The sequence below is a fragment of the Ictidomys tridecemlineatus genome, chromosome 13 (genome assembly GCF_052094955.1).
Source record: "Ictidomys tridecemlineatus isolate mIctTri1 chromosome 13, mIctTri1.hap1, whole genome shotgun sequence".
Taxonomy (NCBI): domain Eukaryota; kingdom Metazoa; phylum Chordata; class Mammalia; order Rodentia; family Sciuridae; genus Ictidomys; species Ictidomys tridecemlineatus.
Window position 1 is genome coordinate 68,387,384 of NC_135489.1, and position 72,089 is coordinate 68,459,472.

The window sequence follows — 72,089 nt, forward strand, 5'->3', positions numbered from 1 at the left end:
TCTGAAAATATCAGTGAAGACAGGCTTGACCGTAGGTGGCCTGAGAGCTGCGTCCCATGGGAAGAGGCAACCGTGAAAGGACCTTAGTGCCAGGCCAACCCAGCAAGCCGAGGATGCTGCTGCCCTGAGACAGGGGACAAATGTCAGCCATCAGATGTCACAGCCATCCTTACTTAGCGCAAGCCACACTGGGAAATAGCAGATGCCAGGCAGATTGAGCCCCCAGGCAGCCTCTCTGAAGGACCACTTGATGGGCCATTTCCCTCCCGCCTGCCTGGTGGGACTTGTTTAAGGATTAAGGTGATTTGTGTCCCAAGGAGGAGAGATCCAGGTCATCCTGGGAACAATAAAGGGCAAATGCCCGTCCTGCCCTCACATCCCCTCTCCAGAGAGGGCCTTCCCGTAAGCCCAGGTTCTGTCCCTCCTGGGATAAGCAGCCAGGCTGGCTGTGACCTAGTTGTGGCACCCATCTCCCTGCATGGCATGAATACAGGAGGGGCTGAGTGCCCTCGGCCCAGGGAGTGGCACAGAGAGGTGCTCAGAGTGCCCCCCGAGGGCGGGCAGGATAAACACCACAATGGCCTTTCTCAGTCGGGGGGTTGGAGACCAAGAGAGTCCTCGCATTGCCTGTCTCCCCAACAGCCCTCAGAGCTGCTCCCCCTGCCTGGGGCAGGGATACAGTCTCCCAGTTCCCCCAGTGGCCTCCAAAGTGGCTGGGGCAGGGCAGGAGGCAGAGCCCAAGCCAAGCCCATGGCTCCATGCAGTATCTTGCTACAAGGGGCCCTGGGAGCCCCAGCTCCCAGTTTGCCCTGTGCATGGCCGAGGTTGAAGTGCTGCTGGACACGGTTCCTACCCGCTATCTTCTCCTCAGGCTGGGGGACAGGCATCCCAGCGCTCACTCCTTGGCTGGGACAACTCTGCTGTGTGTGCTTGATGTCCCATCCCCAGAGCTCCCCCAAGGCTCAAGCTGAGAAGTCTACTCTGCTAGCCACCTTAATGTTGTGCCTGCAACCGCTGGCCTATTGTCCCCTCATGCCCCTGAACCTCCCTGGTAAGCCGCACGCCCTCACGGGGTCTCTTCTGGGAGGAAGCCCAGCTGCCTTTTGTTCCTCATGGGTAGCCCCTCACAGAGGTGCCCAGAAGGCCACTGGCAGGAACACCTGTAAGTTGGTGCTGACAGGCTCCAGGGGCCTTGGCACTGTGCCTCCAGAGTTCCCAGGGCCCTGTCCTCCTCCTCCCATGCTCATCATGTCCTGCAATGCCTTGGATATTCAGAAAACACTAGTCTCCCACAGAGTTCTGGCTGTGGAGCCCCCAGAGTCTGGCTCGGGCCCCATAAATCAATGCCTTGTGACGCCGTGAAAGGAGCAGCTTGTGATCCGCTAAGTTCAAAGACCATTATTTCCTGTTGATCTGCCTTCATGCAGGAGTGATTCCCCCAAATAACACCCTGGAGTTTCGCACGGAGCTGCTGGGAATGGTCTCCTGTCTGCAGGTACAGATAAATACGGGTGACCTTCCTCCGTGATGGATTGACGCTGTTGGCATTCAGGTACATGGGGACATGGAAATGATGCCTGTTTGTGGGAGATGATTTCTCCTTCACACTAATTGTGTGTCCCTTAGCTTTACCTGTGCTGAAGGGTACACTGTCAGAATGAAAAGAAGAATCACAGGATTAACAACACACCAGTGTTTCCTGCACATTTATTACACTCTAAGCTCTGGGCAAGGCACTGTCTCACTTGATCCTCCCTCAGTCTCCAAGGCGGGCACTAGTGCGTCCACCCCCTCGTACAGACAGGGCAGCTGAGGCTTCCAGAGGTCCAGAAATTGGCCCGAGTTCTTGCCTTGCTTAGAAGCTGAGCAGAGTGGCCGACCCAGTGCTGGGCCCAGTGCAGAACAAAGACGTGGAGCCCCATGTGCCACAAACGTTAAAGGTTTCAAGATGGTGACAACAGGGCATCAGGAAAGCAGGGTCCTTCTGAGCATGAGGCTTTATGAAGCTGTGTAGCCATACCCCGTGCAGCCAGTCATGGGTCTGTGGGCTCAGGAGAGTGCTGTGGGCCATGACTAGGGCCTCGGGTCTATCCTATGTGCTTTGGAGATGGGAAGCAGCTGGCCTTGTACTGTGTGGATTTGGTGAGCCTGGTGATTGGGCAGAAGTGCTGGCCATTTTCTGTCAGGATATGAACCAGCTGATCCAGCAGAGCTGTATGATACCCTCCTCTACAAGCCAGGCCTGCAAAGAGCACGTGATGCCAGCCAGGGAGCTGAGAAGGACCCCAGTGGCCAAACAGGAACAGACGTGGTCAATTATACTCAGACCTGGAGCAGGCTCTGAGCAGGACAGCCTTGCACACGTGGCCAGAACTTCACCACAGAAGTTCAGATTGGCAGCTGCCTGTCAGCCAAATGAACACATCTACCCCATTCTCTCTCCCTCATCCTGCTCTTGGAGAGGCGATGGCCAGCGCCAACACAGAGCGTGGTTTAAAGAGCTCGTGCGTGCCCTGAGCCAGAGACATGGACACCGATTCCCTCTCCTCCATCAGCTGCCCAGTGTGGGCACGTTTCCAAACCTCTGTGAGGTTCAGTGTTCTTATCTGTAAGATGGATAGGGGTGTCCATCTCTCAGTAAAGCCTGGCTGGTGGGGGAAGTGGCACAGTGCATCAAAAGCCCCTGGCGGGGGCTGGGGATGTGGCTCAAGCGGTAGCACTCGCCTGGCATGTGTGCGACTCGGGTTCAATCCTCAGCACCACATACAAACAAACAAAGATGTTGTGTCCATCGAGAACTAAAAAATAAATATTAAAAAATTCTCTCTCTCTCTCTCTCTCTCTCTCTCTCTCTCCCACCCACTCTTTCTTTAAAAGAAAAAAAAGCCCCTGGCACCCAGCAAGGTTGAAATCCGTGCATCGACAGTCCCAGGGCCAATTTCATCATGAAGTGTGTGGGACAGGTGCAAGAGCATGTGACCAGAGAAGACCAGACAGAATATAGAGGTCCTCCCCCAGCTCCTACTTATGGTCTGGAGAAGTCTCTTGGCTCTCCACGTTCAGCATCCTTTCTGTAAACGTGTATGCTCAACACTCCCGACACACAGGATTCTAAAAGCCACAGATGAGCAGAGTGCTGTGGAACTGCGAGAGGCGGCCCTTCTGATGGCCTGCCACAGTTGGCATAGGTTGGTCTGGGCTGGGGAGGGGCAGGAAAGGGCCTGCTCCCGGCTCTCCCAGGTTTCCTCTGTGTCATGGAGTCCATGGCCGTCTCTCCTGAAGCTCTCCTACAGGGTGCAAAGTAATCCGAGTAGTTTTCCTCCAAAAGCTTTCTATAAAATTTCCACATTCATGACCTGAATGTGACCCACTCCATTCCGATGCTTCCTCTAGAGATAAACCCAGGGACCCTGAAGAGAGAAAACCAGGCCAAGCTATGCATCGTCAGCGGCAGCTACTTTACACAGAGGCCCAAGCCCGGCACGTGGCTTTATGGGATAATACCAGTCACAAATCAAAGCTCCTGCGTTTCCATGTTCCTGAAGATGTCTCTACCCCTAACGGATAGCTCTGTGCTTTAAGAAATCCAGTGTGCTTTAAAGATTCTATTTTTCTTCAAAAATATTACATGTGTATGAAACAATCTGATGCTCTTTCCTAAACCTTAAGAAGGACAGGGGGGTGGGGGGGGAGTTGGCTGTCATCTAATCACCTACGCAGAACGCACAAAGCCGTGCGTGCTCACAGCGCCCAGGATGTAGCCTCTGCCACTCTTGGTGAGAACACCTTTCCAGGACATGCACATTCCAGAGCCCCAGCTACAAGGCCCAGGGGACTGCAGACAGAAACCTGGAATCCTCCGGCTCCACTCCCACCCTGGCCTCTTTAATAGCTGTCCGCATTGCTTCTCCCAGCTTGTTCTGCACAGCAGCTTGTTAAGTAGATTTATGTAAACATCCAACCCAAATTCCAGGGGCTCTATCATTGAAGCCCTCTCTCTGTCAAGAGCAGCATGCAACCTGTCTGCCCTGACAGCATCTGATCTACCCTCCCCGCAGCTCTGCCTCTGGGGGGGCTGTTGTCCCTCCTCTGCTCTACACCCCCAAACACCCGCTGCACACAGAGCACAGTGGGAAGGGAGAGGGTATCTCCTGCCCTTGGGGGCTCTGATTAGGTGCCAGAGACCCAGCTCCCAGAAGCCCAAGGGAGGTTTCAGGCACCTTGCATACAATTATTCACCTGGCAGTCTGGGCAGGTTGCCATGGCAATGCTTCCTGAGCCTCCACATCTACATGTCACTGATACATCCCATCAGTTCAGCAGCGAGGGAAAAAACCGGCCAAGCAGTCCTTGGGCCCCCACTGCCCTGACTCTGTCACCTATGGTTTGGGCATAATCTTGGACCCAGAGACAGTGGTCCTTTTAATAAAAGTGCCTTTCACTCAAGTGTATCTTAAAGCTTAAAATCAAAATCCAGCCTAATAAGGATTTTCCTCCTTTGTCCTTCCTTCTTCTAGCACCGGACATGAAAGTGGCTTCTGCTGTTGGCCCTATGGTGCTTTAATTAGTATGTTCTGGGCCAGGAAAGGGAGCTCTAACTTCTAAAGCCTCCCCAGGAGGGTGGACCTTGGGACGCGATCGCAGGGAGCTTCCTGGTATCCGAGCGACTCAATAACACCAGGCACGCGCTTGCCTCTGGGCCTCTAACTGAGCAAAGCTTCCTCTGTGCATATCTCTAAGGAGAGAGAAAGGAGTCCTACCTGCTTCACCATATTGTTCTCATTAAAAGGTGACAATGAAAAGAAATAACAGTTCTCTAGGCCTCACCATATCACAGCGCTCAGCCCTACCCGCCCTGACACAGGTGGCCAGATATCACACGTGCTCAACACCAGCTGAGCATCAGAGACTTGGAGGTGGTCATCCCAGAGGACCCCTGAAGGGACAAGGGAAGACACTTTATAGCTCAGAGCCTCATCATTTTGGGCCACCTTCCACCCAGGGAAGTGCTGTGTCAATGCTGGTGCATGCCCCCGGGTTAGGACAGCAGGACAACAGTGTCTGGAGTCCCCGAATTCCACAGAGTGCCACTGTCCAAGCTACCATGCTGACACAAGGCAGCCCCACGTACCTGTGGGCGACCCCTCCATGACGTGGCTGATGTAGAGGCCTTCCCGGAAGGTTGGCCTGTTGTCATTCTGATTGATCACGATGATTTCCAGAGGCACGGGCCCTTCCAGGGTTTTGCCATTGACATCAGTCGTCTCCACTAATAGCTGTTGGGCAAGGAGAAAGGGGGAGAAATAAGGCCTTAACTCGTTATGAAGACTGAAATCTGGTTTCCCAGAGAAAGTAGGCTATGTCTGCAAGATTATGAGCCAGTGGCCATATTCAAACTTTGGTCTCAATGGACAGGCACTGGGAGTGGAATAGAAACCAAACATCTCAGCACAGAAGGCAGAGATCAGCTCATGTTAGAGTCCCCTGGGAAATTACAATTAATTCATCAAATATGCGAAGAGTGTTAAAAAAAAAACAACTCACAATCAGCCCTAGATGAGAAAATGTGCTTACATTGTTTTTGTTTTTCCAACATCATTCTTAAAAGGAATGTTATGCTAATAAAAGTATTTGACTAAGCATTTACGAACGGAGCACATTAAGGGATGAGCTTGAGTGTTTACACTGACGTTCAGGAGAATGTTCAGCACGCCAGGCAGTGTTTTAGAAGACATGGCTCATGCCAGAAAGCCAGGATCTGCAGGGCCCTGAGTGGGACCTCGAGATTCCTGCCCAGCGGGCTTTCACCAGGTCCTGGGATTCCCCAGGCCCATGAGGCACTTCCACAGAGAGCCGCCTTCAGATCCCCAGGAAGGCAGCACCCAGACCCAGCTGCACTGGGTTAGAAGCAAGGAATTACGCCATGGCACCCCCTGAGAACCACGGGGACTTCTTGTTTCCATCTTCTGTGCTCAGTTCTGCCTTTGCTGCTTTTGGCAAGAACAGCCACCCTTCTTGGATGAGTGCTGTTCCCGGCAAAGGTGTCAGGAAGCAGTGTTTCAGTGACAAAAAAAAGGCATTTGCAGTCAGAACTCTGGGGAAAGGGTCTGCATTTTGGATCCCAGCACAAGAGGGTGCCCTCTGTGACCTTGAGCAACACCCTCAGCTGTCAGTTTCCTCATCCATCAAATGGGCCAACAGAAACACCATTAGAGTCATAACAAGCAGCTGTGGGCAGGTGGCCCTAGTCACTCACTCAGTCCTCACAGCGATCCCACAGCCACTTTTGGGTAGGTTTCAGAAGCCAGCAAATGTTAATCCAGTTTGACCTTGCGAGACCACCTCCAGGTCCAGGGTCAACCACCATAACAATATGTCTAAGCACCTCATGTAAGGCCTGGGACAGAAGACTTCACAACTGCACTAGCTGGGGCTATAGTTGCCACTGCTATGATCAATGCTAAAGTCAAATTATCCCAAACTCAGAAATGAAAGAGAAGAACGGTGGAGACAAATCAGTGCAGCCATCCCCCACCTGGTGGTATCGTAGCCCTTCAGAAAGTAGCGCCACAAAATTCAACAAAACCACGGAGGCCTGGGGCACTTTGTTCCATGTTGCTATGACTCCTGGTCCTATCTGAGTGGTGCTGTTTGGAGGAAAATATTTGCTGCAGTGTTATTTCTAATAAAAGCCCACTGGCCACCAGGTAAATGTCCAATGGAAGGGGACAAGCTGAATTCAAGTCGGTGTGGCAACGTGATAGACTGTAGCCATCAGAAAAAAATAATTAAGCTGTGTTGATTCCTTAGAGCACTGAGTAATGCACAGAACGGTGCGTACCTGGCACAAACAGGGTGCACAAGGAGGACAGGTTTGGTGTGAGCAGGGAAATCAGGTGAGTGGGGAGGGAATTGTCTTCTTCGTTGTTTCTTTAGCATGATTTCATCTTTACTCTCATCAGCAAATTCACACACACTCACATACATGCACACCCGTGCACACACACCATCTTGATTTCTGGAGCAGATAAAATAATGTAAAGTTACCTTATTAAAAAAATAAATAAATGGGCAGAGCCTTCTAACATTTGAACCGAAAGAAGATCTTACAGAGAAGGAATTTTACATTTTTATGTTTTTTTGAGAGCTATTATGAGAATAATGAAAACAAAAAATCAATCACAACAAAGCTTTGGGGGTAATTTCATGCTATAACAAAGTTATAGCTTTTTGTTCTCTCAAAATAGCCAAGGATTCGACTTTAATTTGACCAAAAATCCTTTGTCTAAAGATAACAAATATCTTGTATCTGAGCCCTGAGCTTCCACATTCTTTAAGATTTGGCCAGTGTCATAAACCACAGGAGGGACTGAGAATCAGGATCACATTGCCAAATGAACGGCTATATTAAAACTGGGAGGGGCCGATCCCAGACCCTTGCCAACATAAGGGGAAGACAAATAGACAACAAGGAGATAGGGCTTAGTAGGAAGACCACAGAATGTCAGGCTGAGTTTCAGAAAACCCATTATGTAAGTAGACAACCTGCCAGTATTTTATGTCACAAAATGTGCCAGAGTTTGACTGTCACGGTCGGTTGTTTTTTTCCCTTTTTTTACAAAAATAAACAGAAGCCAAGAATTTGGGATCATCTCAAAAAAAATAAAAAAAAGCCAACTACTCCTAACTGGCATTTCCTCATTTAAAAAATTATATATAGAGATGTTGTAGTTGGACACAATATCTTTTTTTATTTATTTTTATGTGGTGCTGAGGATAGAACCTCACACCTTACATGTGCTAGGTGAGCGCTCGACTGCTGAGCCACAACCCCAGCCCCACAATTCCTCATTTCAAAAATAACAAGAAATCTTTGAGGACTTGCAGTGCTGTGCTGAGGCTGAAGTACGACGTTAATAAAAAAGGTTCCTGGTGTGGAGAGGTGGATGAGAAACAGACAGAACATGTGAGCAAGGTGATTTCATTAGCAACAAGGGTGATGAAGCAGGTCTGTCTCCTGTGGCTCCACCAGCCTCCCTATAACTACTTGCCACGTGTGGCTATTTAACTTAAACCAACATTTTTAAAAACTCAGTTCTCCAAAAGAGGCATGCTTCAAGGCCTCAACAGCTGCATGCAGCTAGTGGCTACAACAGGAGACAACCCCGAGGGAGCACATCTGTGTGCTTGAGCAACTGTGTGTAGGAGGATGTGAGAGTGATAAAACGGTTGAGAAAAGCTTATTGCAGAGGAACATTTCAGTTGAGACTCTAGCGTCAAGAAAACAGTGGAGCCATCCACACAAAAATGAATAGAAAGAGGCCCAGATGGCAGAAGTAGCAAGTGCAAAGGCCCTGGGGCAGAAACAGACTTGGTGTTCTGAGGACAGGGTGTGATATAAAATTAAGTTCAAAAAGGAGGGCTCCACTCAACTCTAAATGGGGTGAGTCGAGCCTCAGCCCCAGTCCGGATTCTTTGCATTGGAAGCTGCGAGCCCAGTGAGGAAGGCTAGCTTTCTTCCTGTGATCTGCCAAGGAAGGTCAAGGTGAGGGCAAAGTCCATCATGCTTGTTCCTAACAGAGGATTGTGTATGGGAGGAGGGAACCTCTAGCAGGAAGTGCTTTTGGCTTATTGAGAGCCCTTCTCCTTTTGCAAAGGCACATTAGTGACGCTGATGCCCTGGAGGATGCAGGAAGGTGCCTTGGTGAGCCCAGCCGGACACGCCATGCCCCTCCTGTGGGAGCTCTGGCTATGCCTGGGTTCTCCTGACTGTGCCCAGGTGAAGGCCACACCCTCCTTGGCCAAGGCCGCACTTTCTGCAGCGGGACTCCAAGTCCCAGAGGGCACTTCCAGTATCAGAAAATAAGTGTTGCTGACGCTCATTTCCTTTTCTCTTTCTAACTCACATACCCAAACTCACAAGTCCACAGTTTGAAACTTCTAGAACAGCATTTGTCTCCTGGGACTCCCAGGATGGGTTCTGGTGGCCACGTTTTAGGCTCAGAAACAAAGCAGGAAAAAAGGCTCTCAAAGCCAGAATGCAAAGTCGGCTTCCTGAGGCCACTTCTCGGAGTCTCCTGTGAGAGGAGCCCAGGAGACACGGAAACCAGCCCTCCACCTCTGGACCTGAGGCCTCCTGCTCTTCCTCTCAGTGGCTGCCCTGCCCTGGAGTGTGAGGTGTGACACAGAAAAACATCCCTATGGAGCCAGATGGGGGTCTTCAAGAAACCACAGCTGGGGACAACTGTCCACGTGGCCACGTCCAGCGCACAGGCCAGGTGGTGCGGCTGCCCCTGGTCTGCAAAGGATCCTGTTTTCCCCTCACAGACACACACAGAGACCTGCATGGAAACACACGCACGCAGATACAGACACACACGCCAGACACACACAGAGGTGGGCACACACACGTCAGGTTTCCCACCATGCAGTGTCCCCTCTGCATGATGAACACATAACACACGTTTGTTCCAAGAAGCTGCCGAGCAGAATGGTGAGCACCATGCTGCCGACCCAGGGCCAGATGGAGAGGCGCAAATGGGCAGCTCACGGGGATGGTGCCCAGGCCTGGGCCCCAGTGGCCTTAGCCTGGGTGGGACTTCTGTACCCAACTGCAGTGGCATTTTCTCCATGGGGACCCGAGGGTCGTGAGAGAGCTGGCTCCTCAGGATGTCTTCTGAATCAGCACTTGGTGGTCCTGTGACAGGCCTTTCCTGCTGCACTCTGGAAAAGGTGGTGCACATGGAAGGTGGCAGCACCTGGTCCTGGTGCCAAGGAATGCTGGCACATCCCATATCCTGAGCATGGAGCTCCAGGAGGCATGAGAGGCACGCTGGGCTGTGCTCAGGGGCCTGGTACCCCATCCTCCTGGTGTTGGGGATGGGCTTTGCAAGGCACAGTCTCCAGGAGCCCTCCTGTCAGTCATCCGTGCAGCCTTCCCAGGGCCTCAGGAGTCCAGTGCTATTCAGGGAATGAGCCAGGGAAGTGCCTGATGCAAGCCTGTGCTGGATTTCCAGCCAGCTCTTGCTCCCAGTGTTCAAGGCTTGAATTTTCTGGAACTAGTAGAACTCTTTTTCCTTGTTAAATAATTTAGTCAAAATATTCTTAAAAGCCACTATTGGTGGTGAGGCATTCTGAGAAACTAGAGAGCAAGACCCAGGCACTGTGCATTGACCATTTGGCTCTAAATGTAGCCCAGAGGGTGGCTTCTCCAGGGACCACAGTGGACATGCAGAACTCGTCCTGTCTTCAGCCCAGGCCTGCTCTCAACCTGGCCTCATCGTCAGCTGGCAGGCCCTTCCTGCCCTGGCCACCCAGAAGATGTGTTAGGACACCTGTGCTGCACCAGTCACCTCCCAAAGCACTCTGTTCCTTACAGGGCATACACGGTTGTTTTCTAAATTTGTATTTAGAAATGTGGTGCCAGGGGTGGTACCACATTGAAGGTGGCTTATTATCCCTCTTAGGATAAATAGCGAATGCCTTTCATTTGATAAATCCTTCTATAATCTGGTTCCAGCCATGTGCCCAAGCCATTCCATATCACAAGAGGCCCCTACCTTGCCTTACTGTTGGGCTACACTGGCCCCTGCAAATCCTCAGCTCACGACGTCCCCCCCCCCCAGCACAGCTACTGTCTCACACAGCCCTCCTGCTGCACATGGGCTTCCCACTGGAGCCCTGCTCGTCCTTCAGACCCAAAACGACAGAGATCGCCCTCCCCTGCAGCGGCTGGAGAGCCCCTGGTGTGTACTCCTGCAGCCCCAGAACCCTACAGCCCTTTCCATGAAAACATTTAAATTCAATTAATGTAAAATGCATGTAAATTTATTTCAATTCCTTCTCAGGAAAAAAATGTTATTTGTTGAAATTTACCACATTTGAAAATTAGATTTTAAGAATCTTATGCCGGGGGCTGGGGATGTGGCTCAAGCGGTAGCGCGCCATGCCTGGCATGCGTGTGGCCTGGGTTCGATCCTCAGCACCACATACCAACAAAGATGTTGTGTCCGCCGAGAACTAAAAAAATAAATATTAAAAATTCTCTCTCTCTCTCTCTCTCTCTCTCTCTCTCTCTCTCTCTCTCTCTCTCTCCCCTCTCTCACTCTCTCTTTTTTTAAAAAAAAAAAGAATCTTATGCCTTCAGACACATGAGCTGAAAATAAATTAGACTTGGATAAATTGTTTTTACTATTCTTTCTAAATGTTTTGCTTTCTTAAACAGTCTAATTTGTTTGACTTGAATTATACTATCTCAGATTATAAAAAGTTGAGGTGTCAAAAATAAAACACAAAAATAATAAAAATGACCTAGTTTCCAGATAGTTATGGACAGAAAAACAGAAATAATTGAGGAATACTTTGCACAGTTATGGTAACGAGTAGGAAAATACTGTCTCTTTTCAGAATTTCATTTGGAGGTTCTAGGTTGTAAAGTAATTGCTTCTCAAATATAAATCCACTGAGGATAGGTCAGTCAGGACTTGTGAATAAATAATAGTCTTCACACTGATAAAATCAGGTCTCCATTGAAAGGTGGAAACAGGAGAACCAAGGAAACTAATATTTTCATCCTGAATTTGACCAATAAATTCTCTAATTCACCTTATATCTATTTGATTGTTACTAAAATCACAGACTTAGAGTACAGGTAAAAATCTTTCTTTATGAATCAAACTGTGAAAGATGATGTATTAAGAACTGTGTAATGTTTTGAACGACCAACAATAAAAAAAATCTTTCTTTAATCTATGCTTCTTTACACAAATAAACACCTCAAAAAATTTATCTGAGATTAATTCAAGTGTACTCATGTTAAAACTGCAAGTTAAAATAGCTTTCCTATTGGAAAATTTATATTTTCATTCTAAAAGAAGTCTGTTAACCTTTATAACATAGAATTTCACACCAAGATATTACATACTAAAACAAATGAGTTATTTTGAAATATGCAGTTTGAATTCAGCAAATAGTAAAATAAAAAACTTTACCACATGTGTTTAATTTAGGATTCTGTAATAAATGCAAGCTTTAATTATGAAATGCTCTTGCCACAGGTTGCTGACTTCCTTATTAAGTACATGAAAGCAAATTACTCTCATATAAAAAAAAATTACTTCTCCTTTATACTTTTGTATTTGGATTCCTCCCATAATCACCAGAGATTAAAGCATTCTATGTGATATGTGACAATACCATTCAATAAAGCTTTCTTGTAATGTTAAAGTTAGTATTTGTAGGAGACTTGTTCAATCTTCTGTGAAACTCTTGGTTGATAATAAAATGCACATAATCAACAGTGACAGAGCTACACTTTCCTTACACAAGATCGTTCTCAGTGATGGCAGAATAAGTCTTATGTGCTGAGAAATTCTGTTATTGATGCTATCATGAATTCAATCTTCAAAAATATTTACATAACTTTATATAGGTTAGTATTTATTAATATTGCCACAAAATGTAATTTAAGTGCAGCTCCACATACATAACAATTATTAGTATGTGTGTATACTATTATTATAATTTTCTGTGTCAGAACTAATTAGTAAAGGCAATTTCCAAAGACTTCTAAAAACCATGCCTTTTAATTGAAGCACTCAGTGCAGGTTGATATCCTGTGTCACCTACTTAACAAAAAGTTTCTACAAATAGAGTGCCTGTTTGAATAGGTATAGCCAAATATCAAGCTAAACTTAAATTCACAAGGACTTTTTATGACATAGTTATAATGATTCAGAAGCTAGCTACAAAGACATAACCAATATTTTCAATTTCAATTGTAAAAAAAGTGTCTCTGAAGAGTAATACAGCCAACTGAAACTAGTAATCATTGTAAAAATAGAAACCAAAATTATTATACAATTATATTTTATGTTTATTATTGGAACAAGTAAGACAATTGATAAGTTAGTCTTATTTAAATGTGATTCTGAGGCTACAGTCATCTAATCATACTTTTCTAATGAAACAGGTTAGATACACATTGATTTAAGATAATCTTTGGGCTGGTAGGGTCTAGTCATTTAGCTCTCCCTATTTCCTAAAAGCTCAAGAATCTCTGACCAAACAATACTAACTCCACTGAGGGATGCAAACTGACGTTTAGACTCCTTGATAACCAAGTAAAGGTTTTTCTACTCTCTGTTTATTCCTCCTGATGAGATTCAAGGATCTGGCCAATTTCAATTTTTAAGTTTTCATCAACTATATAAATACAATCAGAGGATGATGTCCTAAAGTAGAAGGAGGTCTTCAAGACTCAAGCTTGAAGCATCTCTAATATTACTGACCAAGAAAGGAAGGATGTCATGCATTCTTATACAAATTAGTGTTGAAATTAATCATTTATTTGTCCCATCCACATCTAAGATTTAAGATTAAGAGAATCTTTGGTCTGGTAGAGTCCAATTAAAAGAACTAATACAAACACGAACTAGCTTAATTAATGTGCATGTAACTGATAATATGAGAAAGAAGGGATTAGGAGACCATGGATATTTTATATTGAAAGACATGTTGTTAGTCTCCTACTGATTGTTCTCATTCTCGTGTGGACTGAAGAATTGATTCTTAACTATATGCAAAATAGGAATGTATAAAATGTTATCAAGTGATTTTATATTTCTGAAATCTTTTGATGTTTATGTATTATTGATGACCTTTTTTATTTTTGTTGGTGCTTTATAATTATAGATAATAGTAAATTTAATTATTCCCTCTTCACACATGCATCTCTCATTCCCCCATATCTTCCCTTTTCTTCTCCTCTTCCATCACCAAGATATGCTTGTTTCTACTCTGTTGATCTCCCTTATAGCATTATTATCATTGTTATTATTATTTTTAAATTAGTGCCTTATAACTATATATTTAAGTGAGATTTATTGTGGTATATTCATAATTCATATAAGACAATTTGTTAAATTTAATTCCTCAGTACTTCCCTATACTTTCCCCTCCCCCCTTCCTCTCAATCTCCTTCCTCAACTTTTTGGTCTTTCTTCTAATTTCATGAGATCCCTCTGTTTTATTTCTTCTCTCTCTCTCTCTCTCTCTCTCTCTCTCTCTCTCTCTCTCTCTCTCTCTCAACAGTACACTAGGTTTTCCATTTTGTAGAGGGCAAGGGAATGACATATTGAGATGCTCAAGAGGTAAGTTTCAGTTAGAAGTAAAGAAAGCTTCAAAATAAAATGAGATATTAAAGAGCAGGGCTGGAAACAGAATCTAACTCCTTAACTCAATGTGTACTTAGAAGGGTAAATGAAACAATCAATCTAACTCAGTTTGGTTAAAGTAATGCTCCTTCTGAATCATGAATCATTTTATTTGAACAAATCATCAAAATTATTGTATAGGCATGTCTTAAAAATATATGAAATTAACAAGTGTCTACACGTTAAGTGGTTGGAATAATTAAGCATTGGAAGGGGTAGGTAAATTTTTCTTTTCATGTATTTTATTATTCTAGTTTTATTTCAACCCTGTGAAAGTGTTGCCTAATTAAAATTATGTAACAAGAAGGGATTCTTTGGTAAAATATGCTATTTGATACTAAAATAAATGTTGTAGATAACATTAAAAGAACTAATACATCAGTTACCCTTCCATTGATTGACATATTGCCTTTCTAGGGTAACTGATGTGAAACAGCAATCTGTTTACGGGGTAAAGTTGGGAGTTCATAACCCACTTGAATCAAACTGTGAAAGATGATGTATTAAGAACTGTGTAATGTTTTAAACGACCAACAATAAAATAAATAAATAAATAAATAAAATAAAAAGCTTTTAGAAACAAAAAATAAATAAATAAAAGAACTAATACAAATAGTGACAAATGCATAATACTGAGGTCCACCCCCAGTTTGAAGTATAGAAGCAATTCCTATTAGGGTGTCCCAGTTTATACAATAGGATTGTGTTGGGAATTTCTTTATTTCTTACTTTCTTTTTTTTTTTTTTTTTTTGCTAAGGGGAATTGAACCCAGGGGTGTTTCTCCACTGACCACACCCTAGCCCTTTTTGTTTTATTTTTCATTTTGAGACAAGGTTTCACTCAGTTGCTTAGAGCCTCTCTAATGTTCTGAGGCTGGCCTTGAATTTGTGATCCTCATATCTCAGCCTCCCTAGTGCCTGGGATTACAGGCACATGCCATGGTCCAGGGTTAGTGATGGGGAAATTAATAATACTAGTTCTAAAGAAAATCACAGAGCTTATTGGATTTTGTACGATTGTATGATCATTCTTTTTGAGAGTGCATATTGTGTTTCAACAAACGTAGATTTTGATGAAATTGGTAATGCTCAATTTCATTTGTATAGATATGATTTCAAAGCTCAATATTTTATGCAAATATTTTTGCACTTGAGCATTTAGAGTAAATGCACAAATAATTATTTCACATGGTTGTATTGATTAATACTGAAGTTAGAAAGAAGGCTTACTTTATTAATATCAACTAGATTTTGTTTTGCTTTTTATTCCTCAAAGAAAATAGGTACAGAGGAAAGAACTGAAACAGGCCTAATCATTATTCTTAGCCTCCACTGGATATTCTTTCAAGCTCATTTCAATAATCTTTATCAATATTTGTCAACATTCTGCAATTGTTTGAGGTACCGGCCACATTAAGATTTTTGATGAAAAGCATTTTCAAGTATTTTTAAAAAAAATTTCCAATAATAACACATCTTGGAAAGATTATGGATTATACATTATAGTAAACTGCTTAATATTTGACATGTTATGGATCTGCATCTGAAGTTCTATAATGCGTAGAAGAATTAGGGCTAGTTTATATAGGGTTATGTTCCTTGTCTGTAAAATAACATTACTTCAATAATTCAGAGAAAACAGGTAAACTAGGATCTTGTTTTATAGTATGATCTTCCTTGCTAATGAAAAGTGCTTTGCAGAATTGAACTCATATTTAATAATATTGAAGTCTTAATTTCCTGTCAATATGTGCTTTTCCTTCAGGAACATTCGTCATCCAGGTAACAGCAAGTGACGCTGATGATCCTACAAGTGGCAATAATGCAGGTCTCCTGTACAACTTATGACAAGGGCAAGCCTATTTTTCTGTTGAACCCACAACAGGTATTTCTGATTTTAAAAAAAAATGAATTTTGTTGATTTTGTTGGCTGGGGTTGTGGCTTAGGTGTAAAGTGCTTTTATTCACTTTTATTCACTTTTGCGGCTGTAGGTAGTAAACTTATGGAATCAGAGATATCAGAACATGGATGCTTTTGTGAGATTATTCTTCTGCATACCCCAAATAATAATTTAAATGACTATTTTTATTGTGCAATTTTGTTTCAAGAATAAGATACTTGCTTTGATCGCTCAAGTAATAAATGTAAGGTAGATTGTATGAAAATTCTTTTTTTAAGGAAATATCTTTTTGAGGAAACTCTGTTTTAGCTACACAAATACATTTACAAACATTTCCAGAAAGCATGAGCAACTCTCATAAGAAGAAATTATGATTAAACATAGAACAAAGAAGAAGCAAGTAAAATTGTGTATGTGTGTTTGTATCTATTCACACATATTCAACCAGAGCATGATGTCCTAATTATTGACTGTTGAAAAATGAAACAAAACTGTTGATTGCTTCATCTTCTTCTTCTCTCACTTTCTCTCTGACTTGCCCCATGCCCCAATGTCCAGTGAAATCATATTTATGTTGATGGCTCAACAGAAGTCACTTTCACTCATTTCCTTCCAGTAGAATAATCAGTAAACCACAGCAAGTTAGCAACATTTAAATCTATTTTTACATATCAGGTTTCCCAATCATTAGTTGTATATGGGAGAATGGTTTGTTAGTGTGCATGTACACACTAAATGCACAGGTCTAAATCATGTCGATGCTGCTCAACTTAGCAAATTCTTGTCCGGATTAGGGTTCTCAAATCTTCTGACTTGTCAAGCAAAACATTTATGTATCAAAAAATGTTTTGGTCAACAATGAAGAATGGCAGTGGTTCCATAATAGTATCATGGATCTGAAAAATTCCTTTTTGACACAATTTGAATGCTCATTGTAACATCCTCCATGCCTTTTCTTTTTATTTTTTATTGGTTAGGTTTTTGGTCTTTTCCCAGTCTTCAGACTTTCAGTCTCTACATAGTTTAAACTTTGATATATTTCCGGATCAAGTCATTGGACTTATTTTCCCAAAACCCTTAATCCTTGATGCTATTAACCCTGTGGCTTTAAAGACTGCTGCTGGGCCTGACAACATCCAAGTCTACATGTCCATTCTGAATTTTCTCTTGAACTCCACAGGTAGACATCAAGCTTCCTACTCAGCATCTTCATTTGTACATGTTATACACATTTAAAAGCTAACATTCTCTTTATTCAGCTTCTGATCTCATTTGCCTCCTATTCCTCTTATTCCTACAGATTTTCTTATCTCAATTATTAACAAATCCAGGCTCCATATTGCTCAAGCTTAAATCTCATTTATTCAGTTCAAACACCACTGGGTGTGAAGAATTAATGATCCAACTCAGATTGAACTGGGCCAAATCCAGTTCAATTTTAATTTCTACTCAGCTGAGTTGATGATCAGTTCTATACATTTGCTGATACCTTCTGATTTTTATTTTCTGTGAGCAAAGACACATACACACACACTCAACTTTTAAGAGGAGAAGATTCTGTTAAGGTTTAGAAGTCCTTTTCTCTTTCTCAAACCAAAAACTCAATCTTTTGCAGGTATTGTTCATTTCTCACTTTCAAAACAATCTGGATGCTTCTCACCTGCTCCTTCCAACCACATTGGATCATGCTGCTGTCTTAATCAGTCTCTGTTATTGCAATAAGCTCTCACCTAACCCTCGAGTTTCACCATCTTCCTCCTTCAGTTTATTTCAACACAGCTCTCATGATCTTGCATGTCATATCTTATCAGTTCTATGCCTTCCCATCTCACAGATGAAAAGTCAGCACCCTTAGTATCACCTAATGGGTCCTAGCATTCCTAAATGATCTGACACCATTCAATCCTGTTAAGGACCTCTGAGACCTCATCTATGTCACTCTATCCTTTGCTTTCTGGAAAACCAACTTCAGGCAATCAACATGGATTTTCATCTTCTCTGTCCTCATATATTTCTTCCCCTATTTAAATTCTTAACCAAGAGCCATATAAACAGTGAGTTCTTTCCACTTCATCAAAATTTAAAACTATCCACCACAACATAGCCGGAGTACTTGTTAGTATCCAGTTTATTGTATGCTTCATTCCTGCTAATATGAGCAGAGGGAAGCATCATTCTATATATTTTACCTTGTTGTATCCCAGTTACTAGAATATGGACTTGTTAAGAATTCATGCTGAAAAAAATATTTTTGAATGTGAAATAAACTGCAAAGACTGAGTACTGATGGTAGAAAATATTCTTTTGTTTTCTAATTTTAAAACCTGGTGGTTTAATATAAACTCAATAATATTTAATTCTGAAGCATCTGTTTTGAAGTGTATGTTAATGTCATTGTTTTCTCTTGATTAATTGTTGGGAACTTTAATTTGTACAATCAAATCAATTATTTTTAAAAATGTTTCCATAAGGAAAGAACTACAGTTAAATCATTACATTCACTCTAAAAAATAAAAGAACAAAGAAAACAAAAGTAAAGAGTAATATATTCACAACTTATAAGTAACTATTCTCCCACTTTAAATAAAAGTATAGTCTCAAAATGCAAGCTGTTAAGTAACTTGCTGTATACTTCTAAAGGAACCTAAAATTCCTTTAAATAATTCTATTATGTCTGCTTTATTTTAATATTTTATTTTCAAGAAGTCTCATTCATTGAAATATTAACACCTAGGATTATTTCTTACATTTCAGAATAAATCATATATAATAATTTAAGAATGGGCAGCTGGAGTTGTAGCTCAGTGATAAAGTGCTTACCTCACATTGCATTTAAATAAATGTAAGTCAGTCTAGAATGTCAGCTTTACATTAATAAGTCACTCAGTTAGTAGTTCTCTGATATTATTTAAGTCATCTCTTAATTACTTATAATACCTTATACAATGTAAATGTTACTTAAATAGTTGTTATCTGTGTTGTTTAGAAAATAATGAAAAACTTGTACATACTCAGTACAAATACACATTTTCCAAATGCATTTGATACATAGTTGGTTGACTACACTGACATGAACCCACATATGTGAAGGAATAACTGTCTCTCTATATATGTATATATAATATATATGATAATAAAGGTAGGTTTGTTTTTTACCACAGATATGCATACATATATTTGCTCTTGGATATTTACTCAGGGGGCTTAAAATAAAAGAATCACAAGAAGTAATGGAGACTGTTGCACCTACATCTTGCTTAAAATACTCTTCTTCAATCAAAAGAAATGAAACTGACTGGAGAACTGGTTGAATCCACAGTTATTACAGGGAGAACATTGTGGTTCTAAAAATGTAAGGAAGAAGCCATAAAAGAATGGAAGAATAGGAGTGTGTTGAAACGGCCAAGGAACCATGCTGTAATTAATACCTAATGTCCAAAACTGAGTATTTGAACAAAAAATGAATTAAAATATTTGGTTTGTATGATGAGTTTTGGTTTGAATCATTGGAAACAATTCTTATGAATAGATACTAATGAAGATAAATAAAGAAGCACATTTTTAATCACTTGTAAAATAATTTTAATTAATAAATGTATAATCAAAGAAATAGATATCAACATTAGCAAAATAAAGTGGTAATATTGTGGTCATTATTTGTACATGGATACTGAAATCAGTAGGTTAATATATAAAAAGAAGCCAAATGTTTTCAGAATATCTTCCTGAGATCTTTAATAATTACAAAAACATAGTAGTTTTACAGTGAAGAAACCTGGCAGATACTTTGATCAAGAGTCACAGCTAATATTACAATTACTAAGACAAGATTGATACCTCTGTAACTTTCAGGCTCATTTTATCTGATCATGAGAAAGCCTCAGACAGACACCGACATTTGAGAGGCACTGTATAAAATCACTAACTAATATTTTCCCATACACTAAAGGGCATACCAAACAAGGACATTGATACACCATGGAGGGGACTAAAGTGACATGGAAAAAAAATGCACTACATAATCCCAGACAGGACTATGAATAAGGGAAAAGAACATTAGTGGAGTGACTGGTGAAATCCAATACTACAGTTTGTATTTTATTTAATAAAAGTAGAGCATTTAATTTATCTTGAAATAATAATAACATTATGGTCATACACAACAATTTAGAAGCAGAATCTGGTTGAGAGGCATAAGGGAAAATTTGTACTTTTGAGAACAGTCCTATGAGACTTAAGTTATTTAAAAATATGCATTTAATTGAATTAGTGAGAACATTGCCAGTGTAACTGAGAGGAGGATAGTACAAACCAAAATAAAATAATTTATTATTGATTAGTTTTCTGATGTTTTCTCCTAATTTAAAAAATGTTGTAAAAGGAAAATGAATGCACATATAAAATTTGATTAGCTGCAATTTATCTCAAGGCCAAGGAGATTTCATCTGGTGAAGATGATGTGAGAAAGAAAAAAATCTATATAATCAGAATTGGTGGCTCTAGAAAAAAATAAGGAAAATAATTCATATTATATATTATTGCTTAAATCACATACTATTATCCAATCTTCCTAGGGGATCAAATATGATTTTATTCCATTTTAATTTGTCAATGGGATCTACATCTATTCATTATCTACTAATTTAAACGAATTTATAACTCCTTATCAAACTTTTAGTGGGTTTTAGTTGCAGTGGTGTTTCCAGAAACAAAATGGGATATTTAATTCAAAATGTCAACTGTTAAAATCCTCTTTAATTTTGCTGACAAATATATTCAGTGGGAAATATGATCACTTGTAGCTATTCAAATAAAATGCTTATGAATGTTTAAATATATTTAAAACTGAACTCCTCTATGTCTTCATTCTAATTTCTATTTTAATTCTTTCTTTAACACCATGATAAAAATTAGTATAATATTTTTAGAAATCTGTCAATTCAAGATTAAATTATTCTCATCTTTGCCACAATTTTGGCAAATCTCACTGAAGTCTCATGGAAATATTCAGGAATATATGCACAGTGAGAAGCCGTCATTGAAACCACATGGTATTTTACTTTACTTTTCATTATTCATCATTTGCAAGCTGATGAGACATGCCGAGAACTTCCAGGCTTCTTTAATTGTAGATTTGAGATAATTTTGCAGACTTTCGCATGACGTATTTTGCACCTTGACTTCCTTTCATGTGTGCTCAATTGTACATTAATCAATATGTGCATCCCCAAAGTAAAGGACAGTGGATCTAGGATATTTCTGGAACTTGAAATATTATATAATTCTGGAACAAAATGAAAGGTCAATCTGCTACTTAAAAGAAGTCATTTTTATCAAGTCCTATTGAATTTTTTTATTTAAATGGACAAAAGTAACTTTTGTATGATAGTAATTAAGTAATTATAATATCATACACAGATTCTCACACAGTAGATCTAGTGTAGGAAAGAAAGAAAAAAAGAAAAGGTTCACAGTCACTCATTTCTGCTACTTACTTTTACTTCTCTGTATCTCACAAATTTTTTTTGCAGGGGAGGGCAAGGTATTTCTTTTTAACCATGTCATTTACATATTAAAATCCTCTCTTGGGTTTGATAATGAGTTATGCTTGTTTAGATTTAGCATACACCAATTTAAATGTAAAGCTGTATTAGTTTCTTTTTCCTATGACTGTGGAGTTCACTAAATATGTGGATGTGCCATTTTTAAAATCGGCATCTCATAAGCTATGCAGAATATGCTTTTAATAATTTACCTGGTGGCATAAAACCATGTTATATATCAATGTGATACAGCAAATATGATGATACAAGGGGGGTCTTTTCTTTTGGTACAGATATTCTATTACTGGAAGTAAAGAGTTCACTATCAGTGACAATGGCACAATCATTGTCACTAGCACACTTGACCGGGAGATCAACGCATGGTACAACCTAAGTGTCACAGCCACAGAAAGATGTAAGTACTAATTTGGAAACCATATATTTCATCACGGTGGTCTTAATGACATTGCATTATCCCTACACCTGAGGACAGAGCTATTTTTAAATGTTGTTGAAATTTGTAGTTAAATGATATTTGATATGTAAGGTTACATACATATATATTATTTGATCATAAATTATTATGTATTCATTTCTATTAAAGCTTTCTTAAAATGTTATGACTAAGTATTTTCTAAACTGTTTTTACTTATTATATAACAATAAATAATGTTTAATGCAAAGATAATTTGGAGGAAAACACAACATATAAAACTTGAAATTTTATGCCCTGACAATCATATGCATTGAAATATTTTCATTTCAATAAATAAAAACTAAAAACATATTTCTACAAGTTTTTGAACATATATTCTGTGTGAGTTTATTTTTATATTATCATTTTAATTAAAAAAGGAAAATCTTATGTAATTTCTAAAAACATTCATCTGAAAAGACAGTTTCAGGTAGCAAACTCAATTCATGATATTGGTTCCCCAGATTGTCAATTTAGAGAAGTATGTAATTAGTTTTATATACTGCTTTATGAAAATAATAGTAAAACTATAAGATCTGAACTAAAGTTTTAGGTTTATAATGATTTATATTTGTTTAGTTCAAACATAACTAGCTTAGTCTATCAGTTCACAAGTAACTCTTCCAGAAAGCAAATAAGAAATGCCTCCATTTTTACCTGTGTTTAGGATAAAATGTAAGTGTTAATTCTTTTAGAATTTAGACATTTAACATAAATCATAGTTCAATATTATTATAGTACAGAATATGGAGGATACAAATCATATTCATCACCTGTCTGCATATCCCAAAAAGAGTGGTCCCTTTTTTAACTAAACTTACATTTGCAGTTGAACTGATGGTCAGATCTTACTAATCATTAATGACCAGTTGTCTGCTTGTTTGTTTCAGCGAAAAGCAGATGATTTCATTGTTAAGGTATAAAAGTGGGTAAAATAATACCAATTTACCATTTGAATAGTGTCCATAACATTATGAGTGAATCGGTTATTCAATCATCTGACATAAAGCATAAAGGAATAAATACAACACAATAGGAAAGACTGTCAAAATCATTGCCATTATTTGGTACATGAATTTAGTGTAATACTGTAGTACAGCACAGGAGTGAAGCTGTGAATTTGAGATGTTCTAGAAGGCATCCTCCTTTCTTATAATCGATTTTACATAGAATTTTAACAATCTTATTCCCTTTTTTTGTATTCCTTTGAGGCTTTAAACCTTAGTCTACCTTATTCCTCATGTTATTGAACAGCTGCAGGTGATATGGCAGAGTGGAAAGTGCTCTCACATGATTTTTTTTTTTTTTTGCAATATGTTGAATAACTCTGCAGAAATGTTGCAGCAGGACTTGGGTCAGGATTTGAATTTTCTGTCTAACTAAACAATAAAGGACGAGGAGCAAATGTTACAATGGAACAAATGCCTGCTGCTGCAGAAGAAATGCCAAGGCTTTTCCTGTCAGGAAGCACAAAGTTGTTTATTCCGAGAGCAAGAAGCTTTTATTCAATGCGTATTTATTTCTGAGAACAAATTATTCATAATGTCACTCTCTACAAAGCTATTGTAAAAAAAAAAAAAAAAGAATCCAAATCAGGTCGAAGGAAGACTAGATTCCTCAAAAAATATGTTTATCTATAAAATTGCTCTCAGCTATTAGATGATCAAAATTTATTGAATGTATAGAAATGTTTTGTATTCAAGCTTATTTTGTATGTTAATATAATGCTTATAAGAATATATAATTTCTTTTCTTAACTTAGATGTACCATAATGTGAATTACTAGAAGGTAAACTCTTTAAAATTTATAGTTTGTACTTTTAGATATAAAATGCTCTAATCTTGTATGAATAAAAAGAATCAAAAAATAAATGAATGCAACAAAAATTTCCAGATAATTTAATTATATACTATCAAATTAGCTATATAATTACTTTTTTATCAGACAAATGCCTTTCTATGATAGAAGATCCCTATTGGAAAATTATCTAAGCATTTTTTGGTTCAGCATTGTAAAACAAAACAAAAACAATAATACGTATCTTTGAGTTATAAGATACCTGCTATCCACAAAAGTCGTTACTTCAACACTTGTATGTTTACATATGTACTATGAATAAAGTGCATAATCTGATCAACACTATAATTATGTCATCATATATTCTCTTCAAGGATGATATTAAAATATTTAAAGACCAGCCCAGTACAATGCAGGTACTCAGACAAGACTTCAGCTCCTAAGCTTCATTGGTTCCACAACTGATCCACAGCCCCTACAGCATTAAGAAATAGCTCCATATGCTCTGCATAATTCACATGTTTACATATGTGTGTGGTAATGTACATTATTCAGTTAATAGAACATAAAATTTATAGTTTAAAAGATGGCATATTCCAATGGCTCACACTAGAAACTATAGATATTACAATGCTGTGTATGTTGAAGAAAATAACCAAACAGCAATGATAGCAGAAACTGGGAATCATTTGAGGCACATCAGGGAAAATGTCTTCATCTTGTCACTTCTGAATCACATTTTCACATATTAATTTATAAAAATTATAGTTTGTGGCTAAAAAGATTGAGTTCTGTGAAACTGCATATTATAAACATTTTATTAAGTATTTTACAGATTAACATCTCAGCGATTTGTTAAACTATTTTATGTAACATCATTTTAAAATTCACAGTAAAATTTGAGGTCAATATTATTTGAATTTCACACACACACACACAAACACACACACACACATACACACACACACAAAACTGCAGCCTCTGTAATTTGCTTTCCCACCCTCAGTGATAAATGGATAGAACAATCACAATTATATCAGATTCCAAAGCCTGTTGTCTTAATCCTATGCTACATTTTCCCATATTAATAGAGCAAATGAAAGAAAGTATGTGTTTCACTCAGTGTTTTTAAATTAACTATAAACACTATACTCCTCACCAGTCACATTTTTCCATTTTTAAACTTGCAAGACAATTATATTTAAATGCTTTTATTTGTATGAATGACTCAAATGTAGGGTCTCAATTAGCCCCCATTGTGTGGCTTCCTTAGAACCAAACTTGAACAATCTATGAGAACATTTAGCCAAATTCCTGTCACTACTCTCTGAGGTGTCTCATTTCTCTCCAATATGTTCTTTCTCCTATGTTCTCAAGTGAGTGAAACATGTATCTAGTAATACTAAAATGATTCAAGGGATTTAAAAAAAACAATTAAATACCAAATATGTTTTAAAGACTTTGGGCTTGTCTTTCCAAAATATGCTAGAAAATCTCTTACAAAACAATTGTCTTGGCTGGGGATGTGGCTCAGTGATTAAGCTCCCTTGGATTCAATCGTGATACCAGGAGGAAAAAAAGAAAAGAAAAAAAATTTTCTTGAAACAATAAAACCAAAATACATTTATTTTTCAGTTATACATATATATTTGAAAATAAGGAATATAAATGCAGATAACATAAGAACAAAGGAAAAGAATTGGAAATGTTTGAATTCTCCTGAGAAAAACAGTAAGGCTTCAAGTTGAATTTAAGGGAAAAAATTAAAACATGAGATTTAATAAAAGTAGACATATAATTTATATACAAAATCATCAATGTTGAAATTGATCATCTGAAATAAAGTATCAATATTTTTAAAATATTATATTTATTTTTAAAATAAAATATAATTTTAAAATTATTGTACATTGTGGAACATTCTATTTAAACAAAACAATTTTTGTTTTTAAAAGGTGCACCTAAATTTTAATGATTAAGAGAATTGATTGGTATATATTTTGGGGATTGAACCTAGAGGCGCTTAACCACTGAACTTCATCCCCAGCACTTTTTATATTTTATTTAGAGATAAGGTCTTGCTCAGTTGCTTAGAGCATCGATAAGTTGCTCAGGCTGGCTTTGAACTTGCAATCCTCCTGCCTCAGCCTCCCAGGATTACATCATACACTACTGTGCCCAGATTGCCTTGTATATTCTTATACAAATATTTCTACATTAACTGAAATCTCAGGCAATGCTAAATGGTAAATGGTTTCTCAATCTTCTTTCAGTGAAATCAGGGAAATTAACAATACCTACATTCATCAGAATTAGGTGTGTTTATATAAATACTAACAGCAATTACAGGAATGAAGCAAGCTGACCTTATACCTACTATTTTCCCACTATGACCAACATCCAGTGAAAGACACTTAGTAAATATTGCTTGAGGAGAAGGTGTGAAACAGAAATTTTCCTTAGCTATATTGTTGAAAAATACATGAATCATTTGCAGATCCTGTCCTCATACAGAGATCTGGCTCTTTGGTTTTTCAAGTGAAAAAAAAAAGAAATATACTGTGTAGTCTTGAAGGCAATTTTTCATGATTATAAGACATTATTATACTTATTTTTTCATTGTATATTATTCAACTCATAGACAATGTTCAACAGATTTCTTCAGTTCCTGTGTATGTACAAGTTCTAAATGTCAATGATCACGCTCCTGAGTTCTCTGAATACTATAAGACTTATGTGTGTGAAAATGCAGACTCTGGTCAGGTAAGAAAGCTTCCTAAATTACCGAAGTCTGAGTAACACATCACTGTTTTATATACTATACATGATGACTATATCACATATAATACTAATATTCATATGATATTATATATATATATATTATACTATAGTGATTCTATATTTCACATATTAGACATGATTAATATTTTATATGCTGTACATAGATTTTTTTATATACTTATCCCACTTTGAAATGCTCTCATAGACACTTTAATTATCTTAATTACATGTTTCTGTTTTGTGCTAAACATAATAGTATATGTTTCTTTTTATTTAAACAATTTCTAAAAACAAAGATTATTTTATTTTAAAAATTTCTAAAGACACTCTGTAGGGCACTCTGTATGATACATACCATAGCTTGTTTTTCAAATGGCCCCTAATTCCCCAAAATTTTATAGTCTTATTTTCAGAAATACAGAAATCAATATATTCTAAATGACATTAAATTTCTCAATGAAGGGAATTGGAGGCCCTTTGTATTTTACAAAAGCAGGAATTACATTTTTTACCAGTCAGGAGTAGTAACCAACCTTATGTTTTACTTTTAATTTTCTAATACAGTAGCAGATAGGAATATCTTAAGACATAGGTACATCATAATTGTTATTCATTTTTCAACCATAAGATACTGGAAATTGTCAATGATTTTTAAACTGTTAAGTGAACTATGTTCAATTATGTTTATGCTTGAACCATTTTATCCTGAAAATCTGAAATCTTGTAATTTTAAGCATATATTTTTTAAAAATACATGATTATAAATATGCAAATAACCTTTTAAATTTATTCATTTTTATGGGTTAAAAACCATAGTTTTTGAGAAAGTGTAAGATATAAAATTTCTGAATTTCTCCCTTGTGCTATACTGCCCAGAAATATAAAATTTAACAAATTTAGACATTAGGGACATATGTGTAGACTGGTAGAGATCATTAAAATAAAATAAGAAAAGAATGCAAATGTACTGGAACTCACAATTCCCAAGGAAACTAGGCTTACATAATTTTTAAAAAATTTATATTATAAGTGGATTATTTCACTTGTAATTTATATGCTGTACATAAATTTTGATGTTTTCAAACATTTTAAACACATCTGATTTCTTGAACAGAAAGACAAATATATTAATGAGCTTCGAAAAATCACTTTAACTAGTTTACATCTAATTAATGATTCTTTAAATATAGTAAGTCTGTTTCCTCAAAATTTAAATAATTTGAAAATAATCAACATATCTTGCAATTTTCTAATCAATACATATTAAATTTATGCACTGAACATAAATCATATTTTACAATGATTATAAGTATAATTAAATTTTAAAGTTACATATTTCAACTTTCTAATTACAAATTTTAATTGAAAAAAATTATTTTAATTGGTACCTAAAACATTAAAAATGTGCTTATTTTTTTATTATTCTCTAATATATTTTATTTATTTTTAATATGTGTTTTTAATATATTTTCCCAATAACATTAAGAATAAAAGAGTATCTATTAACTATTTTGAAATACTAGAGCATGTTTCAAAGGCAACTTTTTGTAGTTTACATGCTGGTAGTTTGGTGGTCTGTGTCTTTTATTATTATTATTATTAATTTATTTATTTATTTTAGTTAGGTATATATGACAGTAGAATGCATTTTGATTCATTGTACAAAAATGTGCTTATTAATTAATATCATATTATGCTTCAATTAGGTTAAACACATATGTCTTCAAACATTTATTATTTCTTCATGGTGAAAATGACAAGATTTTTTTCTAGTTTTTTGAAATATGCAGTATGTTAGGATTTTAAAATATATAACTTATATGGCAATAATTTCATAATAGCTGTGAATGTATTTAAATTGTCACCTTTATAAGAAAAACTCTAAAAATCTTAAAAAGTGGTTTAATATACTTCATTTTTCTATATAACTATGATGCCCCAGGTGGTAAGTCATTTACTAAGTAAGACTGCATTTTCAGTGCTTTCAGCTGAGCCAAGATCACTGAGCAGAAGACTTGGGAAGACAGCACAACTTACACATTGGAGGCTTGGGGTCTAGGCCAGAGTATTAGATTTGGCTGATAAATATTTGTTGTCTAAAGATAGGTGATTCTAAGGACCACACTGTATTTTTTATTATAACTCCTCTATTGTTGTTTACAATAAAATTATTAATAGCTATGTTAATAGTAACCCTTTTCTACTTTTGCACCATGTGTAAATGAGAAATATACATTTGATAGATTGGGTTTTCCTTTTTCATTGCATTGGAGTTCATGTGTAGCTCTACCACCTGAGTGGTTGACACATTCTTTTCCAAGATTCTGGTTCATAAGCTACAACTCAGAAGTCAGTGTATTTATATAAATAGAAGTAATCACATTTTTTGAGAATGAGGGTACCACTTAGTGACAGTGACACCATGCTCATCGGTGGCTTTGGGCCATAGACTGAAGTGAATATCCCACTTATGTTTAGCAAAACAGAATGGCTCAAAACAAGATATTTTGTAATGAAATCCTTCTTGTTTAAAGACTTATAGGATGATCACTAAATTGTATCTTATCCATATAATTATACTGTTTAACTCAGTATAATTATATGGATAAGATACAATTTTTAATTTGAGAAAAGTTAAATGGTATAACTTCACCTGAAGTCTCATAATCTGCATCTTTGCTTTCATGGTAAACTTTACCAGTATCCTGAGCCTACAGTGTTAGTTTCTACTTTGGTATTCATATTCTGATTGACTTAAACTTTGTGAAATATCTTCCCCTCTCAGTTTTCTTTTCCCTGTGCTTATGATAAAATAAAAAAAATCTGAAGTTTTAACTTCTTACAATGAAAAATCAAACTAAAATGATAGTGTGTCAGTCTTTTTTTAAATCTCTTTGAGAGTTAAATTAATACTAGGAGCAACACAATTAAAAGAAGAATATTATGGTGAAAATTTATTTAATTTTTACCATTCTGGTAGGCCTTTCATAGTACAAGTTTTGAAATGTTATAACTCTTTAGAAGCACATTTGAAAAAAATTATGAGCAATGATGAAATAATTGTTTTAATGATGAAATATCTTGACAAAGTTCAAAACATATATCACTGTTTCCATAGTGTCTTAACTTTTAAAAAATTTGCAATGTACCCATATAGTAATTGAAAAAAGAATTAACATTTTTTTAATTAAAATAAGTTAATTATTCTTTCTTTATTCATTGGAACACTTGTAAGAATGAAAACAAAGAAAAAGGAAAAAAAACTTAGAATATCAACCTCTACATCTTGGTAGAACTTTTCAAAAGAAAATTCAAATACTAATGTTTGGTACAACATACTATAAAGGTATAGCCAAGATTAAACACTACTAAGAAAGGAGGGTTTTGAATTTAAGGACATAAGAGTTCTCCTGTACTCTGATGAAAGTTTAAATGTAAAGTTACACAGGAATATCCATAAAAGAGCATGCTTTTTTCTAGTTTACAGATGATTATACCATGCCTCAAAAAGGTTTGACTTTCCAACTCCACATAATTTACAATGGATTAAGTCAAGCCTGTCCTATGTACTTGTCTCCAAGAGGGGATTTAATTGTAACTATTTTTGCCATAGTAATCTTAATAGCTATCCTTAAATTATTTTCATAGTGGAAAACAAACATGAAAATAAGGGTTTTCTCTATTGATTTGTAGAAAGAATTATATTCATGATGTTGAGGTCAAGAGTCAGTTTAATTCTCACCTCTTGTCTGGAATAATCATAATTCAAACTCAAAATGTCACGTGGATCAGCCTTATTTTACAATCAATTTACTTTAAGGAGGAAGGACAGACATCATCAAATAATCATGAGGGGGACTTTCAGATGTCACTCTCAAATTATCTCAGTTTTATAAGTATCTGAAAGAATGTTACTCCACTCAAAACCAAAGGGAAACCTAAATATGTCTCCCTCCCGCTGCACTACAGGTGATGGACTGAAATCCATGTGCAGGTGATTTAAGTGCTACCACTGTACATGACAACAAGGACTGTATTTCGTGTTCATTGAAAAGCCTTATTTTCATAATCTAGGCATTAGTGCTATGATGTCGACAAGATTGTCCTTGTTCCTTTCATGTGTTTCTTTAGAGGTTAATAGTAGATTCAGACTAACTTGAGTTCAGATTTTTGTTTTGAAATGTTCTGACTAGGTTTTCCGCAAGTAAAATCAAAACCAAACACTAAATAACAAAATAGCCTTTGAAAGAGCCACTAAAATCTTACAAACATGCTATTAATCTCTTTCTCCCTCCTACATTTAGATAGTAATATATGAACAATTTATTGTTCATGAAATGTATTGACAGAAATCAACATATTATTTACTTTTGTAAGGTCTAGAAATTATATTCTATTACACAGTGATGAACTATCTAACATTGTTTCAGTTAGAGTGGGACAACATAGGTGATGCTAGACCCATGGCACCTAGGTGTGTGGTCTGCTGTTCCACCTCGTAGGTATGAGAGTACTCCATCATAATGCCCCAGGGGTTAATGCCCTGACAACCCATTTCTCACAAGTCCCTGTTATTAAGAGTTATATGGCTGTATATCCTATTATATCAGAATTTTTATTGTTAATAGCATGGGGATTGAGTATTTTAATAAATTGATTTTGTATCCTGCTACCATCAAAATATATAAAACTTGTGTAAAATGTAATTTGTATAAAAAGTTGATCTTTCTTAATTTAGGAATATTATCCAAAGTAAGAAGTGTTTTTGAATGCCATTCACATAATAAAGCACCTTAAATCCAATAAAAAGTAGAATATATTTCAAATTGGCTTCTAAATAGAGCAACCAGATTAATGAGTCTTGAAGTAACACAATTTGAGGCAATTAGATTCTACAACAATCAATAAATCATCCTAGAAAATCAATTTTCCCTGATTACCTTAATGTTAATATCAAGATTATCAAATTTTTAAAACTTGTATTCACAAATAATTAAGGGAAAATTCTTTGGATAGTGAAACTTGTTCTTTCAAGATTGTGATGAGACTGTGTCTCCAAGTTCTTAGCAGGAAGCCTGTTCCCTTCTGTGAAGACCAGAATGTGCTGCCAGGTGCGCTGGCATTGCATAGAAGCAGCACTGACTGCGTGGACTGCAGAGGGCAGCAGACCCAGGTTCATGTCTTTAGCCAGATGTGTGAGGGTATCCGCTATTTACAATGCAAATGAAAAGTTGTGAGTTCCTCTGTAGCATCATTGAGATTGGCTTCCACTGTTTGAGTGGAAGGATGTAAGGTTAATTGTGTGCTGAGGTTATATCTGATGCCACCCTTTAGTAAGAGTTGCATGAAGTGTTTAAGAGAGCCTATGGATTATTTTTGCAATTTCCTATGAATCTATACCTATTTCAAAATACACAGTTCAGAGAATAATTAGATTGAAATGAAACAAAATAAAATATTCAAGTAATGCTGTAAAAAACCAAAGGAGAGTGAATTAAAGCAATGACCATTAAGATTATTAGAGCATGTGATATAAAATCCTAAGAGATATCTTAGTCAAGAGAATTGCAAACATGAATGTTCAAAATTATAAGTTACAAATATCATCATAGGATTTAAACTTTCCCAAAATAAAGAAAGGATCTCCAGCCTATTTTTTTAAATATATGTTTTTTAGTTGTAGTTGAACACAATACCTTTATTTTGTTATTTATTTTTATGTGGTGCTGAGTATCAAACCCAGTGCATCATACGTGCTAGGAGAGAACTCTACTGTTGAGCCACAACTCCAGCTCTCCAAACCATTTTAAGTAGCTTTACTTATGGAAAAAGAAAAAAAAATTAGACATTTGCACATATTAATTTCAACACAAATAGTATTACAAATATGGTTGTAACAATATGTAAATTATTATTAAGAACAAGGTCTGAAGAATTAAAAGGTAATGTCTAAAAACATAATGTTTTTAGAAGGGTAGCAAAACTTAATATTTTGAATCTATTAAAATTTTTCATTATGTAATTATATTATTAATTTCACTGATGATCATTTTATTAATTGCCTCAGTCCGGCCACAGCAAAATAGCGGGGGGGGTGATGAGCAACTTGTGTACATTGATACAGCAGGAGTAGGAGCCATTTATTGTAGGATAAAATCGGTATTTATACATGCAACACAGCTTATCTAATTAACATAAACTAGATACAGCAGTCAACCAATAAGGAATCTCCATACTTAATGGCTCGCTGGCGTTATTTCACAAACCACTCCCTCTGGCATTTTGCCAGGCGCCATCCAGACTTGTTTACAGACTCTAACAATTAATAACACAAAAAGTTGCATTCTAGAAAGCTCTTTGATAAAATTGAACCAAAGTTCTGCATTGCCATGAAATAAGTCAACTTTATTATTTGACTTGAAATAAGTCATATTTATTATTCACACATAATAAATATGAGAATGAACTGTTGTAACTAGTGCTAAAATCAATGATCAAAATCATATACTAAAAAACATTACTATGCTTATATTGTTTGCTTTCAACTTTTCTCAATACTCCTAGCAAAAATATTAACACTCATCAAGATGCACATGAAAGATATATGGACATCATCCTTACTTCCTCTTATGTTCATTCTCCAGATGCAGTAAATCACCAAGTTCCACTGATTCCATTTCCTCCCTGTTTTTCATATGTCAATTTCTATTTTCTTCTCACATATCCTACACTACCCAGGACCTAAGATCTCTTCTGAAGTGGATCCTTCTTAGATAGTTATGAAAAGTGATGCTTCTGTAATATCAAACTTTGCTTTTTTTATCTCACACCATGTACATGGCAATGCGTGCTAAATTTTTAATCAATTATATTTTAGTTATATTTTAATTATATATTTTTAATTATAGTTTTTTAATCAAGGCTGTACACATGAAGACAATTTCCTGGACAATCATATTTCAGTGGTTGGTCAATGGTCAAAATAATACATAGTCCCTTTGGAAATGGAGAAAAAATATTGTTTTGGTGACATCATGTGAAGCACAGCATACCCAAGGGGAAATTGTGGGATTCACAAGCTCTGTCTCCATCTGAAGTTATGTTGAGTATTCTCAATTCATGTAAACACTTCATTAATTTCTGTATGTTTCTTATTATAAATAATTCTTGTGATTTTGATTGTTAGCATCCTTTTGGATCTCTTATCAGGAAGTCTTCAATAACAATCAGTGGGTCCCTGGTATCATGACAACAGTTTTTTCATACCTGCTTTAAAAATGTGCTCAGAAAGAGTTTTTCAAAAACTAATTAATTTCCATGGGTCACAGGACCCCAAATAAAAATGAGTGATCATGATTTTCCCCAATTTAGAACTTGTGATTTTCAGTATTAAGTTTAAATTCTGTAATATGCCATCTTAGAACATTTCATGATGCACACAAGACTCACTCTGTAGCAGGTTTTCTAATTTCAGTCTATATCCCAGGTCCTCTGACCCTATTTATTCTGAGCATTATGGACTTTAGGTGTTTTATGTATTTCAAGTTCTTCCTCAACACTTTGCAGGTTTGTAGTTCTGTTTCTCTCTCTCCTCCACTAGAATGTGAACTATAGGGACAGACAGTGCGTGTCCAGGGTCTGGAAGCTCTTGGCATGTTCTTGCCAGTGGAATAGGCATCAAATGATTATATCAAGACATTAATCAGATACTTTTGTACTTTAGTAGTTTTCATTCATATGTTTATTTTGTACAAATTTATAAATTTTGAAATTATCCTAAAGGGAATTGAAATTATACATTGAGATAAAACTTTAAGAATATATAATATATAATTTTTAATGGAACATAGATTTATTTCTACAAGAAAATTGCCATTAAAAGTATGTAATCCAATTTTGTGAGATTCATTTTTGGAAATTGGGTATTTCTCTGTCTCTGTCTAGGACCAGAATGTAATACTACCATTAACTTCTCAAAAATGTTTTCCCAGTAAACTGCTGAATAGGCAAAACTAGAGCAAAAACACTACTGTCCATATTTTCTTGTTGGCTCAACTATTACTGTATTAATTTTTACTTTTAGTTTTTGAACAGATATTTTTAAATTCTTTTGAGTTCTATAGATTATTTTTGTCAGAGTGGGTCTATTTTATAATCATTTTCCCAATAAATTAGTACAGAAGGTGATGGTCTAATTCAAATTTATGAATAGTTTTTTTTTCTGACAATGGGAAAGAATTTGCATCTTTAGCCTACTGCAAGGTAAAAATCAATAGAATATATACATAATCAAAAAGGCAGATGAAATTAAAAAAAACTATGTCATTCATTTATTGCAATTCCTACTTTTTCTTTGACATCTTTGTACTGAGGAACATTGCTTACTAAGTACATTTTATAAAATTAATTTATGAAAATTATTGCTCATTTTCTGTGTATTTATTCAATTTATATTTTATAATCTTTAGCAATTTACTCCTAGACTTATTTTAGAAGTAGGTTTTATTGGTAGCTGATCTGCAAGAAAAGGAAACAGAGTCAAATATATTGTTGGAGACAATAGCAGCTTCTTAGTGTAGTTGTCAAAAAATGTGTGTTTTTTGAACGAGGATAATGAAGCTAGGAGTGACATTTTAGTAAGTGGTCCTACGTATGCCTCTTCTCTGGAAAAATACACAGTGCAGTGATTATCTTTCTTCCCATGATTATCTTCAGAGTCAAACACTATTTTTACTCCATCAAATAATTAAGCGGAAACTTATGAAACTGCCAATATTAGACCATCTTTGACCCACAAACGTTAATCTCATTTACTTCTACCTATTATATCTCTGCCCTCTTGGTTTTCACGGGCTAGCATTTGGTCTGGGTGAAACTTTCCCCAGTAATTCATGTTTTACTCAAGAATTAGTTCACTTGCTCTACTTCTGGCCTAAAAATACTTCCCTGTCTTTCACAGGAAACCTAAGATTATTTTCTTGCTTTTTAACCATTATTTTTGGTCTATATCTACTCTGTATATTATAAATGTTATATTATACATTTCTCTGTATGTCTCTGTCTTTTACATAAGAAATGTCCTGGTTGGCCTTCTCTGTTCCATTTCTTTTTTCAGTAACTTTATATCCTACCTGTAAGGACAGTAGCAAACCCAGGGAAAGAGCAATGTGCCTGATAATCCTCCTGTAAATCTATTATCTCAAAACATCTGAGAATGAGATTGCATTGTCATTCTGAGCCAGCCCTTTCCTTACATAAAACTCAAGTTTAAATGGGGTCAATAACAGGATTTATTCAAAAGGGTTATGGCAAGATTAGGTGAAATAATATATAGGATAACATTGAATCCATTGATGAATCCCTATTAAAAGACTCTCTAGGCTGGCACAATATATTTCCATCATAGAGTTCACAGTACTATAGATAGGAAATTGAATGTAGTATATGAGAAAGACATGGGGCAAAATTCTACCCAGAGAGAAAGGAGAAAATTAAAAGTATGAGCTCTTGACATTTGTTGTAATTTGGAATTATTCGATTGCCTCTATTTCTAGTATTTTTAATCTTGGTGACTTGTTGTATGTTCTTAACTTTTCAACTTGTCTTTGCTTCTCTCATAAATATAGAAGGGCAGAAATGAGTCCCAAGTTAGTCAACGTAAGTAAATCGTTTAGACCTCTGGGCAATGTAACAAACAGGATTTTCTTAGACTTTTATTGAAAAATTAACACAAAGTCCTTTTCAATGTTATTTTGAAAGGAAAAATGAATATTCTCAGTGAAGAAATTTTAGTGTTGTCCTTTGTTAGAGATTTTTTGTTTTCATGAAAAGTGTACATGTCATGTGTTCAAGGTTAATTCAATTGAATCAATGATTCCTCATATGGACTGATTGGATTCTTATGTTTTAAAGTACTGGAATCCAATAAAGCATATTTTATTTGAGGCTCAATTTATAAAGCAAATAGAAGTGTAATCATGTTTGTTGAAAGGAGACAGAGTTTTGAATCCTTGCCCTCTCGGTCTACTAATACTATAATTGGGATAGTATTTTAAATGTAATTCAAAATATATTCAAAGCCTCTGCAGTCTTCTTAAGCCTTTATATTCAAAGTGGAGATTTTCACCATATACTCAAAAGTTTGTGTTCAATATAGAGCATCAGGTGATAAGATAAAGTATCTGGTGTCTAAAAATCTAGAGTGTATGTGATATCAAATGATGTCATAAAAATCAATTTTAGAGTATGCCATCAATCTTACCTTGCTATTCATATAAGATTACTAATATCACTTAGGACACCACCCTGTACAAATATCAACAAGAGAATGTTTTCACAAAGAAAACTTAATAGTAATATGCCAATTGGGCAATAAATTATTTGATAAGTTAAAGCACAGGATCCTTAAGATGAATTTGAAAGTGTTCATGTATACAGTTTTTAAACTTAGAAAACTTGCAAGTAGTAAAGCTGAGATTCACAGTATGAGACTGTTAGGATTTGTCCTCTCCTTACACAAAAACCTACACAAAACAACTTATACAAAAGCATATGATATTTTGAAATTAAAGTACCATCCTGATTCAACATTTGCATTTATTACTTTAAACATGGATTGAATGAAAATGTTTTCTTTTATTGTATTACTTAGTTATCACAAATTTATTATTTACTTAGGGAGGTTATGAAAAAAATATAAATGAATGCAGAGAAATAGACAAATTGCATTAGCCTCACAATGTTCTTCATGCATGTAGAGAGAAATCTGTTATTTGAAATATAGCTTCATAAATTTGTATTTGCCATCATGCAACTGAGGATGGTTTTGTCTGACACATTGTTAAAAGCACTTTAATTATAGAAAATTTAAAACACTAGCTTCTATACTCAATTTACTTCAATTTTCAGAATTAATCACAATCTCACTATGCTATTTTGACAAGCATATCTTTTTTTGACAATAATGAACTACTTTACTGATACATTCATGTTTTGAAATAAAAGAATTAATTCAGAACTGATGTGTTCATATCTGCATTACTTCATCATTTTATTATCTGAGATAAATAGTGGAACATATTTTGATTGAAAATGCTTTTCTCTAATCTTTATGGGTCAAAGGAAATCATATACTTTCCCCCTAAGCTTTAAATGCCTTATTCCCTCAAATCAATTAAAAAACTCATTACTTAAGCAAATACTTTAGTAAGACAATAACTCTACCCGTTTTGAACTCAGTATAAAAAGGAAATGTATAAATTCAGCAAGTCATAATGACTAGATTTCAGAAGACGTAAGAATAAAGAAGGAAGTAAAGAAAGAAGGAAAGGGAACATGTAGGAAAGGAGGGTAAAAGATGATGTCAAAATATAGCAACAATGTTTGAAGAACTTCCAACAAATTTAGCTTCTGGAATCCACATGATGCATTTATGAGAATGTATTATATAAAGTCATAACCCTCTTTATAAATCACAACATACACATTATTGTTGCCTAAGAAAATTTTTAATCTTCTCCATTATTTGACAATTACCCATCTGTAGTGTCCCTAATTATTTGGCTAAACTACTTAATAAAAGCTGAAAATAATAATAGCAGTGATAATTGCCCTGAATCAATACAGCAATGATAAAAGTCTATCCCTGTCTTCTCGTAGGTGATTCAAACCATCAGCGCAGTAGACAGAGATGAATCTATAGAAGACCACCATTTTTATTTCACTCTCTCTGCAGAAGACACAAACAACTCAAGTTTCACAATCAGAGATAATCAAGGTAACACCATTCAGTCATAATGATTTTTTTACTCATTTTTCATAAATCACTTTTTTATTTTAATGGAACTTGAGGCATTGTTTTTCACACTGCTTTTAATATCATAATGTCAAGAAATAAAGCAAAAGAGTAATAATAAAAAAGTAAAAAAAAAAAAAAACCTCAGAGTCAAGTTCTGAAAATACTGGCTACACTTCCTTCTCACTGCATTTTTTCAAATTAGAGGTGGGTTTTAAAAGTCACAGTGGCTATAAGCTCTTTTCTGTCTGACCTGGAAAACTTCATTGCAGTCCTGGATTCTCGATTCCTTCGTTATCTTTTTCTTTTTACATTTATATTTTTAGTTGTAGTTGGACACAATACTTTTATTTCACTTATTTATTTTTAATGTGGTGCTGAGGATCAAAACCAGGGCCTCACATGTGCTAGGCAAGTGCTCTACCACTGAGCCACAACCCTAGCTGTTCATTCATATCTTAATCTTCAGTATTTGTCTGAAGAGAAAATACCCTTAGTGTACTGTGAGGTGAGCTGTTTTTGATTCACAAATGTTTAAAGTCATCAATAAGGAGTTACAAATATATGAAAGTCGTTTATTTTTTTTTCTTTTCCCTCTAAACAAAATTATTTTATAAATCAAAGGATAAAATATTCTGGAAGGATTTGGGGTAGAAAAAGAATTTCTCTTCCTTTTGTGTAGAAGTGGATTAATTATAGAAGGCCATTCTGCTCCTTTTAAATTTGCTTTAGGAAGAGATATTTGGCCATAATATAGATTTCTATTTAAACCTTTCTTTTTACCTCAAATATATAAGCCACACAATATCTATGACCAGATACCTGAGCCGTTCCTCCCCACCACTGGGTCTAGTCTCCAATTCAGAGATGCCTTTGGTGGGAGAGGGAACAGACACATGTCTCTATTTTATTTGTATCAAATTCTTAGTGAAAGTAGTTCAAATATATTTAGAAAAAAATCCCACAAATATCAAATATAATATGTCTTATACATCTTTATAATAATTCAAAATATATTACTGAGGCAAAATAAATATAGCAAAACCTAAAGAATACAAGTTTGGTTTAATGTTTGTAGTCCCAAGTAAGGTAATAAAACACATTGAATTGAAAAGATGATAACTGTTTCTCACCACTTAAATCTGCCTCATACATAAATTTCATGGGTTTTATGGACTTCAAGAGCATTATCTTTTTAGCATTGAAAAGATGATTTGGAAAAAGTTTTAACTACATATGCATTTCAAGAAGATTTCATTTATTTGCACTTTACTATCATCTTATAAAGTAGACTGATGGATTCAGAACATACTTAGGTATTGCAAAACTATTCTGAATAAAAAAATACAGAGGAAATATAGATCTAAGACCCAAAGAATCACATTGATGAACATCATTCAGAATATTTTGGGACTTGGGGGAAAAACAATTTTACATTTTGAGTATGTGTTGGCCATTTTCATTAATATTTTGAGTGGCTTCTCTAGATAAAAATTGTTTGAAGATTCTCTGAATTTTAAAAATAAAATGAGTGAAGTCAAAATCAGATATCCTACTATTATCTTTCCCTAAAAGTAAAATCAGTTCTTTTTTCTATTTAGAAAACCTACTATTTGAGATCACATGCTTTAATAGTTATATAATAGAAAATCTATGTATTTCTAAGATGTATGAAAATAATGGGCTCTAGATGTTAGAAAAAGCAGTGTTAGTGCAGTTGATCCAAATAAAACTGGTAGCATCTGCATAAAATTAATGCTAGTAACGCCCATAAATGCTCATATGTGGCTATAGAAATGTTTGCTCTGCTCTGCTTTTATTTTCTATATTTCTCAAAAACGTTTTGGAATTGATTTAAATAATTCATCTCATTTCACAATTAGGTAATGTCAAAGCATTAATTAATTTTCAGGGAACCTTCAAGTTGTCTTTTAATCAAAAATTTTCTCTTTTATTTGAACTTATTTAATCATATCTCTATAGTAGTGGCTCTAATACACAAGATGGATTGATTTATTTTATGTTGTTGATAAATTTTGGTATCTTGTTTTAGATAACACAGGTACAATTTTGACTAATAGAAGTGGGTTTAGCCTTCAAGAAGAGCCCAACTTCTTCATAACCATTTTAATTGCGGACAACAGGATCCCATCACTTACAAGTACAAACACACTTACCATACATGTCTGTGACTGTGATGACAGTGGGGATACACAGACCTGCAGTGATAAGAAACTCGTGCTTTTCTTGGGACTCAGGGTCGAAGTAATAATTGCTATTCTGATCTTCATTATGTTAATATGTGGTAAGTAGTGCTGAACTGAACATATCTCCACTTATTAAAGTAACATGATAAATATATAATTATGTTACAGCAGTATGGTTTAACTGCTATTCTAAATGTATTATAATTTTTAAACCAAATAGAATAAATGAAAAATAGAGTGGGCAAATCCACATTTCAAACCAAAGATCACTGACCCTTCAATTTTAAGAGTATGTGTATGTATGCCAGTTTATAAATGTTTTGACATATGCATTGCACAAATATAAGATATAAAAATACCTAAGAACAATTGGGCACTTCTGTTGTCCAGAAAATTGTCCTCATGCCCTGCATGTGTTACAAAATTTTATCTTCATAGAACCTTATGAAGTAACAGTGGTTATGGCCACCTTCCCTGTCCTACCTGCTTCCCCAACCCTTTTAGAGGATTTTTGCATCTATGTTCATCAGTGATGTTGGTCTGTAGTTTTCTTTTCTTGCAGTATATTTGTCTGGTTTCAGTATCAAAAAGTGTTATTAGCCTCATAAAATGAATCTGGTAGTATTCCCTCTCCTAATTTTTCAGAAGATTTTGAGATTTACTGGAATTACTTCTTCAGTTGTTCAGTAGAATTCAGCATTGAAACCATGAGGTCCTAGACTTTAATATGGATTTTGATTATTGATTCAATATGCTTACTACTTATTGTTCTGTCCTGATTTCCAGTTTCTCCTTGGCACAGTGTTGATAGCTATATATTTTTAGGAATTTATCTATTAATTCCAATTACTTGGTCTGTGATAGTTTACAGTATGTTTTATTATCCTTTATTTTCTGATATCAGTTATGATGCCTCATCTTTAATTTCTAATTTTACTAACCTGAGACTCCTCACTGTTTTCTTTTTGTATAAAATAGTACCAATATATTTATCTTTGTGAAAATTCTAACATCCCTTCATATGTGTTTCAAATCCTATCCCTGATGTGCTGAAAAGATATGTAAATCCAAGGATGTAGAAAGGTTAGTTAGTTAGATGTGCACACACACACACACACATACACACACACACACACTCACACACAAGCATGCACCTGCATATGCACACACAGTTTTTCTTCTAATTAAAGTGTTCTGAAATTCTTCTGTTTCTACATTTTGCTAAAACTATTTTGTGTAATAAATATTGATCTGCACAAACCAGTATTATGATTCAAATGCAAGATAGTTTGGAGTTTCTGAAATTAATGTGGTATCATGGGGCCCAGGCTCTGAAACAACTTTCTTAATTTGAAGATGACCTTTCTGTCTCCTAGCTGGGTCTTTCTGGGGATGTGATTTAAATGCTTTTAGGCTTTACTTTTCTCATCTTAAAGGAATATAACATATATGTGAATTTAATAAGAACTAAATCAATCAATAAATATAAATTTTTAGAAGAAACTGACATATATTTTGTGGTCAATAAATACCAACTTAGAAAATAATCATGTCACAGAATGTCCCCTTAATGTGGAATATCAAACTGTCCTGTTCTGAACTTACTTTAACCGGACTCATTGTCACTAAGTTTGCCAAGTGTATTCAGATTGGAAAAATGCTCTATTAATCTACTTGGTTCCATTTTAATATGTGAGAAAAGTAAAATTTGAATTCTAAATTGTTCACAGAAAACAGTTCAATGTATTTTCACAGTGTTTTCCCTCTAAGTCATCAGCAAGAATGTTTGTTATCTTCTTCCTTATGTCATTTTGCAAGTCCAGTTTTAAATTACTTTCCGTCACGTTATCTTCAAAATCAAGGTTGTGTCTGGAGCTTTTAACAAGCTCAGGATTGTGGAGTTCATTATGCTCTGTGTGTGTTCATTCATATTCTGATACATTTTCTTCATCAGGGTTTATATTTTTGATGTTGGCGCTTAGACAACAAAGAAAGCAGATCCTCTTTCTTGGAAGAGAATATCTTCTGCTACGATGATGAAGGAGGTGGAGAAGACACAGAGGCTTTCGACATTGCCGAGTCAGAAGCACCGCTGTGATGCGGGAACACAGGGCTCGGAAGACCACCTCGCAGAGATCCGGAGCCTCTACAGGCAGTCTCTGCAGGTGGGCCCCTACAGCGCCCTCTTCAGGAAATTCATCCTGGAGAAGCTGGACCAGGCGGACTTGGACCCCTGCGCCCCACCCTTTGACTCCCTTCAGACCTACACCTTCAAGGGCCTGGGGTCCTTGGCCAGCTCCCTGAGCTCCTTAGGGTCAACCGACACCTACCAGGATGAAAATTTTGATTACCTTAATGAGCTGGGACCTCGATTTATAAGATTAGCATGTATGTTTGGTTCTGCAGTGCACTCCAACAATTAGGACTTTTTACCATAAAAAAATCCCCAAAGTGCTAATGCCCATTTGAGCAAAATGCGTTGTGTGGTCTGGCTTTCCTGCAGCGTGGTGAGCGTGCGTTTGTAGTTTTCCGATGTCCTTGAGTACATTGTCCTTAAAGAAAAATGTTGGAAGAGATGCACATAAATAGACCTCAATTGCTAGTGCAAGCCAGTGCCACCTCATGACTGCAATGTTCCTCATAAGATCCATTATATCCAGGGCAAATTCTCAAAGTGTTTATTTGCCTAACCTGAGAAAGAGAATCAGGCCCTCCAATGTTGTTTCATTCGTTCAATTGTTTTATTCCCGCAAATTAAGAATAAAGCATTGATGAGTGAGGTTCCTGATGATATATATAGAGAAAATTTATCATCTGGAGAATCTGATGGTTACATAGACATGTAAAAACATTTATGTTACATTAATAAGCGGGACTGTGAAAGATTCTATGAATCATTTGGGTTTGATATTTTAAAATTCTTGCCAAGAAGGCTCTTTAAACCTCATTTAAAATTTGTACATATATTTGATATAAATGAATTACTCAGATTTATATAAGTTTGTGCTGTTTTCTATATTATAGTTTGACATTAAAGAGGTGCAGGAAAATATACTTTGGAATTTTTCATAGATTATTTTCATATTGCAACCGAATATATACTTTTATCATACCAAAATACAATGGTGAAAAGCATGTCAACATTTACTTATCAATAAATTTAAACTTTATAAAACTGGTATAAAATATGAAAAAATTTAAATAAATTTTTATTTCTACTAAAAATGAGAAATAAGTGAAAGGATTCATTTTGATGCAAATTTGAATTCTTTTTAAATATTATAATAAACCACACAGACTCATACCACTCATATTATAAAGTGTGATATGATTCTCAGCATTTCCTTTTCTATTAACAGCTTGCAATATAACTGATGTTCACTGCCATTTTTTAAAAATAGAAAATGAGGTGCAATAGTTACTTTTATTGTGATATTGTAAAGGAAATAAATTCTAAGCCATAATATTATACTATAAGACAACACAACACTTTAATTTCCATCAACTTGTAAATAATGGCCCTTATGATATCCAAATCAGGATGGACTTCCAAAATTATAGTTTGAAATTAAAGCACCGAATATGGTGCTCTTCAAAATGCTTCATATGAACTTTTTTTATTAATAGCATGTAAGACTGATCTGAACCAAATTGGCAATAGATTCTTAAATCAAAATCAAATATTTCAAGTCATTTTGAGTTTTGGTAGGGTAGTGGAATGTTTATGCATTTTCCCTCTAGATTTTGAAACTTGAACATCCATAGTTTATAATTAAAAATTTTATTTTTATCATAAGAATCTAGGAATCATTAAGTTGGTGACACAGATATCATTACTTTACAAAAAGATGAGAAAATCAGATAAGAAAAATAACAGTTTAAGAAGCTAGTATAATTGAATTTGAAGATATAAGATGCAGTAAATTCAAATGCATTAGCATCATTATGAACTAAGGAAAACATAAAAAACACTGAACACAAATATTTTTAAAAGCTAAAACTTGTAAGTAGAATAGCAATGTATCAATTGATAGAAAGCTTGTACTTCTATCATACTGACATAGAAATCAGAAGTGTACTTAGGGCAATGATGGTGATTGGCTCCAAGAGGGCTTGCTCATCATGTTCACAAAGCAGGGTGATGTCATCTTTGCTGCAGAACTGGAAAGTGTGATAAACAATGGATGAATCAACCCATGGAAAACAGGTTGGAAAGACAGAAATGGGGTCTGTGGGGATCACAGTTGGTTCTGCCCTGGATGAAAGGCTGGTGTGTTTGGAATAACAACTTATAAAAAGGATGCAATATCTACAATAATAGATATGATATTTGTGTTCAGTAACACTAAGCAGTTGTCTTAAAGCAGGTTCTGGATTAGTTGATTTTAGGATTGTCAACTACAGGATTCACTGAAAAGAGCATCCGCACCTGGTCCAAAATTGTCACTTTTAATCATATCGAATAAGGCTATCCAATTCTAGTATAGAAGTTACAAATTCCTAGAAATTATACTGATAGTATTTCAGTAACTTTTGTCTTTCATCTGGTCATTTGATATTGCACACATATAGCTGTTTCTTAAGCTTAAATCATGACCTATTTTTCGTAAATTTTAATAAAGTCTGAATTAATGTAGATGCGTGTAGATATTTTCCACAGTACTGAAATAGCCCCCAGGAGGAAATTGCAGTTTTATAGGTAAGCTTTAAAATATTGATAATTAAAATAAGAAAACACTTAAAGTTTATTGTAGGAATCAGAAAATATAGTTTATGCATTGCATGTACTTGAGCCTCCCAGAAGTAAGTTTGAATTTGGTCCCTTTTATTTCAATAATCATTTGAACTTTGTCAAACTGCCTGATCTTTCTGGACCTCAGTTTGCAAGCTAAAAAATAAAAAATAAAGTCTTGTCTGGCTATTTAACATGAGGGGGAATAAACAGAATAAACAATAACATATGTAAAACAAACTCCAAAATCTGTGCTTGACAAAACATGCACACTCCATAAATAATAGGGAGTCATTATCATGGCTGATATGCTCTGCTAGAATGGGAACCCCTTTATTTCCTCGTATGTGGTGATCTAGTATGTGCCTTCACTGCACACTCAAAATATAAATCAACTTTTGACCTGACCTATGTATCACATATTATCTTCTTTTATCTGCTTATGAGGTCTGTTCTCTTTCCTCTTCCCAACTCGTAATTTACTCTTTCAATCTCTTGTTCTGTGCTTGAAACAATCTTCTCCCAAACACTTGTATTTTTCATTCTCACACTATTCAGTGATCAGATGTGACTTCCTCAGAAAGATTTATTGAACACTGTTCAACCTTGTGACACCTGCTTTAGCTTTTTAAAAATCAAATCCCATATAATATAACATAGTATAGTAAAATAAGTATAATATGTGATTTATTATCTCTCTCCTTATTAAAAAGCAAACTGTATGTGGAAAGGAATCAGTCTTGTTCCTTTCTTTTGTCTAAAAAGGTCTCTGGCACATAGTAAATAAGCAATAAATATTTCTTGACTGAATATAATAATGAATCCCAATCTATTTTATTTAGTCATGTATAGAAATTCTATTGATTTTCACTGCATATTAATGTGGAATAGTGATATATAATTACTTAATACATGAGTATTTTTCAAGATAGTTATTCAGTACAGCAATTGTTTTTCAAAATCTGCCTAAGAATTTAGGAATTTGACATTTCAGCTCCTTTGAATTCATTAATAAAATACCTGGTGGGGGTAAAGTTGATGGAGTTTTCCTATTCTGTCAAAACAAGTTCTTTGTTAATCACTGTAGCAAGCTTCATGTGAATAAGTTTCAATGAAGTGTGAGTACCATGAAAAAGTGTGCCTCTGGTTAAAACTCTGTTTCATACTGTGGAGTACAGTTTGGTAATAAGTGCACGAGGCTAATGAAAACCCACAAAGTAGCTTCAGGTTCTCCTGTCTGCTGTGAAATGGTATTCGATATCAAAGAGTTGAAAGACAAGGACGCTAATGATATAAATGGAGAAAAGAACTCTGTGACCTTTTATATATTCAGATATGTCTGTATCTATCTTTCAATCCACCAATGAGAACTGTGATATTCTGGAAAAGGAGCTACTGACATCTCAATCACAAGGAAGTACTTTGAAACTTAGAATGTTTTGCTGCCTTTTGAACTCAGAGAGCTCTAAGGAAGGCTGACTGATTCTGAGTTGGCAGGGAAGGGGACAATGATATCTGGGGACAATGCAAGTCCCAGTCTTCAACCAGGCAAAGCTGCGTAAGTTTCCCGCAGATTAAATGATTGCTTCTGTAGAAAGGTTGCACAGATGGTAGATGCTTGGAGGAAGCTTAAACCAGTCATCCAAAGAACATGCCGCACAGCTGAAGGAACAACAGAAACCTCAAGTTTTTGAGATGTGTCTCTGACTACCCCATGCATGCATATACCCTAGGATAGAGGGTCAGGACCCGGCTGCCTGTCATCACGGAGGACACTGGCTGTGAAGTTATGATTGCTCCAGCATACTAATCATGCCCCTTATCTCTCTTTTCCCACCCCAATCCAGACCCAGAGAACCAGAAAGAGTAGAAAGACATATAACTCACCCTGGGTGTGAAGTTAAGGTCTTCTATTAAATGGAAAATAGATTGTTTATCTTAATATTTGAAAATTCCCAGAAGCTGTGGAAACTATCTGATATTTTGTCATGGTGGGCATAAAAAAGAAAGAAAGAAAGAAAGAAAGAAAGAAAGAAAGAAAGAAAGAAAGAAAGAAAGAAAGAAAGAAAGAAAGAAAATGTTTAAGCGTCTAAAATTGAATTAAAAAAACAAATATTTTCATGATTATAGGGAGGAAGAATTCAACACAACATTTTATCTACTAAATGAAATAGAATGATGTATATTACCATTTATAATTATATTAAAATTTAATGATCTTTTTAACATTTATTTGTAGCTGACACATTATAACAATACATAAAAGTAGAATGTGTTGTGATATATTCATGCCAGCCATAACACAGTTTGGTCAATTTAATTCCCCTATTCCTTTTCTTCCCCATGTATCTTCTCAATCCCTTCCTTATATTCCACTGTTATTCTTTCTATTTTCATGAGATTCCCCATTTCCTTACCCTTTTATCTGTTGATGGGCACCTCAAGTATTGATTGCACAGCTTGGCTATTGTAGAGTGTGCTGCTATCAACAGTCATATGCATGTATCACTATAGTATGCTGGTTTTAGTACTTTGGGATAAATATCAAGGAGTGGGATACTGTAATTACATTCCTAGTCTTTTGAGGAATCTTTACACTGCTTTCCAATGTGGTCGTATTAATTTGTAGTCCCATGAACCATGTATGAGTGTACCTCCTCCTTCATCCTTACCAGCAATTATTGTTATTTGTATTCTCAATGGACGTCATTCTAATTGGAATGTGATAAAATCTCACTGTAGTTTTGATTTTCATTTCCCTGATTGCTAAGGATGTTGAAAACTTTTTCAGATATTTGTTGATCAATAGCATTTCTCCTTTTGATAAATGTCTGTCTAATACTTTTGCCCATATACTGGTGGGGTATGTTATTTGGGTGTTATTTTTTTTTAGTTCTATATATATTCTGGATATTAATCTCCTGTCAAAAGAGTAGCTGGCAAAGACTTTCCCGCATTCTGTACACTCTGTTTTCCTTCTGCTTCTTAATTGTTTCCTTTGCTGTGCTGAAGAATTTAATTTGATGCCATCCCATTTATTGATTTTTTGCTTTATTTCTTGAGTTTTAGGAGTCTTATGAAGGAAGTTGGTGCCTGCACCAATATGTTGGAGGGTTTAACACTGTATTTTGTTCTAGAACTTGCAATGTTTTTGGTCTAATTCTAAAAGTCTAGTTTCACTTTTCTACATGTGGATGTCCAGTTTTCCAGCACCATTTGGTAAATCTGCTATCTCTTCTCCATATATACTTAATTTGAGATCAGATATTGTGATGTCAGCAGGATCACTCATGGTGATATAATTGTGATTCCCACCAAAATATCAATGACATTCTACATGGAATTAAAAAAATCCTAAAATTTATCACAGAAGAATAAAAAACAGGAAATATCAAAGCAATATGAGCATTTATTTCCATTATTGTACCTTGTTGTTTTTATGCTAGTAGAGTGAACAGTCTAGGAAATCTATTTTTAATTATTTTCTACTTGCTAACTTTTCTTTTCTATGTAAAGAAAATTATTTAAAACCTTTCTTTTTTAAATATGACTCCTGATTTTTTAATACCTTTATTTTATTTATTTATTTTATGTGATGCTGAAGATTGAACCCAGGGACTTGCATGTGCTAGGTGAGCACTCTACCGCTGAGTCACAACACCAGCCCCAAAATCTTTCTTCTTGATACCTTTATCTGTACAGTCTGGATATAAAGAGTACATGAGTCATAAGACTACTGAAATTCATTAAAATCATAATATGTGAGGAATATAGCACCATGTCAAATATATAACAAATAGTTGACAGTTCACCTGTTATTATTACTAAAACAATGATAATCATGACCTCCTTGACTTTGCCTTTATAAAGGCTTATAGACCTAACTCCTTATTCAAGTACTAGAAAAACAAAATGGATAAAAACAAAAAGGAAAATGAATTAATTTGGAACATTAATTAAGCTCACCATTCCTGCCTCTTCACCTTGACCTTCCTAGAGTAATTCTGTATCATTATCAAAGGAAGAAATTGATGGCTTAATTCAGACATTATATATGAAGTGTTCTCTTGGAAAAATTCTTCTTTATGGCATTTATTTGGGGAGGGGGAAAACTGTGAAGTTAACTGGCAATTGGCTTTTTGTGGTCACTTTTTCTAAGAATAGATATTCTAAATGAACAATCTGCCAAAGAATGGAGTTGGTCTTGCCCACTTGGCAACTAATAACTTCTACATGGAAGAAAAGGAAAAAAAAAAGAAACATATGAATGGATCCAACAGAAAGTATTGCAAACATATTAATATCTAACATGTGATCTTCATAATTCTAACTTTGTAATAAGAAATAAAAAAATAGATTATTAAGGAAAATTATCATCATCTTTAGCAGGATATAATTCAAAGTTAGAAACTGAACTTCCATTTACTTTCCTCGCTCTTAAAAAAAAAGAAAAAAAAAAACAACTTAAGGACACATTGCCATATGTTCTCTAACTAACATACCCTTATCACCTTTTCCTCTCAAATCTGAGTCAGTCTTGAGGCTTAAGCAAGTTCCAGGCAATTTTTCAGCTTGTAGGACTCCACAGTTTTCAAAACTCCATTCTCTTCCCAGATGACCCCTTAGTTATTCTGGAAGATTTCTCTGCAGAGCTAATTATCTATTTTTAACTCTCTTTAAAACCCATTTCTACCCTTGAAATACTCATATGATATGTAGAGCATTTCACCAAATTATTTGAATATGTTTAAGCTTTATTAATTATGGAATTAAAATTAGGGTTTGACACAAAATACAATATATCTATGCACAATAACTTACAGATATAACTTGCTGTTAAAATAATGTGTCCAAATAATTTTTTGTAATAGCAAAACTCTCTTCCTCTTTGTAATATAGAATGCACACAAATTTTACTTTATTGTTTTACATTCTGACCAGAAAAAAAATTGTATCAAGGGACATAGTAGGAAAATATATTCACTGTAAAAATTCTCAAAAATTCTCAAGCTTGTGTTCATTCATTGAACACTAAGTAAATAATCAACATCAAACACGTTATCCAGGTAGCATCTACTATACAAGTAGCTCCACCGTGCCTCTCCACGTTGACTGCTAGATGATAAATGCTCCAGAGAACCTTAACAAGATGGATAACCAGCATCCTAGCTGATAAATGATGAGGCACACTTGGAGGTGCAGGGAGAGGATGCAGCCAGGGTGAGATGTCATTGCAGACAGGCTTCCCTCCAGGCTTCACAAAGGTGTCTCTGATTCTTACTGGTCCTTACCGACTTATGCTACTGCATCAAAAGGGAAATTATGTAAAAATAAAATCATTTGTATTCTCCACCGTCCCCGCCCCGCTCCTTTTATTCCCCGCTGAATACATCAGGCAAAACTGGCCTATTGATCTGTCACTCTTTTTAAGCAGTTACAATTCTGAGTTCTATTCTAAGTGTTTTAATATGTCATCTCATATAACAAGGAAAATATGGTTATTACCCACAGGGTACTAACAAGGAAACTTGTATGCAAACAGACAGATGAGGCGGTCAGGTCAGGTTACACACCTAACAGGTGGCACAATTGAAATGCAAACTCAGACAAGTAAGATCTGACTCCAGGCCTTTAGCCATCCCAATGCACTGGCTCTCCATTTCATATGAGCTCCCCAGGAACTAAGGGACTTTATACTTGGTGGCCAATGATGTTTTCTTTATTACTTTATATGTTATCACTGCTTAGATATCATATATACACAGCAATGAGTCCAGTAGCTTTTTCAAATCACATCTTCTAATTTTTACATTATCTCTGCAGTAGTTCAATTTCTATCACTAATATTGAGTGCCAAACATTTTCTTTTTCATTAGTATTATGTATCATTCATATTGCTGCTAATTACCCACAAATATGACATACTCAGAACCTCTGTAGGTACAGAAAAAAAAATTCTCATTACTCAATGATATTTTTTGTTAGATAACCTATATAGAATGCATTAGCATACATGCCCAATATATTAATTCACTGAAAATGTCTTTCTCTTTTCTATGATAATTATCTCTCCACAAAGCATACAAGGAAATATTTTCATCTAATTTTTGTGTTTTCTTGAGCCACAAACTATTAGATAAGAACGAGTAGAGAAAAGCTCCATTAAATTTATGTTGGAGAATTCAAACAAAATGGCACCCCTTTGTGCTCCTTCACCATGGACTCCTGCTTCTTCTGTTACCTTAGTCCTGTTTGGGCTTCTGTTGCATTATTTGCACTTACACTAGCTGTGTTTAATTGTTTTCTTTTTTTCCACAATTTAAACCTCAACTAGGAACAAGCATTAGCATTGACCTTTGAGATTCGGACAATCAGAACCGACCACAGAGACTCAGAATTTGCAAATTCTTTTATTGTTGTTAAATAACAAAAGTAAGATTCCACAAACAGAACTCGTTCCCTGAGTTACTTCTGAACAGCAATCTCTTTCCAAACAATTAAAGCAAAATAAGAAGTTCAACATGTTTCTTTCATTTCCCTCTTCTGATATCAAGACTACATGATCTCTACCACAGGAAGTAAAGCCATTCTTGAGTGAAAGACAGAGTAGCTCACAACATAGATGACTCCAGACCTCCAGACAGGTCTGTTGATTCCTCTAGCACAATACCACTCAGGATAAAAGTAAATCAAAAAATGGAGAACATTCCACACTGTATGAAAATGGATAACAGTGTGTTAGGAAAATGGATAGTGGTAATATGAAATTAATATTCTGAGAAACTTAACCATCTCCCAAATTAGAGGGGGTGGGTAGAATTATAACCTATTGGACTTAAACTGTTGATTTCTTTTGAATTAATAATTATGTGTAATTTTGATTAAAAATGTGCAAAAGGCAAATAAGAAATTTTACTGGTTTGCAAAATCAATCAAAGAAAGTAATTTCTCAGTATGTCTTGCTAATAAAGCATCCTATGTGAAGTCTAAAGTAACCAGAGTCCTCACAGGATTAAGCTGGTTTTCTACTCTTGAAACTTTATACACCATGCATGAGATTATGTAAAGAATGTTTGTGTTCATATACACACGCATGTACATTTCCTTTTCATACTTATGAGAACCATGTTTTTTTCTGTTATTAACTTTTAAATATTTACTTTTCAGTTTTATGTGACACACAATATCTTTATTTTTAATTTTAATTTGTTATATATATAAACAGAATGCATTACAATTCATAGTACACATACAGAGCACATTTTTTCATTTCTGGTTGTACACAAAGTAGAGTCACATCCTTCGTGTCTTCATACATGTCTCCATACATGTCTTCATTCATAAGGTAATGATGACCATCACTTTCCACTGTCTTTTCTACGCCTATGCTCCCTCCTTTCCCCCCCCTCCCCTTTTCCCCTTTGCCCAATCTAGAGTTCATTTAATCCTCCCATTCCCCCACCCCCACAGCATATTATGAATAAGCATCCTTAAATCAGAGAAAGCATTTGACATTTGTTTGGGGGGATTGGCTTACTTCACTTATCATTATCTTCTCCAATTTCATTCATCACCTGCAAATGCCATGATTTTGTTCTCTTTTAATACTGAGTAATATTTCATTGTGTTTATATACAACATTTGCTTTATCTATTCATCTACTGAAGGGCATCTAGGTTGGTTGCATAGTTTAGCTATTGTGAATTATGCTGCTATAAACATTGAAGTGGCTGTGTCCCTTGTAGTATGCTGTTTTTAAGTCCTTTGGGTATAGACCAAGGAGTGGGATAGCTGGATCAAATTGTGGTTCTATTCCCAGTTTTCCAAGGATTTTCCATATAGCTTTCCATATTTGCAGTCCCACCAGCAATGTATGAGTGTGCCTTTTTCCCCACATCCTCACCAACACTTACTGTTGTTTGCATTCATAATAGCTGCCATTCTGACTGGAGTCAGATAAAATTTTAGAGTAGTTTGATTTCAATCCCTATCTCTCATCATGCACAAAACTCAACTCAAAGTGGATCAAGGACCTAGGAATTAAACCAGATACCAAGTTTATTAGAAGAAAATGTAGGCCTAAATCTCCATCATGTCAGATTAGGCCCCAACTTCCTTAACAAGATTCCTATAGAATAAGATTTAATATCCAGAATCAATAAATGGGATGGATTCAAACTAAAAAGCTTCTTCTCAGAAAAAGAAACAATCAATGAGGTGAATAGAGAGTTTACTAATTGTAAACAAATACTTATTACACACACGCCAGATATAGCACTAATCGATAGAATATATAAAGAACTCAAAAATCTTACCACCACTTAAAACAAATAACCCAATCATTAAATGGGCCAAGAAAGTGAATAGAAACTTCTCAGAAGAAGATATACAATCAATCAACAAATGTATGAAAAAATGTTCAACATCTCCAGCAATTAGAGAACCATGTTTTTCTAAATTGGGTAGGAGAATGTATTAGTTCAAACTTCGTAACAAAAACAAACAAACAAACAAAAACATAAATCAGGTAGCTTTTCAACAGAATTTTATTTCTCATATTTTAGGGGCCAGGAACTCCAACATCAGGCACTGGTGATTCCTGTCTGGTGAAGATCTGAATGCATCTGGCTCACATGAGGCAACTACTGGCTGAGCTCTCACTTGATGTAAAAGGCAAATCAGTTTTTTAGGTTTTCTTATATAAGGAGACTACTTGCATGCATAAGGGTTCCAACCTCTTAACCTAATAACCTCCATGACCCTATCTAAGCATGCTAATATATTAGTGAGGTGCACACAGGCCATACCTAGCAGGTTATATATGATGTATCTTAGTGTGTGTGTGTGTATCTCAGTAGTGAGAAGGCAGATCCATTTCCTAGAATTCCCCTAATGTGGTTCAGTTTTGCAAACTATGCTCCCAATATAAGGGCATATTAAACAATGTTCTCATCCTAATAGTACCTTGTTGGAATCCTGAGAGCCCTATCAACATGGTTCTCATTTTAAGTAATTGGGACCTGTATGCAATCCTACAAGAAGTTTTCTAGTGTAGCTTAAAATTCAATTAAATTTTATTTCTAATGAATTGTGCATTTCAATTTATGTTTTTTTGAAAAAACTCGCTGGAAGACCTATATAGGGCTGGTTTTCTTAAAGGTTTGATAGATGAGTATATGATTATCATTATATTATTATGAGTAATATGATATTTTCTATTTTACCAATGCATAAATTTTTAATAGAGTTTCAACATTTACACATTACAACAAATTAACTTAAGTCTGATTTATTTTCTAAGAGAAATAAAAAATTCATGAGATCCTTTTGGGGAGATGGAGCAAATTTGTTTCTGGTTGTTTCCCTTTACTTTGCAATGTTAAAAGTTCTATTTGTTTTATAACTCACCTTTATTCTTTTATATAGCAAGTATTTTTTATTTACATTACTCTGCTGATAAAGACTGAATATTATAAGAAAATTTCTATTTTTTTTACTTCTATTATAAATGTGTGACTTATATGTATACACGTTTATATGAATGTGTGCGTGTGTGTGTTTGTATGCCTTTGAAATATAAAGATGTGTTTTTCCTTTGGTATTTGTATATATGAAACCATCATCTTTATTAACTAGAGATAGTAAATGACCTAAAGGAGCTATGGCTGTAAAGGACCAGGTACAAATAAAGAATTGACCTGCCAATATAGAATTCCTCAGTCTTTTGGAAGATAGACAAGGAATTTAAACTTTATACCTAAAAGTGGAACACCATTTTAAATATCTTTATATCATAGTTAGAAAATACTCTCAGAAGCTAATAGTTTAAAGAATTTTCAATCAAGAGACTGTGGCATCCACTTGTAATCTCAGTGACTCAGGAGGCTGAGGCAGGAGGAAAACAAGTTCAAAGTCAGCCTCAGTAACTTAGGAAAGACCCTGTCTCACAATAATAAGAAATAAATTTTAAAAAAGGGTCAGGGATGTATCTTAGTGGTAGAGCACTGTATTCATTCCCCTCTGTCTCCTCCTGCACCACCCCCCCAAAAAAAATTCAGACACACAGATTAAAAGCTTGGCATGTTACAAAGTAAGGCAGGCAAAAAACGACATCAGAGTAAATTTTCCTTACTCCCACTGAGATAAAATTCAGTGAAGCCAGTATAAAATACTTCCACCAAACACTGGGAAGAGAATTAGCCTTGTCCTGTTTTCCACTTGAAATTTTATAGGAGTCTGCCACCCAAGGGCCAAGACTTAAATAGGCTTCCATAGTCAGGAAAGAGAATGTGGCACGCATGCCTTACTCCTCCCTTGGCTTTGAAATGCTTTGGGAGTGTCCTTGAACTCTCCTATGTTTCACAGAGGGTCCAGAATCAGCTGTGGTGCCCGATGGCTGGAAAGTTTGTTGGTTAATTTTCTGTTTCAACTTGACTGAGCTAAGGGATTCCCAGAGAGCTAGTAAAATTATTTGTTTTGTAGCGGGGAGCAGTGGGAGAGGGGTGATGCTTCTGGAAGAGAATGACACTTTAATGAGTAGAATGTGTACAGACCATCCATCCTCATCAATCCAGTACACTGAGGGCGAAGTGGGTGAAGAGCAAATCCCCCTTGCTCGCTTTCTCTCTCTCTCTCTCTCTCTCTCTCTCTCTCTCTCTCTCTCTCTCTCCCCCCCCACCTCCCTTTCTCTTTCTCTCCTTCACCTCACATATCACTGCTGCTCCTACCCTCCAGTATCTGGAGCCTGACATTCAGGACTTCAGATTCCAGGACTTAACTCCTGTGGACGCTGAGGGGGCTGGGGACCCAGATGAAACAAAAAGTGGAAGAAGGAAGAAGCCACAGCAGAAGCTTCATTTTTCTTGAGTGTGTCTATCTGTTGCTGCTACTGTTGCCCATGGACATCACACTAGCTTCTTCAGTCTTCCAACATGAACTCTCACCAGAGATCCTCCAGGGAGTTTCCAAGTCTTCAGTGTTGAACTGGGGATGTATCATTATCACTCTTGTTCTGAGGTTTCCAGCTTCTTGCACTGAATATGTACTGGTTCCTCTGCCTTGTTACCATTCAGACAGCCATTGTGGGACCATCTGACTGTGTAAGCCAATCTAATAAATTCCCCATTATGATTATATGTATATACATATCCCATTGGTTCTATTCCTCTATATAATCGTGACTAACATAAAACCCACTAGAAAAAATACCAGATTTCTCAGCAGAAACTCTAAAGGCCAGGTTATGTATTTTTAGCATTGAAAAAACAAAAGTTGCTAATGTAGATTACTATATCCAGCAGAGCTACCCTTCAGAATTGATGAAAAAGATTAAAGACTTTCCAAGATAAACAAAAGCTAAAGGAATCCATGACCCCTAAGCCAGCATTGTGTAAGATACTTAAAGGAATTCTACATATAGTAGAGGAGGATAAACAGAACCAAGAACTCAGAAAATAACAAAACTCATTCGTAGAGTAGATAAGCTAATAAAAAAATAGGAATGAATTAAATGTTAGAAAAACAACTAACTGACAGGAATTAGCGCATATCTTTCTATAATAACCACAAATTTAAATGGTCTTAATTCTTCAGTTAAAAGGCTGGTGGGTGGATTAAATAAAACAAGACCTAACTATATGCTGTCTGCAAAAAACACTCCTCACCAGCAAAGATATACACAGACTGAAAATGAAAGAATGGAAAATGACATTTCATGCAAATGAAATCAGAAAGCCAGCAGGTGTGGCTGAATTGATATATGAAAAAGCAGATGTCAATACGAAACTAGTTAAAAGAGATAAAGGTCATTACGTATTGGTAACAGAAAAAATCTACCCAGAAGATATAATGATTGTAAATTTATTTTCACCAAATATCAATGCACCCAATTTCATAAAACAAACACTGTTCAACATAAAGAGACAGTCAGGCCCTGATAAAATAATGGGAGACTACAATAACCCACTGACACTGTTAGATCACCCAGACAAAAATCAGTAAAGAAACATCAGAGTTAAACTACACTATAGATCAAATGGGCTTAATGGATATCTACAAAATATTTCATCCAACAAGAGTATGATATACATTCTTCCAGTGGCTCATGGAATTTTCTCTAAAATAGATCATATTTTAGGCCTGAAAGCAAGTCTTAACAAATAGAAAAAGTATTCAAAGACTTTCTTGTACCTTCCAGATCACAATGGAATGAAATCAGAAATTGAGAGAAAAACTTCCCAAACACACAGAGATTAAACATTACACATTTTTAAAAAATTCATTAGATATTTATGGACATTTATTTATATGTGGTGCTAAGAATCGAACCCTGTGCCTCACACATGCTAGGCAAGCACTTTACCACTGAGCCACAGAGCCCCTGACCAATAGACATTTGAATGATCAGTGGGCCACTGACAGAATCTCTGGGGAAATTAAAAACTTCTTAGAATTAAATGAAAATTGAAGCACAACAAACCAGAAACTATGGGATATAACAAAGACAACTCTAAAATGGAAGTTTATAGCTATGAGTGCCTACAGAAAAAAATTATCAGAGATCACAAATAAATTACTTGATGCAATCACAGGTCTTAGAAAAACAAGGATAAATCAAGCCTCAAACCAGGAGAAAGAAATAAACAATAAAGATTAGAGCTGAAATTAATGAAATAGAGACTAAAAGAATAATACAAAGAATCAATGAAACAGAGTTCTTTGGAAAGATAAAAATATCAATAAACTCTTAACCAAACTAATCAAAATAAAAAGAAGACCCAAATCAATTGAATTAGAGATGAAAAAGGGCTATTACAACAGATACATCTGAAATTTAGAAGATTATTAGGAGTTATTTTTAAAACTTATATTCTAATAAATTGAAAAATTTAGAAGAAATGGATAAATTTCTAATAAATATAATTATTGAAATTGCACCAAGAGGATTAAATGATTTATAGACCAAAATAAACAGTGATATTTAAGCAGCATTATACCCATTTATATGATATATCAAAGTTCATAAATGCATTCTACTATCATATATAATTAATTAGAACAAATAAAAGTAAACTGGCAAACCTAAAAAACGGTCTCCCTTTATCAGACTTTTAAAAAAACTAATGTGAAAGTTGTTGAGAGCCACAGCCAAAGGGGCCCCAGCAAACTTCCAGCTGCCGGCTGATGATCCAGCTGCCAGCAAACTTCCAGCTGCCGGCTGATGATTGGCTCACAGTGGCCCCAGCAACATCTAGCTGATTGGCTCCTCTGCGGTGATGTTCATTGGGCTGTTTCCCTGCCCTTCAGACTGCCAGCTGATGATTGGCTCACAGCGGCCCCAGTAACATCTAGCTGATTGGCTCCTCCACGGAGCTGCTCATTGGGTGACTTCTTTGGCTCTGCCCACGCAACCCAGCCAATTGGCCTCAAGAGCAGGAGGATTGTGGGAGGTTGGGAGGCTGGTGTGGGGGTGAGAGGCTTGTGGAAGCCGGTGGTGGCAGTTGGGCTCTGAGGGTTTTTCCCTGAGGAGCTGTTTTGTTTGGCGTTTGTAGTTCTAAAAATAAAGTTAGTTTCTTTTGACAAGTGGCTACTGAATTGTGCCACTTGTCAAAAAACGGTCTCCCTTTATCAGACTTTTAAAAAAACTAATGTGAAAGTTATTCAAACTATTCCATAAAATAGAAAGGGAAGGAATGCTTTCAAACTCATTCTGTGAAACAAGTCTAATACTACTACCCAAACTAGATAAGGACATAAAAAGAAAAAGAAAACTAAATACCAATAACCCTGATGAACATAGGTGTAAAAATCCTCATTGAAATATTTTTAAACTGAATTCAACAACACATTAAAAAGATCACACTTAATGATCAGGTTGGTTTCTTCATTCCAGGAATGCAAGGATGGTTCAATATATCCATATCAATAAAATTAATGAGAAATAGATCAAGGATAAATCACATGATCATCCCTACAGATACAAAAGAAGTCTGCATCTTCAAAATTCAATATCCCTTCATGATAAAGCCTTCAAAGAAACTAGATGTAAAAGGATCTTATCTCAACATAATGAAGGATATCAATATAAAACTGAATGAAGAAAAGCTGAAATCATTTCCTCTATATACAGGAACAAAACAAGGATGTCTACTCTCACCTTGCCTATTAAAAATGGTACTAGAAATTTTTGTTAGCACAATTAGGCAAGAGAAGGAAATATAAAGGACACAAATAAGAACAGAGGAACTTGAATCATCCTACTTACAGGTGATATAATTCTGTACCTAGAAAATTCTGTGCCAAGGCCAATGTCTCGGCTTGGCACCAGAATCACGAGCCACCACACACCTTCGTAGGTTCAAACAGCAATTCTTTATTCCAGCTCTCACACCGCCTCCACACATGTCCAGGGACAATCCCGTTCTGCCGTCTCCCGCACAATTCACCTACTCCACGAGGCTATCTCCAAATCCCATTTTAATCTCACGAGAACTCAATGGGAACAAGCAGCAGGAACACCCTAATCCCAGCAATAATCTTCAATCTCTAACTTCCCTAAAACCCATTATCTTAAACTAGCAACGCCTTAAACTCAAGGAGCCAGTTACTTCCTCAAACCTGATCAGCTCTAAACCCGGATCCGCCTTGGTCCTTGAGCAAGGTCACCTTATTAAAGCATGCATGCAATGTCCCATCGAATGTCCTCTAAGCAGCATGGGGTACGCTTGGCAAGGAAATTTCGATGCGTCATTCCTACTTGGTAATGGCCCTCAGCAATTCTGAAGACTCCACAAGAACATTTTTAGATCTGAGAAATGTATTTAGCAAAGTAGCATGATACAAAATCAGCAAACAAAAATCAATGTAATGAATCCACTGAAAAATAAATTAGGAAATACTCCATTCACCATAGCTAAAACAACAACAAAACCAACCAACCAAACAAACAAAAAACTAAGAATAAACCTAACCACGGGAGTCAAATAAGTCTATAATAAAAATTAAATTATAGGGCTGGGGTTGTGGCTCAGTGGTAGAGCACTTGTCTAGCATGTGTAAGGCACTGGGTTTGATTCTCAGCACAGCATATAAATAAATAAGTCCATTAATAACTAAAAATGTTAAATAACACTGAAAAAATAAATTGAATTAAGCAACTTAGTAAGATCCTCTCTCTCTCTCTCTCTCTCTCTCTCTCTCTCTATATATATATATATATATATATATATATATATATATATATATATAATGGGCTGGGGATGTGTCTCAGTGTTTACATGCCTCTGGGTTCAATCCCTTGTACCAAAAAACATTAAAGTAAACACACTAAGATGGAAATATCTCTCATGTTCATGGATTAATAGAATTAATATTGTTAAAACAGCCTAAAGCTGAAAATGATCTACAGATTTAATGTAATCTCCATCAATATACTGATGCCATTCTTCAGAGTTCTAGAAAAATAAATTTTTAAATTGGTATGAAAGCAAAAACGATCCTGAATAGCCAAAACAATCTTAAGCAATAAGAGCAAAGCTGAAGGCATCCCAATGCTTGATTTCAAAATGTACTACAGAGCCTTGGTAACAAGAAACAGCATGGTAGTGGCATAAAAATGGAATAGAAAATATAATAGAGAAATAAACGCACATAACTATGGCCATTTGACAAAGGAGCTGAAAACATTCATGGGTAAACATGCACTTTAAGAAATGATGCTGGGAAAACTGAACCCCTCTCATAGAAGACAGAAACTAGATCCCTCTCACTCTACAAAAAATCAATTCAAACTGGACCATACACCTAAGTAGAACTGAAATTTTGAAACTTCTGGAAGAAAACATAAAGGAAACACTTCAAGGTATAGGAAGAGGCAAGGGTTTCTGAATAGGACTTCTGTAGCTTAGGAAATAATAAAGAATAGACAAATGGGCTTGCATTCAGTTAAAATCTTCTGCATAGCAAAGGAAACCCTTAACACAGTGAAGAGACAACCTACAGAATGGGAAGGAATCTTGGCCAGTTACTCTTCTGAGTGAGAATTAATATCCAGAATATATAGCAAATTGGAAAAAAAACTCCACCAAATCCCAAAGAACCCAATCAATAAAAAGGCAAATGAACTGAAAAGACACTTCTCAAAGAAGTAAAAATAGCCAATAATTATATGAAAAAATGTTCAACATCTTTAGCCATTAGAAAAAAAGCAAATCAAAACTATATTGAGATTCCATCTCACTCCAGTCAGGATGGCAATCATCAAGAATACAAATAGCAGACCAAAAAAAAAAAAAAAGAATATAAATAGCAATAAATTTTGACAAGGATGAGGCAGAGCAGGAAGGGGTGGGGGAAAAGATACCCTTATCCACTATTGGTGGGAATGTAAATTAGTACAGCTATTATGCAAACCCATATGGAGTTTCCTCACAAAACTAAAACCTGAACTATCTCAGAGTCTAGCCAAACAACTCCTCTGTATATTTCCATAGGAATTAAAGCTAGCATACTATAGAATTCCCTGCATACCCATGTTTATTGCAGCACAATTCACAATAGCCAAGGTGGTGTTTGTCAATAATGAATACATAAACAAAATGTGCTATATGTATACACTGGAGTTTGATTCAGCCATAAAGGAGAACAAAATCATGTCATTTCCAAAAAAAAGTAGATGGAACTGGAGATCAACACATTATGTGAATTAAGGTAGACTCAGGTATCACATGTTGTTTTTTTTTCACATGTGGAATATAGAAAAGAAAAAGATAATGTGAAAATGAAAGGGAGACTATTAGAGAAGAAGAAGGATAAGAGAGGATAACTGGGGTGAAAATAATCCAAATATGTTATAAGCATGTACAAATATACCACTATATAATTCATTATTCTGTATAATTAATATGTGCTACCAATTTAAAAAGAAGCCCAGGATAGAATAGTGATTACTAGAGCCGAGGAAGAATGTGGGAACAGAGACGGGGAGAATATGATCATTGGTTATAAGGGTACAGGAGAATAAGAAGAATAACTTATGATGTTTAATAGCACTCTACAGTAACTATTGTTGAAAACAATTAATTGAACATTTCAAAATTGCTTATAGAGAGGATTCTGAATGTTCCCTGCACAAAAAAATTGATATGCATCTGAAGGGATAGAGGTGCCAAATATCCTGAGTTAATCTGATCATTGCAAATTGTATACACATATAGAAATGTCACAGCTAACCCCATAAATATGTATAATTTCTATGGGTCAAAAAATGTACTTTAAAAAGAAATTAGAGACTTAAAAATATAATAATAAAAATGAAGAACTTAACAGATGGGCTTCATACTGAAAAAAAAATTAATAGATTAGAATAAAGAGCAGAAAGAAACAATCTGAAATGAATCACAGAGCAACAAAAATATGGGACATGCATAGGAGAGAATAAGAGGCATTAAGAGAGACAGTCTAACATATATCAAGTGTGAGTTCCAGAATGAGGGCCAACACAAAACAATGCCTGAAAAAACCCCACTGATACTTCAATTCATATTACTGAAAGAAAAGACTTCCTATTCAATATGTCTTAAAAAGCACATATAGGATAAATCAAAACAAATCCACATCTAGACACATCATAACAAAGCTGCAAGAAAGAAAAAAAAACTTAAATGCAGCAGGGAAAGAGATTAAATCCATCAGAGCAGCACAGACAACTGGCTTCTCAGAGGCAATATTGGAAGCCAAAAACAAATATAAAAATTTCTTCAAGAGACTATAATGAGAAATTGAAGGGAGACACAGAAGAGTTCCTATAGACCAGTATTCTATAGAGTTTTACTATCAATGCCTTGGGAAAAAAAGTTGACCATGCTCAAATAATTGCATGAAACATGAAGGCCTAGGAGAAGGCTATACGAATTGCTTCTTCTCCCACTGGTCAATGTAAGTATGACTTTGTGTGAAGGACATTTGGCAAATATTGCAATCATTTATTTGTTCATCTCAAAAATAGTAAGTCTTGAGTATTTTCCATGTCTTGGGCACTAATAGAATCAGGGATAAAGCATCAAAAGACAGACTGTTACAGAGCTTACCTCCTAATGGTAGAAATCCAATAAAAATAAATGAATTGTTATATAATCTGATATCAAGCAAGTCTTAGTTGTTAGGAAGTCAATTAAAACCTGAGTAAAAGGAAAAAGAAGCCATGGATGAAGTGGTGTTGTAGGTAAGTTGATGCAAAAAACCACTGCTGAGACAGAGGGCAAATGTAACTTCCCCAAGTTCACCCAGCAGGGAAGTAGCAAGAAAGGCCTTAGAATGAAAGCAGATGGAACCAGAGCCCAAGCTTCTAGCCACTATGCTATATGGACTGTAAAATAAGACTTATCTTATAAATCAAGTACACACTACAAAAAAATTATTCTGTAAGAATGCAGGAGTAAAAAGAAAGATCATGTTGATATGAAAAGAAGAAAGCTTAAATGGACACAGCAGACGATTGATGTTGGAAATTCCTCTATCATGATGGAGATTAAACCACTCTCTGGAGAGAAATCATTCCATTATCTAAATACCCTGGGGACAGGACTGCTTGTGCCTTTGTTTTCTGCTTTGCATTTTTCTGTTTCCAATTTTTAACAGTCTGTGAAATTTATTTAATAGCGAAACTATTACAAAGTGTTCTTGTGACTGATTTATCAGGTTCAGAAAAGATTAATTAACCAACTTTCAAATACTGATAGTGAAATATGATATACCATACGAGATAATTTTTGATAAGTTAATCCCTAATAATTCCCATAGTTCTTCAGCTTCATATGTATCAGCTTTGTTGTATTAATAGATTAAAAAATGTTAATTGGTAGAGAGAATGCTGATGATATGTGAAATAAATCAGAACTTACAGTATGTTTGCACATTCATGTCCTGAATGCTGAAATTTGATGTAAATGTCAAGGTTCTTATCCCTGTTTTCAACATCTTATATAGCTGAAGCAAACTGTTCTGTACCAGCTGACTTACTTGAAGTTATTAGTGAAAGCATTTTGTAATTTGAGAGTTCTTATGATTACTTATTATGACCTTTACATAACTGGTAATTACTATAATATTCTTTTGTCTCAATAGAAATAAAATGTTGTTTGCAGAACCAAACTTTCTAGATCACATGCTTTTCAAAACAGCAGGAACTTTCCAAATATTAGGAAAATATTAGCTAATTGCTAGTAACTAGCATATTCTTCAGCTTCCTGGTAGCTAGCTACATGAGGGAAAAGCTAGCTACAAGTAACCTGAGAAATAACTTTTGTATATGCCAGTCTGGTGATCCTCAATTTTATTCTTTTTCTTTCTACCATCAAATGTGGACATTCCTCTGAATCTTGAATCTAAACTGATAGAATATTAAGCACTATTACTTTCACTGTTACTACAGTGAGACCGGAAAAAAATAAAAACTGTTTTTCCATCATGAACTTTTTTTATTTCTCTTTTTAGCATCTGATGGGCAGATTTTCATTATGGTTGGCAGGGAGATTTCAAGTCACCCAGATTCTAGCTATGGGCTGTTGGGGTGGATCTGGAGTTTACTGAAAGACATACCATGGGGATCTGGAATAATCTGCAACTAGTCAGACTATTTGCAAGCCAGATTATCTGAAGAGAGTTTATAACTATTTATCAGGTCTAGAGAGGTCTCTGATCCTTGGATCCCCAAAAGAGTTAAGAACTACTCAGAGAAACTCTGTGACTTTATGAATTAGCCAGGAAGTGAAGTCTGAGCAGAGAAGTTTAAATAAATCTTTCTACCTGTGCTCACACCCCATGTGGTTTGCATAAACCTTTGTTTTAGGTGAAATAGTAAAGCAATTCAAAGTAACTTGAGTACATGAGAAGGAAACTGATCATGAGACCCATTTTATGTACTTATACAATATAGCTTCTGATTGCCTAGAGAAGTATGGCTTTTATAATGACACAAAGAGACATATTAAAGGGAAGTGGGTAGTCTGTATGTACAGGTAGTTGTATAAATTAGCTTAAGAAAGGACCTTATATGCTTTTCAAGGTATTCTGGGAAAGCTCATGATTTGGGAGCAAGCCTTATCAACTGGAGAAGGGTTCCTTGTATGCCAACACAGATGGTGAAGAGACCAGAGGAAGGGTGCCTGACTCACTTTTTTATTCTACTCTTGTTGCCTGATAACCAGAAGGTCCTTTTAGTCAATTGTATTTATGAGTTGAAATTTTTCACCTTGAGCTCTGAAACAGTAGAAATTAAATACACCAGTGTTGTGTAGCTTGGCAGCACCATCTCCAACAGTCATCGCATGAGGACTACATCAAATGGTTCTGTGGGCAGAAAAATGACCCTGAGACCTATGTCAGAGTCCAGGCTGAGTTCTGGAGAGTGGAAGCAGCCTCTTAAGTCCACAGCACTCCAGAGACATCTGATCATGACCACTTCTTCAACTATTTTGGTTCAGGTGCTACCTGCCCCCCCAGACACTTTCTTCAGAAAAGCAAAATGAGGTGGGCTGGTTTTTGCAGAAAGGAGGCTTCATATTAACTGTGCAAGTGCAAACTTCAGAAATAAAAGTCTAATGAGGCAGAGCATGAGAGACACTATCTTAATTAGCTTTGTAGTTTTGCAGCCTGTTGTTTTATATAAAATGTTGGGTAATATTGAGAACAGAGAACTTACACCCAATTCTAGAAATTCTGTACTGAACGGATAATAGTCATAAAAATGTTTATTATTAATAAAGGCTGATGGCCAAGATCAGGAAAATGAAGGTAGAAAGGCAAGCTAATACATGATAAATGATTTGGTGCATTGGACTGGACACTTTTCTCTATTCATCAGCACTCTGTTTTCTTCTAATATGGCTGAAACTGTTTGCCAAGAGGCTTAAGCTTTGGTGAGTGTTAGTGCGTGTAAGTGTGCCTGTGGGCAGTTTAGGAAGACAAGGGAGTGATCTGGAAGCAAGAGGTAGTGCGGGGGAAAGGGAATCAGAAGGAAGTGTTATTTGGGGTAGCATGGCATAGCTAGAAGTGAGTGCCTGTGCAAAAGACATAAAAATCTCCCAGAAAAAAAACAATGGTCATAAAACCTTCTGAACGAAGAAAAAAATACTGATTTTCACATTAGGAGAAAGTATTTAAATCTAACTGAAAATGTATGCATCTAGACTCAAATACCTGAATTAGCTACAATTTACCAAACTTAATTAAATTTATCTTTATTGTAAACATAACAGCACATGAAATTCCTCTGCAAGGGAAAAACCCTGAATCACTATTTGGGGAATATTGCTTCCTCAAGAAAAACAAAATATGTTTTAATCTAAAAGGACAAAAGGAAACAAAGTAAGACTTGTTCTTTGCTTCATTAGGCAAAATTAGGTTTAAAGACACAGCACTATAGATTAATGAGAACTGCATTCCAAATATATTCTAATTCAAAACTCAGGGTCAACCATTACCTTTCTGTGACCCTGGTTCCCTGATGATTGCTATTATTTTTTCTTTGACATATATAAGTGACCTCATCTACTTGCACAGTAGCATAAAAAAAATTGTCCTCACCAAGGGTGGTTTGATGAGCTGGAGGGATGCTTAGGTTATAAAGAATGGGAACAGGTAGCAAATAGACACACAGATGCTTATGGGGATGCTGCCCAGGGAATCTCCATTAAGAAAGAAAGAGGCCAAGTGTTCATAAAGCATCTGTCAGCAACCAAATGGGACCAGAAGAGAGGTTAATAGGATATGAAATTCTGGCATTATCATAAGAATATAGTGTGAGAATGTATAAGACACCTTAAAAAAAACTGTAGATTTCTACTGAAAAGGGGGTGCTGTTGGGAACTGTGAATAAAATATATGCATTTTATGCATTTGATGGAATCAGAAAAATACTATGACACTAGTGTATGTCTCCCACTGGCTAGGTTCCCAAAGAAGCCACTTATGTACAATGTTCTATAGCTCAAGCTTTTGTACATCAGCCTACACTTTCCCAGTCCCAGAGATTTCTCCTATAGCATGGAGTAGTAAGTGTGTCTGGGGAAGGAAGTGACGTGAATAATGCAAAGCAAGAAGTAGTTGCAGAAGCAGAGTTGACTCAGAATGAGTCTTTTCTGGTCCAAAAAGGAACAGATGGCCTTTGAATAATATAGTCCTGGCAATTTGTAGATGGAAGATGGAGAATAGTTACTGATCATAAAAGTTTTGATTTTCTTAGGGAGCTTATCCTGAAAATATCTCTTCCTTTTTCCTTGTTCTATCAAATCCTCTAAACAGGTGCTCTTTCCCCACAAATCTTCCATTAGTTGGGTTTTAAAGACCACAATACCATCAGATAAGATACCTAAGAGAGCATTCCATGGTAGACATTTAGGTTATACTGTCCACACAGCAACCACTGATCAGGTATGGCTACAGAATTCTGGAAAAGTAATTGGCCTGAACTGAGATGTACTGCAGCAGCACAAAACATATTGATCCAAGACTTAGAACAAAATAGAATGGAAAACATCTCAGTAACTTTCGTGTTGCTTATATGTTATAACATTTTGAATATTAGCTTAAATGCACTATTAAAGTTTACTTTTTAAGGTGTGTAGAGCTTGCCATTTGCAACTTCTACTTTATTTTAAGTTTATGTCAGTGCTTGAACATAGAGTCTTACTTATGTTAGGCAGGCTCTCTATCACTGAGCTATAGCTCAGACCCCTCAAATTTCCTTTTTAAAGTGTGGCTACAAGAAAATAAAAAATTACGCATGTAGTTTGCATTTGTAACTTATCCTGTTTTCTAGTGGACAAGGTTACTCTAGAGGCAGCAAAGAACATGTCCTCCTTAGAATGAGATCAGTCACATCTTCTTGAATTCCTCCAGGACAGATACATCATGGTTTGCCTGGTTTAAATCTTTCCTGGGGCTTGGTAAGGAGTAGAGTGTAGGGTAAGTAGTCAACAAACACCAGCACTAATGGCCTAAAAATTGTGGAACATGTGTGGTGGATAATTTTGTGTCAATTGATCTGAGCTGTTGGGTGCTCAGACCTTTGGCCAAACATTATTCTGGGTGTGTCTGTGAGGGTGTTTTTTGGAGAAGAGTCACACTTTAATCAATAGATAAGGAAAGAAGATTGCTTTCCCTAATGTAGGTAGCCCTCATCCAATCAGTTGAAGACCACAATACCATCAGATAAGATACCTAAGAGAGCATTCTGGGTAAGTGGGAATTCCTTCGGCCTATTGAGATGGTTCTCATATTTTGGATTAGACTAAACTACTGATTCTTCTTGGTTCTTAAGCCTGCCAGTATTCAGCAGGAACTTATACTATCAGCTTTGCCCATTCTCCCACTTTCTGACTGCAAATCATAGGAATTCTCACCCTCCAAATGATATTAAGTTCATTTCTTACAATAAGTGTCCTTATAAACATACATACAGCCATGTGTCACAAAGACAGGGATACATGCTGAGAAATGCATCATTGGAGATCCTGTCACTGTGAGAATCTCACAGGGTATATTTACACAAACCTACATGGTCTAGGTCAGTCATTCAATGGTGCCTCTTGATGCAGTCAAGATACATAGTAAATGTGAGATGGATAAGGCTGCAGGCAGCATATTATGGCATAATATTTTACTGTGAACTTTTTTTTATAAATAGGAGTATACTCTAAAATAATGGTAAAATTACAGTAAATATATAAACCATTAGCAAGAATTTATTATCATTATCTTGTATCATGTGCCATAGTTTTATGTGATCTATTTTACTGCGATTGGCAGTGAGATAGGTCTGTTTACACCAATACTACCATTGCACTGTGATCTTACAATGGCTACTGTGTCTCTAGGCAATAGAAATTTCCAGTTCATTATAATATTTTTTAAATATTTATTTTTAATGGATATATAATATTTGTACTTATCTATGGAGTACAGTATATATATATATATATATATATATATATATATATATATATATGTAATGATCAAGTCAGATGAATTAGTATTTCCATCATAATCTTATGGGATGAGTGTCATATACTGGTCTGTCACTAACTAAAATTTCACTATATGCCATGGTACTATAAATATCTCCTATTAGTGATTCTTTTATCTGGGAAATATGATTTATACAACATATATAAATTGATTACTTTTATAATAGAATCTTCCACAATCTCAAAATTTCAAGTTAGTGAATAAGAGTTAAATTGCCCAAAAATATTGTACAAATGATTCTAAGATGGGTTAATCTAATGATACTCTAAGTCTCAATTTGCCCATTGTAAAAATAATATCTCCCTCAAGGGGATATTGTGAGAGTTACAGAAGATGATGCCTAGGATAGTGCTTGGTACCTATCAATTTTTACTCGAAAGTCATTTTGTCTTTCATTCCTGTCTTGTTTCTCATTCAATAAGACTAATAATCAAATGGTAGACACCACTGAGAAATATTCTCATTAAATAACTCATGGTGAGTTAGGTTTTGAAGCACTAAGCAAAATTCATCTTACTTGCTTATATGCCTGAGGGCACTTGAACTTTTCATTATTGGGTCAGCACACTTTCAATGACTGGAAGGCAAGGTCATACAAGCTACACAGCAACGAAACAGTGGGGTTCCATCAGGAAGGGCTGCCCCAGGGTGGTGTTTGTGTGACAGGACTCATGCATGATAAGACTAGCGGCTCCTAATTCCAAGTCTACAGGGCTCTTTGCTTAGGTTGCCAACTCTTTGCAGTCTGAAGGCTCTTAATCTGCAATGTTCTAAACAATCACTAGAGTATTTTCTCTCTTTGGCAGGAGAACTGTGACAAGGAGGACAGAGATATGCTGACACCAGAGAGAGGGAATTCCACTGTGTTGCCAACAGGCAAGCCACTTTCTCTCTCTTGTTGCTTTTATTCAATAGCTTGTAGTTTTCTGACAAATGTATTGTCTTTCTGATTTATATTTTATGAAATTCTGCTCTAAATAAAAGAGATGAGTTGATTTCTGTAGTTTACCTGAGGTTTCTCACTTGTACAAACTGAGTGCCATGAAAAGTTAGGAAGTCCTGTGATTACAGATCATGAAAGGATGATAATGAAAAGCACAAACTGCAATTCATACACAGAAAAGGTCATAGAAATGAGTATCATTAATGATCATGTCTCAAGTCTGAAGGAAATGTATACGGTTATTGAAATGATGAAAAGGATGGAAAACTGGACGCTCTTGGGCAAACGATAAACTGTTTCCAACTATAAAGACAGAATGGATCATTAAGGCATCTTTACCTGGGAGCTTAAAATAATCACCTAATTGGAGGGATGTTTTCTTCTCTATAAATCAAGTTCACATAGACTGCACCACACAACTGTGTAGACAGGGAAAGTACTCACCATGCCCTTGACAGAACAGAGGCTGGGAGAGCCTGCTTGCCCTTAGGTCAGTTCCACATGAACCTGGAGTGGGGAGACCTGATTGAGCAGCTTCCTAGATCTCTGCACCTTGGCCGCTGTTTGGACGATGGTCCTTTTGCTGAGGAGAGGCCTCCCTGAACTTTCCAACTCCTCTTTGAGAAGTAAGGGAATGCATACAACCTATAAGGTGCTGTAAAGTTGGCTCTTTCATTGTTTAATCACTTAATATTTTAGCAAATGGAATCACTCCTCAGAAAAGGGAGGATCTCTCATATGAGATAAAATTTGAGGACCAAGTTTTCTGTATTTTTTTTAATAAACAAAGATTTTTAAGAACCCGAAAACTGTTAAAGGAGTCATTTTCCTAGGAGAGGGAGAGTCTTGGTGTTAAATCATACCAGCCACTGAGGAACAGCCAGGTAGGAAAGGGGTTATGGAAGAGACTGGGGTGAAGGAGATAAAACAATCCACAGGGCAGAGGGAGAGAAAGCTGTTTGTCATACATTAAATAATTTGCCTAACTGTCTAAATATGTTACATATTTTTAAATAAATAGGAACACAAGCAACCACCTCTCTTATCCAAGCCCCATAAGGTGCAAGCATTGCTCACTTTTTAGGTGAGACCACTGGCCTAACTTCAGGTTATTTCTTTCTGGACATTGAATTCCTCTCAGGTTTGAACAAGATGGATGCCTGCCCATATCCCCACCACATCCATACACACCAGCAAAAAAACCCCAAAGCTTTATTCCTCTTTCCTCTTCCAACCCATATGCTTACTAAGAGCCAAAGCAGACCAAAAAGAGAGAAAAGTGAAGGGTGGGGTAGGTTTGGACCTAGCTATTCAAGTCTAAAGACTTTCAGAGCATGTTCATTAAACTTGGCATTGAGGGATAATATCACAGGATCATAACATTCTTGGAAATTATCTAGGGTAATTCCTTTTTTAAAAAAACATGAGGACTGAAACCCAAAAATGTCAAATAATTTTGCACAGGTTACAGAGCTGGTTGGAGGATCCAGACATTCTTTTTTCCATCACAACAAGCTTCCTATCTATGGAAGTTATGGTTAAGGATGACCTTGAAAATATTGGTAAGTTAATTTAAAAAAAATTTTTTTTAGTTGTAGTTGACACAATACCTTTATTTTATTTATATGTGGTACTGAGGATCGAACCCAGGGCCTTGCACATGCCAGGTGAGCACTCT

At 35.9% G+C, this 72,089-nt stretch overlaps 1 pseudogene; it reads left to right on the top strand.

The window, feature by feature from the left end:
- The first annotated feature begins 5,923 nt into the window (after positions 1-5,923).
- Positions 5,924-43,185, top strand: LOC144369671 (cadherin-19-like; annotated as a pseudogene).
- The last annotated feature ends 28,904 nt before the right edge of the window (positions 43,186-72,089 follow it).